At 33.7% G+C, this 72,089-nt stretch overlaps 3 protein-coding genes, 1 long non-coding RNA gene and 2 pseudogenes across 4 annotated transcripts; 1 reads left to right on the top strand and 5 right to left on the bottom strand.

Moving 5' to 3' along the window:
• The window catches only part of LOC142624342 (2-hydroxyisoflavanone dehydratase-like), a 6,301-nt pseudogene extending 1,700 nt beyond the window's left edge, over positions 1 to 4,601 (bottom strand).
• A 9,676-nt stretch (positions 4,602 to 14,277) lies between these two features.
• LOC142623807 (uncharacterized) lies at positions 14,278 to 17,794 on the bottom strand. Its single transcript, XR_012842235.1, has 3 exons — positions 16,915 to 17,794; positions 16,030 to 16,157; positions 14,278 to 14,851 (listed from the first exon to the last, which is right to left on the bottom strand). It is a non-coding gene; the product is annotated as an uncharacterized LOC142623807 (long non-coding RNA).
• A 3,922-nt stretch (positions 17,795 to 21,716) lies between these two features.
• LOC142623385 (2-hydroxyisoflavanone dehydratase-like) lies at positions 21,717 to 23,062 on the bottom strand. Its single transcript, XM_075796789.1, has one exon. The coding sequence runs from the start codon at positions 22,970 to 22,972 to the stop codon at positions 21,980 to 21,982; it is 993 nt and encodes a 330-aa protein (XP_075652904.1). The 5' UTR covers positions 22,973 to 23,062; the 3' UTR covers positions 21,717 to 21,979.
• A 15,421-nt stretch (positions 23,063 to 38,483) lies between these two features.
• Positions 38,484 to 39,128, top strand: LOC142624340 (uncharacterized). Its single transcript, XM_075797874.1, has one exon. The coding sequence runs from the start codon at positions 38,484 to 38,486 to the stop codon at positions 39,126 to 39,128; it is 645 nt and encodes a 214-aa protein (XP_075653989.1).
• Positions 39,129 to 47,244: 8,116 nt separating this feature from the next.
• LOC142624339 (2-hydroxyisoflavanone dehydratase-like) lies at positions 47,245 to 50,799 on the bottom strand (annotated as a pseudogene).
• Positions 50,512 to 61,765, bottom strand: LOC142624381 (ARM REPEAT PROTEIN INTERACTING WITH ABF2). The gene is made up of 19 exons (XM_075797945.1): positions 61,225 to 61,765; positions 60,913 to 61,070; positions 58,634 to 58,806; positions 58,415 to 58,535; positions 58,254 to 58,328; positions 58,051 to 58,145; positions 57,839 to 57,914; positions 57,403 to 57,510; positions 56,560 to 56,688; positions 56,378 to 56,446; positions 56,107 to 56,166; positions 55,838 to 55,961; positions 55,577 to 55,716; positions 54,147 to 54,210; positions 53,918 to 53,997; positions 52,611 to 52,675; positions 52,409 to 52,526; positions 52,185 to 52,309; positions 50,512 to 50,944 (listed from the first exon to the last, which is right to left on the bottom strand). The coding sequence occupies exons 1-19, from the start codon at positions 61,547 to 61,549 to the stop codon at positions 50,845 to 50,847; spliced, it is 2,205 nt and encodes a 734-aa protein (XP_075654060.1). The 5' UTR covers positions 61,550 to 61,765; the 3' UTR covers positions 50,512 to 50,844.
• Positions 61,766 to 72,089: the final 10,324 nt, after the last annotated feature.

The raw sequence follows: 72,089 nt of genomic DNA, 5'->3' as shown, positions 1-72,089 counted from the left end.
TATTTTTCGAAACACCCGAAATAGACCGAAATGACTCGAAATTTTTTCAAAGTAGAATAGAAACTGGACAAAATTCCTAGAGTCGCCACTACTTCTCGGACACAATCACAAGCACTCGAGAACATCCAAGTCCAGCCAAGCTAAGTGCTCCAGCTACACCAGTCAGATTGATCATTGGATTATCAAGACCACCGGGTGCATTTGGATATGCAAAGTTCTAGCACTGGTATGGCATAGCCTTTTTATGTCCTTCAATAGGCTCTGACTGTAGTGGTTTTGAACCCCAGAGGTAAGGATGTGTAAGAAAAGCTCCTACAAGCTTAACACCACCATGCAAGCTCTCAACACCAGCTCTCATTGCTATATTATGCACAATATTACCTCCAGCACTATCACCACCAAGAAAAACTTGGCTAAAGTCACCATGATTCATCAACCATGGCTCTTTATTGACAACATTGGTATCATCTATAACGTGTGATGTAACCCATTGAAGTGCAGCCCAGCAATCTTCATAAGCAATGGGGAGAAAGTGTTAAGGAGCTTGCCTATACTCTACTAATACAGCAACAACTTGACCTTGAGCAACTAAACTATTGAGGAAGCAATGGAAGGCAGATTTGATGCAGAAACCTCCACCATGGAAGTAGACCAAAGTGGGAAGGTTTTGGAGGTGGGTTTGGTTGAGTTTTGGGAGGTAGAGTCGTAGAGATGAGCAGAGATGGAGGGGTCTTGACAGGGGCGAAGCGACTTGGCTCCCAAAATTTTTTAAATTTCCATTAGAGTACATAAAAAATTGACATGGGCCCCCCAAAAATAAATATCCGACCCCTCCAAATTATTTCAACAATTCTTCTAGAATTCTTATCCAATATAACTTTAAATAAAAGAAAAACCTTGGCCCACATCCAGCCCCACCAGCCAGCCCCAAATCCCTAATAAAGCAAAAAAATTCTCCTCTAAACTAAAGACACTTACAACCCAGCCCAACCCCAAATCTAGAATGCCTAATCAAACCAAACAAAGGCATCTTCAATTCTCACCGTTAGAAAAAAAGGAGAAAACAATCTGACTGTCACGGCTATGCCTTGTTTTTTTCCCTTCTTAGTTCTCAATTCAGGCCTCCATAGTGTCACGCCTCTCCTTAGAAACAATCTCCTCAGTCCTCACCTGCTCGCCGTGATGCCACAGCCTCCACTAGCCCGCTGACCTGTTCATCACCTCAACCTCAAGCCCTCACCTCAATTCCTCAAGATATCTCATTCTCATCTCACTTCTCTCTTTTTTTCTCTATAGCTGAACTAAATATTGAAGGCTAAATAGCAAAATAGAAATATCAAATATGTGTATGTGTATGTGAATATGTGATATCCCTTTGCCAGCAAAGCAATTTTTGCTTATTTGACTTTGTCTTTTTGTGTTTATTGTTATTGTATTCTTTATTCTTGACCCATGACTCCACTAACTCTATGACCTTTTGGCTTTTGTGTTGTTTGTCTCTTTATTGGGGGCAGGGTGGGGCTTGCATTGTGTAGTTGGATAGTAAAGTAAGTAAGTTATAAATGAAAAAAATAATAATAATCTATGGAAGGCTATTGGGGTGAGGGCCGTGAGTCTATATTTTGTTTATGTTGTTTGTTTATACTTTTGATTCATTTGTTTATTTAATTTTTTTTTTTTATCCTAAAAGGTCATTAATTAACTAAAGGTGTATTTATATTATAATTCATGTAAGAATGAATTTATATGATAATTTATTTTATCTCTCTTCCAAATTATTTTATCATTTTTTAAATTGATTTTTTTTTGGATTGAAATTAGGTACCAAATAATGAGCAAACGTCAAACAATTGATGCATTCTTTAAGAAAAAAGATATTAGTCATTCAGAACTTAGGTCATCTGTAGAAACAAATGTTGATACTTCAATGCCTAATGAGCATCCCTCCAAATGTTCTAGAATTCAATCTAAAGAGATAGACCGTGATCCAGGATCACGTAAACAAATATATGAATTCCCTGTCAACGAACAAGATGAAATTCGACGTGCTTATCTCATAGCCGGTCCATATCAACCTAGATACATAGAGTATCCATACAAAAGACCGAAAAATCATCATCATAGTTTTTAGTCTTCGTGGTTTGAATCACATTCAAATTGGTTGGAATACTTACCTTCAAGGGATGCGATCTATTGTCTACCTTGTTACCCGTTTGGTAAGAAACCAACAGGTTGTCCTAGATCAGATGCATTCATTGAAAAAAGGTTTTAATAATTGGAAAAAAGTGAAGGATGGAATGAATTGTTCCTTAATTGGTCATGAGGGGAAAGATCCAAATACACCATATAAAATTGTTGTGAAATGTTATGAGGATCTAATGAATTATTCAGGACATATTGACAAGCTAGTTGAAAAACAAACATCAAAAGAAATAAAGAATAATCTATTGCAACTCAAGACCTTAATAGAGTGTGCTCGATGGCTAGCATCCCAAGTTTGTGCTTTTAGAGGTCATGATGAAAGCCTTGATTCAAAAAATCGAGGTAACTTTATAGAATTGATAAAACACATATCAACTTTCAATGAAAATGTAACTAAAGTTGTCTTGGAAAATGCTCCACAGAATGCCAAATATACGTCACCCACAATTCAAAAGGAGATTTTGCATATTCTAGCTAGTAAAGTGCGAAAAGCTATTCGTGAAGAAATTGGGGATGCAAAATTTTGCATTCTAGTTAATGAAGCTCGAGATGAGTCGAAGAGAGAGCAAATGGCCATTATTTTGAGGTTTTTTGATAAAGAAGGTTTCATTAAAAAGCGTTTCTTTCATGTTGTGCATGTTAGAGACACTACTACATTAACCTTAAAGAACGAGATATGTGTTGTCATTTCTCGTTACAATCTTCACATTGAAAATATTCGAGGTCAAGGATATGATGAGGCTAGTAATATGCGTGGTGAATGGAATGGATTACAAGCTCTGGTTCTTAAAGATTGCACATATGCTTATTATGTACATTGCATGGCTCATAGGTTGCAATTAGCTCTAGTTAGAGCATCTAGAGAAGTAAAAGATATTCATCAGTTCTTTGATCATTTGATTAATATTATCAATATTGTTGTTGGTTCTAGTAATCGTAATGATGAATTGCAATATGCTCAAGCGGAACAAGTTGAGAATATGATTGCTTCTAATGAAATTAAGACTGGAAGAGGCGTAAACCAGATTGGTACTTTACAATGAGCTGGAGATACTAGGTGGGAATCTCATTTTCAATCTATTTGTAGTTTGATAAAAATGTTTAATGCTACTTGCAAAATTATCAACACTACCTCTGAGGCATGGGCTAACTATAAACAGCGTAGTGATGCCAAGGGAGCTTATCAGGTATTAACATCATTTGAATTTATCTTGATCTTACATTCGATGAAAGAGATAATGGGAATTACTAATATTCTTTGTCAAGCTTTGCAACAACATTCTCAAGACCTTTCTAAATGCCATGTATTTAGTTTCAACTACAAAATCACTTATTCAAAAGTTGAGAGATAATGGATGGGAGCCTTTAATTACTAGTGTTATATCATTTTGTGAGCAACATGAAATTGATATTCCTGATATGAATGCTCGTTACACTAAAGCTCAAAGTAGACATCGTCGTCAAGATGAAAATTTAACAATAGAACATCATTTTAGAATTTGCATATTTACAATTGCGATAGACTTTCAATTGCAAGAATTGAAAAGTAGATTTTGTGAGCTAACAATAGAACTTGTCATTCTTAGTTCAGCTTTAAATCCCAATGATGCTTTTAGATTATTCAAAATTGTTGATATATGAAATTTGGTTAAGAAATATTATTCTCAAGATTTCACTGAATAAGAACAAGAACTTTCGGAGTCTCAAGTGCAACATTATGAGCTTGATGTGACATAACATCCAGATTTTCAAAATATGAGTACAATTTTTGAGCTATGTAGGGGATTAAAATTTTTAGAAAAGCCTAAAATCTATTTTTTGATTGATATACTTATTCGTCTTATGTTAACCCTTCCAGTTTCTATAGCAACTACAAAACAAGCTTTTTCAGCTATGAAGCTGTTAAAAATAAGACTTCACAATAGAATGAAGGATGAGTTTTTGGCAGATAATATGATAGTTTATGTAGAGAAGGAAATTGCAGGGAATTTCTCTATAAAGATGATAATGGATGAATTTTATTCTATGAAAAATCGTCACCAAGCATGATTTGATGTGAATATTCTTTTTTGTTTGTCTACATTGAATTAGACAGTTTTTCATGTTCATTAACATACAAGAATATGATGATATATGAAAGTTGATAATTTTGTATTCAATAGACTTATGAATTATATTTAGTATATCACTACTACAACCCGGCCCCCCCAAATAATTATTCCTGGCTACGCCCCTGGGTCTTGTGAAATGGTGATGTCTTTAGATGAGACTCCACTTTTTGGGTCTTGTGGCGATGGGGGCACATAGGGAGTGCCCATAAGTCTCTCAACTGTACCATATTTGTAGATACGGAGAAGGGGAAAAAGCTCTTTCTCTACCTCCTTAGTCAAAGAATCCATTTAGGGTGTTCGGGATGGCTTATTTAGTTGAAATTGAAATTGAAATTTTTTTGATGAAAGTGTAGAAAAAAAAGTTAGAAGCTAGTTAAATATTACAATAGGACCCATAAATAATACTAAAAAGTGTAATAAGACTCATAAATAATACCAAAAATAAGCTACGAAATCAAATAAGCTTAAGTTTTCATCACTTCTGAAATGGAGTACTCTAGAAAAAAATCACGTGCATCATTGTAATTTGAAAGTAACATGTACGTTTTTTAGACCCCTTAAACACAACCAAATTAACCTAATTATTTAGCCAAGTGATTAACTTAGGTAAATTATGCAGATCTAGGTTAACACATATAAATCATATCATTGTAATAGTGCGGAAAATAAATAACACAACGATATGATAACCTAGAAAAATCAAACCAGTAAAAAACCTGGGGAGGATTTAACCTAACTATCATCAAGGTAAAACGAATCCACTATGAAAGAATTGAAGTTTACACAATAGCAACTTAGACCACTAATATCCTATTGCTACCTCGAGTAGGAAACTTACTACCACGACCACGTGACATCTCCGAGTCCACGGACTACTTCTTTCTCAGATTCACAGCAAGTACAAAAACTCCCACTTGTGTATCTTTAAGCTCTTAATGCAGCAACTGAAACGATCACCAAGCTCTCGACATCAATCTTGATCTTGATAATTCTAAATATATGTGAAGGCAAACGCATCTAGATCTCACAAGAGATTCACATACACAGCATAAACAACAACTGCACCAACCTTTAAATTGTGGTTAGGGTTTTCCCTTTTATATCTAGGGCAAAACATAAAACCCTACACGTCAAACGGGCTTGGGCTGAGTTGAAATATTCTATAGAAAAAAAATCTGTACGAGCTTCAATCAATCGAGTCTAAGTTTCGATCGATCGAGCCAGGCAGATTTACATAGTTAATCTTGCAGTGCACTCGATTCCAACTTTACACATAAACATACTTTGAGCAAGTCTAAAAATAAAACTAAACGTTTTGATCATGGTTTGCCAACATTACACAATGAAATTCTAATACATTTAAACCTAAAGTCTTAGAACCCAGCATAACATACCAAATAAGTTTTGCTTGGAAATGAGCCAAGGATGGGTTGGAAGAGATATAATTATATGAGTTTAGGACTAGGGGCGGTTTGATGCATTTGGGGGGCTTAAGGCAAAAATTAATTATCTTGTTTTAGATGCAAAATTACTACTAATTAACATGAACTATGTAAAAAAAATTCTTTTTTTAGTAATTTTATAGATAGAAAAAATTTGACAAAATTTTTCATACTTGTTGATCTGGTAGATTGATAGTGGTAAGTAAAAGAGTAGTGTCAATGATAAACTTAGATGAGAACTAGTAAAAACTTGCTAACTAAACCCTTATTATTATTCTTATTTTGTTTTAGAAGTGCAACATTTACAATATTTTTTACAACAAATCCTAAATTTTAAGTTGCTTTTTGTTTTCTATTTGAAAATATCACTATAATTTTTTTTTTTTTACCATGAATAACAGACTGTAACAACTTGCTACTTAGCATTAGTTGTAAAAGTGTTGTGAAAAATATTATGGATGTTGGATTTTTCTCTATATATATATATATATATATATATATATATATATATATATATATATTTTTTTTTTTTTTATTTGTTTTTCAACTGGTAAAAAAATATTATTTTATTTATTGATTATATATAACCCTATTGGTTAAAATTTGGGGGCCTTTTTTTTTACTTGGAGCCTTAGACGACCGCATCTCTTACTCCACCACTCAGCCAGCCCTGTTTAGGACGGCTACAACTTATGTTCAAAAAGGACTGCTAAAAATTAAATGTTAAAAAAGGATGCTCAAACGTGACTGCTACAACTTAATTAATGAAAAAAGTTAATGCGTTTAGGGCATTGTTAATGAACCATTTTTAAAAAGTTTTTAGAGGAAAAAAAATAATTAATATTTTAACAATTTTTATAATTTCTCATAAAAATGTTTTAAAAACTTTTTAAAAATAATTTATTAATAATTATCCTAAAAACACCCGTTAACATAACCCTTAACTAATTAAAGCTAACTGCTGATTACCTGCCTTTTAATTTTATTTAGTTGACCAAGTCTCAGATCATATGTACCAAATTATAATTTTAAAATAAAAACAAAACAAAGTCTCTTCAATAATTTGGGATTTGATACACGTTTAGCTTCTTTTCTTTTCTTTTCTCTTTTTTTGAATTCTTATTTTAAAAAAGTTTATCTTGGAAAGTTGACGCCCTAAAAAATAAAATAAAATAAACCTAAACCCTTGGAAGTTTGTTCTACTAAATTATCTGAAGACTGTTTCTCAAAAAAAAAATTATTTGAAGACGAAAATTTGTTATACTAATCCTTCAATTGAAAACAGGTTTGGGACAAGTTGGTCAACAGAAATCCTTCATTTAATCGCAAAATAGAATGTCGCAAGGGCAAGTCAACCCTTAAACGTGGCACAGATTTTGATTTTGGCATTGATTTTTTATTTTGACTAAAACCTCATGTGAGAAAGTATGAAGTTCTAATGTAGTAAAATGACTCCACTTCTTTAATATCCAAAATTATGATCTATAAGTTTGATAAGATAATAAATTTTGGCTTCATTTTTTCTTTAATGCTCAAAATTAGTATCTTTAGACTTAGGAGAATATTTCACACACAAAAAAAGACTTGGTAGAATCACAAAGGTTGAAAGCCTTTACCTTAAGCGGTTCTCAACGGAAATGTGTAAAGCCTGGAGTATTATAAATTCATAGCCTTGATGGAAACCTTAACGTAAGCATTATAATATAAGGCGCATGTGAAGTAGGTTTTTTTTTTTTTTTGAGAAAGTGAAGTAGGTGGATATAGGCAATTGCATCTATTTATATATCATATCATATACTATATAATAAGATTTGGGCATAGAAGTCATGGTTGCGCCAAGTGACTTCACCAAATTATAGTAATATTTTAGATAAAAACAAATTTTTAGATAGAGACAACAACTTATTTATTCTTATCAATTTTTTTAGATAAAATAATAATTGTGTTTTAACAAAACATGCAACATGCTCCTAAGTTTTAATTGATAGAAGCAACAACTTATTTGTTCTTATAAATTTCTTTAGATAAAATAAGTATAAATGTTTTAACAAAACCTGTCACATGCATTTTAGATAAAATAACTGTGAGTTCTTTTTTTGGACAGTACCCAAGCTCAAGTAGAAACAAAGATCCTAGGCCTTATACTTGCTGTTTGGTGGACTGGGCTTGGTTCACCGCAACTATATTGGGCTGATTACAAACCAAGTTACGTATAAAACATGGATCCTATAATACATGCATATGGATACATACAAATATATACGTATTGTAAAGTAAATGGCTGAGGAATAGTAAAAAAATAAAGAAGAAGCAAGTAAAGACGTAAGGAATCCTCTGAAAGATAAATGATATTTCATTATTTTTTTAATTTTGGTACATTGGGCCCTTCTTCCACTTGGGATATGTCACAAGGTCCAAATAAGTTCAAAAGTCACAGAGATAGCTCCTTGCAGGCTTCTAAGACTTGTGAGATTTGAATCCCTTTGAATCTGAATGTATCCTCTAGTGTCTGTCTCATGATCTCTCACAGTGTTTTCCCTCTTTTCTCCCTTTTTGAATTTTAAGGAAGTTTTTCAAATGATCTTTTTCAAATGATCTTTTTGCTCTAATTCCTTATTGTTCAATGGTTTTTGCTGATGACTTCACCCCCTTTTATGATACATTCCTAGGGTTTTTGGTGTACCATTTATTCCCTCTATTTGCTATCTTGGATACCAGAACCAATGTTGTGTCAGCAACATTGGTGGCTAGTCCCTTCCTTATTTTCTCACTATGTTCTCCTTTTGAGGTTTCCCCCCAAAAAGCCCCTAGCTAACCTTCTTCTTTTGGGGGGTCCTAAGGGCTGACTTTCAATCTTCTTTTTCCAAAGCTTCTAGATGCTCCTTTTTAGATCCACTTTTTTGGCTACTTCACATTTTATCATTTTCTCTAAATGGGTAGATTCTTCCCTGTCAAGCTGAAAGATCTCCAGCCACCTTCCTTCATGGTTCACCTTCCTGTATTTCCTGAGATACCAAGCTTCTTTTCATAAAGTGTTGATTCCTAAGTCATCAGCCTTTTTTTCTGAGTCATAGGCGACTAATAGGACATACATATCTTTGTTCCTTGTGTCCATAAGCATACTCCCTTGAGCTGTCCAAATCGTAGCTGATCCCTTCCTATATTTCCCGAGGATCCCATGGCTCCGATAGTCCCAAGGTATCCTAGTTCAGTCCTTTTCTGGGCTCCCCAAGAAACTCTCCTTACAAAGGTTGGGCTAAGCTTCCTTTTTTTTCCCCTTCCTTTTTAAGGCCCCAAAGCTTGCCCATCCATGGGTTTGGGCTTCCTCTTACCCATTTTAAGTGGGCCTTAATTGGCGGATTGGGCCTTGCTTATTTTCAAGGGGCCCTTTAGTTTTAGATTTGTACTTGTGATATTTTGGGCCTCAAAAATAACAAAGGTTGAAAGCCTTTACCTTAAGCGGTTCTCAACGCAAATGTGTTAATCCTGGAGTATCATAAATTCATAGCCTTGAAGGAAATCTTAACGCGAGCATTATAACATAAGGCACATGAGAAGTAGGTGGATATAGGCAATTGCATCTATTTATAAATACTATCATATACTATGTAATAAGATTTGGGCTTAGAAGTCGTGCTTGTGTCAAATGGCTTTATCAAATTACAATAATATTTTGGATAAAAACAAATTTTCAAATAGAGACAACAACTTATTTATACTTATAATTTTTTTAAGATAAAATAACAAAAGTGTTTTAACAAAATATGCAACATGCATCTAAATTGCAATTGATAGAGACAACAACTTATTTGTTCTTATCAATTTCTTTAAATAAAATAATAATAAATATTTTAACAAAACATGCCACATGTATTTTAGATAAAATAACAATAACTTTTTAACAAAGCATTTAACATGCATCTAAGTTTTAGTTTATAGATATTTATTTAATACGGTAACAATAAATATTTTAACAAAACATGCAACATGCATCTAAGTTTCAGTTGATAAAGACAACAACTTTTTTTTTATCAACTTCTTTATATAAAGTAACAAATAAATGTTTTAACAAAACATACAACATGCATCTAAGTTTTAGACATTTAAATCCTACTCCAACTAAAAATCTATTATCAAAATTTCAAAACTTATATATATTAACCAATGGTCTTTCCATAAAATCTCTCTTGTACCTCACGTTTTTGTTTATTTATTAGGTTTTTTTTTTTTTTTGAGTTGCAACTTATGCATATGTATTTGTATTGGAAGGATATACATATTGTATAGATTCATAGGAGTTGATAAATTTATATATATATCTCTCTCTCTCTGAAACAATTTCCTTTTTTAAATAAACAACTACTCTCATTAATTATTAAATTAATATTTTATTAATTGTTAGGATATATTTCTTTAAATTAAGGTATAAAATTAACAATAGTTTAATTTACATAAAACTTTATCATTTAAATTTTAAAAATTTAAATTCTATTCAAACTAAAAGTCTATTATAAATTTTTTTAACTTCCTTCCTTAGAAATGTTTTTTTAAAAATAAATAAATTCTAAATTGAAATCTGAAATCTCCCACACTTTTTCCCCATCAAGTTGCATCTTACATTTTATTAATTATTTTTAAAAAACTATTTTATTAATCGTTAGGATATATTTTCTCAAATCAATGGATAAATTTTAATTTAGCTAAAACTTTATTATCTAAGTTTCAAAAATTTAAATCCTACTCTAACTTAAAATCTATTTTCAAAATTTCAGAACTTATATATTTTCACCAATGATCTTTCCATAAAATTAATCCTTTTTGCACCCCACTTTTTTTTTTTTTTTTTTGCTTTGTGTTTTTTTAAAGTTGCAACTTACACATATGTATTTGTATTCAATAGTTTTATTTAAATAAATTCATCCTACTTATTCTTATTTGCTTCTAAATTCTTATGTATGGATATTATGTCAAAAGAAGTCTACTATAAAGAAGCAAAATAAGGGACACCCATTTAAGTTCTTGATTTCTCTTTGGTAAGTTTTTCATTTTTAAATCTCAACTTTTGAATTATTTTGTATGTTTTAGGTTTTGTTTATTCTATGATTTAGTTTGTAAGTGTTTTGATTTTTTCAATTAACTATCCCTACAAAACATTTGATTCAAAATATGTCTTTCATGTGCTGTAGTGTAATCTGATTCCAAGTTACTTTTACTTTTGAGTATTAAGACTTTATCAGTGTTTATCTATTTTTATATTTTAAAATTATGTTTATGCTTTATGTTAATTTCTTAATATGCATAATTCCTTGCATATTTCTTCGAAATTCAATCTAACTAATTCAATTTAGAATTCCTCATTTATCCTTTTAGATAATAGATAATATTTTGCTAAATTAGATTCATCGATCCAAATTCCTATGTAAGTCTATCTTTACTTAACTTATTTTTCATTGTTTTTTAAAGTTCTAAAATTTGGATTGTTTTTCATATGTGTAATATTGTAATCTATAATACTAATAACAAGATTCTCTATTTGGGTTTTATCATTTTGTATCCTAAATTTCCTCACTCAAATTCTTAAACTATTTAAATTACCCCAATCTTTTAGTTAAATAATTTTAAATTTAAAAACACAAACAATTTAAAAGAGTAATTTTTTTTTTAAGTTTCTAAGTTTTAGGCTTTCAAATTTTTATCACTTTTCACATACAGAAAGATTTTAAAAATTAAAACACTATCTCTATCTCACTTTTAAACATTATCTCACTAAACTCAAAATAAAAAATAAAAAATAAAAAAGAGCCTAATTGCACGCACAAAACTCGTGTGATGAGGCTAGTATATATTGAAAAACTAAAGTATACCATTTATTGTTACTACACTTCTGTTGAGCCACATCAACGGCCACATTAGCGGCCGTATCATCCATCCATTTCCAATATTCTCTCTCTTTTTTAACTTTTTTTTAATTAATTTCTCAACTTAATGTTATAATTTCTCTAATTTTTCCCTCCCTTATACATTTTCATCTCCTCACTACCATCTATCTTAATATCGCTTTTCCTACATCCCTTATCTTCTTTTATTTTGGGCTTTTCTTATTCCCCTCCTCTTACTATAAATTTACAATTCTCTATTTCATTCTATACATAATTTTCTCACACACATAAGGTTAATTCTCTCTCTCAATTTTATTTATTTTTCATGTTTTGGTGGATTTTTTATTATTCTTCTTGCATCTCTATTTTAAGTTGATGAATTCTTGTATTATTTGAAACTCTATTTTGGGTTGATGTGATGAGGTTTTGTTTTTAAGTAGTTTTTTTTTTCTTCTCTTTGATTTCATAAATGTAATCATATTGCATTATATATAAAGATAGTATATAAGAATATAATGTTATTTCATTACATAACGTGACTTTGATAATTTGGTGTTTATTATAATATTTGTTATTTTTACTTTTTTCTTCTCACATTATTTTCTATTAATTTCTTATTATTCTCTCACATTCTCTCTTGAAAAGTGGCTATTCTCTCTCTCTCTCTCTCTCTCTCTCTCTCTCCATATTTTTATTCTTTCTTGCAACTCTACTTGATATTGATGAATCATTGTAACTTTTAAAACCCTATTTTGGGTTCATACATTTTGGTGTTGTATTTTTTAAATCCTCATTATAAGTAGTATATCCCTCACTTATAGTTTTGGTTTGATTTTTGTTTGAGTTAGTACTTGATTATTTTGAAATTAAGAATTTGAATTTATATCAAAACACAATATTGGCTATGCAAATAACAAATCAACATTCTGATCATTTCGGTCCACTTCATTAATTTGGTCTTGTTCAATCTACTTCAGTCCATTTCAGTCAATTTTGGTCCAATTTGGTCCACTTCAATTCAATTAGGTCCATTCGGTCTACTTCAGTAATTCAATCCAACACGGTCCATTCAGTTCAATTCGGTCTACTTTGGTCAACCTGTTCAGTCTAATTCGGTCTGCTTCGATCCAATTTGGCCCATTCAGTCCACTTCAATCTATTCAGTCCAATTTGGTCCATATGGTTTAGACAAAGACTTTGTTTTTTTCTCTTTTCGGATGGTAAATATTTCTCAGAACATGGAGTGCGAATCAAACTCATGTTTGAATTGAAATTGAAATATTACTGCAAGTTCTTCCCCTCTAAATCAGATGAATTCATATCTAAAGGAGGTTTACGATAAGTTCTTTCAAAATTGACTATTTGTCCCTCTGTTAGAGGTTTTCCAAAAATATCTGCGATTGAGTAAATAGCTCTACGAACGAATGGATTGAATCGAATTGGAAAATGGAAAAATCTGTACAAGTTATACCTTCTTTCATCACCACTTTGTGGAAAATCGTTAGGTATGAATATGTTAGATACCTGTAATTCGATTGGTGAAATGGTATCTCTCCAAAAAAACTTTTTTTTTTTACCGCTGCGCAAAGAAAATATTTTGTTGCGAATGAACAAGATATAATGAATTGTCCATACGTAAAATCATAATTATTGACATGGGCCTTTTCCACTTAAGTCTATTCAGTCCATTCGGTCCATTTGTCCATTTTATATCACTTCATTCTAATTAGGTATACCTACTTAAGCATGGAAAAATACAATTTTGGGTTGAGAGTGTTGAGTTAAGATAGCTTGACTCCAATTAATTAATTCAATTACTCAAATTGCTTAGTTAGATCAAATTACATGCAAATCGTTGAGGCACCAACAAATCACCAAATAAATTAAATGCATTGAAAATTAAATTGACATGGTGATTTGTTGACAAATGGAAAAAACATTTCGTAAGGTAAAAACTCCACCGGGTGAATTTAGGATCACCACTCCCAATAATCCACTAATCAATAATCAAACGGTTAGAAATATGAAGAATCTTACCACTACCCTAGCCTATTTCAAAATACCAACTTACAATTGAACCTTGCTCCAATATCCAATTGGACTTAATCTCTTAGTAGCCTTCTTTCCTTTGATGAATAAATCTTCAATCTATAACTAACTCCTTTAAATGGATCCCAGTACATGACTAACTCCACAACAACCCTTTGATTGTTGTAGTTGATTTACAACAGCTTCACATAAAAACTTCAACAAGATCTTTAATGTTGGTGCAAGAGAATTTGTTTGGTAACAAAACTCAAAGGCGTACAAGAAACGCAACAAGAACTCTTTCGTCTATAGGAGGAGGTTAAGATTTCAAAAAGAAAATCTTATGAATTTTTCTGGGGTTAAGGTTTTCTTTCTCCACCTCGTTATTTAAATAGGAGCTTAATGGATCTTTTAAATAGGCTCTCCTATTCTAATTAAGTTTACACAAACCTTAGGCTTTCCTAATCTTATAAGAATTATACAAACTCATAAACAAATAGCATTTAGGAATCTAAGCATTGCAGGCTACATCAAAATTCTCGTAAGCTAGATAGATTGAGAGGTATCGAGATAGATATCGAGCTTTAATAAATCTCGATGGATCAATAGGTATCAAGGTTGTATTGGGAGCTACAAATTCATCTTTTCTTGAGCAGTAAGTAATCTTCATGTCTTCAATGTAACAACTTATAATGATCATTTTGAACCTACTTAAGTTTACCTAAATACAAGTAAAGTGTGTTTTTGTCATAGGATATGTCAATTACATAAAAATATGAACCTAACAGAGAGTGTTGTGTGTTGGTGTTTTAGATTAATGGTTCTTTTTGTTTGTTGTTTCTTCAGTCACCGTGTAATGCCTGTGGGATCAGGGACAAAAAGAGGAATTCTATGTGGGTTTGAGTCACGTATCATATAGGAAAAAAATATAGATCAAATGCCCATGCTACTGCCACTACCACCAAATCCAATTCCAATGCCACAACCACACCCACTGCTAAAGCTGTTGGCAATGGTTTTGCAGAAATCTGAGTCTTTGAAGACAAAATTAATGGCTTCAGGGAAATGATTTCTTGCTGCAAAGGTTACCGTCAGTGATGAAGAAACAGAGGTGCCAGAGGAGGAGGAAGTTGAAGGAGGAACAAGCTGCTGTGTGTTTGATGGCACTGTCCTGTGGTACTGTTTTTGCCTAAAGGTGAAAACACACAAAAAAATGTTGATAAGATAAAGAAGACCCTGAACACTTACCAGTAACCCCAACCAACAAGTATACCTTTTAATATTGTCCTTTTAGCTTACTTTTTTTACTTTTTCTTTGATTAAATGAAATGAAAATGAAAGGAAATGGAAATACCCTTGTGTATGTTATTTGGGTATTTCAAAGATAGAACAGAAAGAAGGGAATGGTCAAAGAAATTGAGAGATAATTGATAGAATGACATTCCTGTTTTTGGTGACATTTCTTAGTATATTGTCCATATACTTGGGCGAGCTCACAAAGTTTTCAGTTCACTTTACCCCTTCCATATCTCTTACTCTCTGAGCTAAACAGTCACAAACATAGCACATATAAAACTCAATAGCTATGCAAGCCCAACAATCATTACTTCATTTATTTTTTCTTTTCAACGAACTTCAAAATTCCATACATTATTGAGATATATGTCAATGGTTCTATAAAGCAGCATTGGTGTTAATCAACCTTCCATCCATAAAAAATTTTGACTACTAATTCAGAAGTTTTGGGTCTACCTGGAAGATTGTCTAGTTAAATAATGGGATAGTCATTAGAGTCTCTTTCACCAGCTTGGGGTAACGATGTAGCTAGTGAGATTCAATTGAATATATTAATTATTAGTTGATAAGAATTCATAGCCAACCCAAATTTAATTGGGATTAAGGCTTAGTTGAGTTGATTTAAATATTAGGTAAAACTGTAAAAGCAATTAAGATGTAGTAGTTAAGGTTTTAAAAATTTTAGTTTGGCATACAAACAATATAACATAGTTTTCAATGCAACAACAAAGGAGAATAAGGTACAAAGATGAAAATTGTAACATTGTCCAACGAAATGTAAAGAGAGAGCAATCAGTAATGAAGATAACAATTATTTATATTAAGATAGCCTTCACAAAAGCTTTTGAGGAGATTCCTCAAATTTTTTATTTCCGCAATCATCAAATAAGTCTTCCGCTGAAGTTTCATTGTCCATGTTGTCTTGCTGTTCTAATATATCTTTTAGATTATCATGTTACCTATCAAGCAATCAACTAAGCATCCATCGTCATCCATTTTCTACAATGTCGGACCTACTTCATTTACTAGTCAGCTAGTCCTACTCCAATTCATAAGGTAGAGAATAGTTACCTGTAGCTTCAAGTTTCCTGGCGCTTTGCACATTCAATCTGATCCAACTTAAAATTTTCCATTTTTTGAAATGAGTAACCTCACCATGTACATTGGAACACAAGCCTACAATATTTGGAATAAATATGCTGCACAAGTACACCTTAAAATAAGAGACTAATTTTCTCATTAATTCTTTGTTTTACAATATCCATTGATTAAAACATCATAAAACTTGAAAAATAAGAAATGAACACTTTTATAGATCAAACTAAATACTTTTGTTACAATTTTACAAACAATTATCATCAACTATAATTTCTTCTATGCAGATCCATCGCTTGCGTCAAAATCTCTTCTTCTCGTGGCTTCCAAATCCTTTTCTTCGCTATAACCTCTAGAAAAATTTAAAGGCTTAAAAAATAATGTGTTTTCCCGACTAATTAAAAGAACTGAATCTGTCCTTACATAAACTGTCAATGATAATATTGCAAACCAAAACATATCATCAACGGTAAGAGAAAAAGCACCAATTAATCCATTTCAAATGGCAGAAGCAATTAATCAATCCATTTAAACGAAACAAGTTGAGCACAAGATTTCAGATTCACATCCTTATACAAAGTAATCACGGTCGAATAATACTTTATTGCTGCAATTGCAAAATATAAACTAATGAAATCCATAATTGCAGACAAAAGGTTCATATGAAGCAGTTTATCAAACGGATCCAAACCATGATCAAAGTCTCTGTATCGAATTCTCACATAATTCATGAACTGATCTGGGTTTTCGACATTATAACTACTAGCAATAGCAAAAGTTGTACAAGTAGTACTAACAGAACAAGTACGAACATGAAATGAAACCCTCACACGAAAAGGGAGAGAACAAGTTGGAACATACACAGATCTGGTGGGTAAAGATGCACACGCATTTCTCCCCATCATAGGCTGCCGCCGCTTCCTTTCTCTCAACAAAAATTATAAAAACCTTTAACCTAAAATGCTGCGTATATAATGGAATATGGACTCATTTTCTTTCATGGGCTCAAAAACAGGCCCAAGCTATTAAGCAAACTTGGAAACGTGAGTCAATGTGTGTGTACAGAATTTGGGCGTGAACGAGGTGTTTGATTTTAAGTCTAAGAAGCAAGTAAAGCGGTTTGGATTTTAAATGAAAATTGGATTTGGGCCTGATTGTTTAAAAGGCATGAGCGTGGCCCAGGTGGAGATGAATAATTTTATGGTTACGTCAAAAAACTACTGTTATGAAAGATGTTGAAACCATCTTTTGTAAAGATATAGGCAAAACAACCCACGGTACCAAAACATTTTTAAAATCATGGGTCCGTTTGGATAGAACTTATTGTTGAAAATTGAAAACTGAAAACACTGTAGCAAAATAATTTTAAAATATGTGAATAGTACCGCAGGACCCATTTTTAATAAAAAAGTTACTGAAAAGTAAAATTTGTGGGTCCGTAAACAGTGCACGAATGCACTGTTCACAGAAGATTTAGTCAAAACTTGCGGCTGGAGGAAAAAAAAAAAAAAAAATTTAAACGCAGACGCAGGAATAAGTTTATCCAAATCCGAAAATGCAGTCCCAAAACACACACACAGTCCGCAAAATAAAAAAGAAATGGAAGCACAAACCTTATCTTTACTCCTTTCTTCTGCGTTTTCCAATTTTTCCTTCTTCTGCGTTTATTCTTCTTGCTCGTTTGGCGTTTTCTTTCTTCTTCTGTCACTGACTCACTGGTGCCCAAAACCAAAAGAAATCAAAAGCCCAAGATTTTTTCTTTTCTCTGTCTACCAATATGGCAGACACTACCCCCTTCCCCACGAAAAAGTTGGACATGTGGCCATGCTTCCACCATTCATTTGCTTTTAAACTTTTTTTCATTTAATTGCATTTTTTATAGGACATTTAAATATTTAATTACATTATTTATTGGTACTACAAACCCACATATTTATATATTAAATTCATGTATGGTTTTTCTCAACAAACATTCATGTACTGTTATTATAAATTAGGATTTATATTTATATCTATACTATTATTTAAGGACGGTCTCTGTTTAGACCGGATTTTTTTTGTTTCAAAATATTCTTATGTCCCTAAATTTAAGTAGAGACAAAACTAAAGAACAACAAAGTAAAAATACATCTTTAACTCCCACTAAAACATTGCCTACAAAATAGAATTTTTTTTTTTTTTTTTTCAAAATACCCCTACACCCTCTAGGTTTAAGTAGAGACAAAACTAAAGGATAATCTAGTAAAAATACATGTCTAACTTGCACTAAAATATTGCCTACAAAACAGGAACACTCTTCCACTAACCCACTTCTTCAAAGTAACTATACGCTTCTTGTTTTTTTTTAAATAGAAAAATTAGTTAACTTCCTAATACACGTTCTTATCTACACACTCCACACCCTCCATTCAATTTTTCAATTTTTCTTCTCCACCTCTTTTTTTGTTCCTTCCCCTGCACATTCATTTAACTCTCAATTGCAAAACTGCACACTTCAAACCTCTCCCTCCAAAAGTTAACTGATGGTAGTAGTGTGGAACATGTTATGAGATTCAAGTTTGCGAAATCCAAACCTTAGAATCATGAATTACCCCATCTAAAAGATATGATGTTTTTACTGGGAATTTTTTTTTTTTTTTTTTTGTGGTAAACTACTGGTATTTTATAAATGTTGATTTAGTGTGCCATTTGTTTGTTTGTTTGTTTTTATTTTTTATTAAGTTTATAATATAGGGTTTTGCTTTGACGGAATTTTTTTTTTTGGATTCTCACATTGACCTTCGTTCAACAATCAGCATGTAAGTCTTGAGTTTTTTTTTCTTTCAAGTTTTACTTATTTTCTTACAAATCTGAGATTTATGGAGAGAACAAGAGCTTTTTAGTTCTAAGCCTGAGGTTCAAATTATTAACATTTATAAAATAAAAAATTAAAAAAATTAGAAGAGCTTAACACACGCGTGAGCGCGTGTTCAAAGACTAGTTATTATTTAAGGGACTTCTCCTATTTGAATTTTTCATTTTTTAGTTCAAAAATGCCCCTACAGTTCTATGTTTAAGTAGAGACAAAATTAAAGGACAATCCGGTAAAAATACAACTCTAACTCCCACTAAAATATTGCCTAAAATATAGGACAATTCTCCTATTAATTTTTAAATTAATTTATTCACTTATAAATTAAACTTTTAAAATAAAAATTATATTTAAAATAAAAAAGCTTTTTTTTTTTTTTGCAACGACAACTAAAAAAGAAAAAAAGTCTCATCGCACACGCGCGAAGCGCACATGATGAAGCTAGTTATAGATTAAATATGTATAATATTACATAAATTTATAATAAAAAAGTGTACAATATTATACATATTTGCATAAAAACATATAACATTCATTTTGTTTATAATATAAATCTATTTTATCTTGATAGTATAATTTTTAAATCTATTTTTATGCAATGTTGTTCTCTCCCTGTCAAAGTTTGCAATGCTATTGAGATATTGCATGGAGATTTTTTTGTGGGCTCCACCCAAGAAAAAGGGAAAAAGAAAAAGAAAACTTCATCTTGTTAATTGGCGCACTATATATTACGCTTCCAAAGAAAACCTTTTTCAATTGAAAGCTAAAAATGAGGCTCTTGTTGCTAAGTTGTGCTCGAATCTTGCTAACGAGCACAGCGTCGGCTCAACAACTTTGAGAGCTTTGGTTGAAAATTTTAAGTAAGGCTTTTTTATATTTAAATATTAATCAAATAATATATGTTGAATTTTTTTATTTAAAATTTATTTTTCTTGCTTTTTGAGATGCAAAATTACGAATTAAGTTTTTGTTTTTAAGTTCTTCTAATATTTCTTTTTTAATTAATAATATAACTAATTCACTTAATATTTCTTGTAACATAGTAGACCTTAAATAAGATTATATTAATTTTAATTTTAAAAAACTAAGGGCTTGTTTGGTCTACATTCTCAAACTCACATTTTTACATTTTAAATAACTTTACACACATTTTCACACACTTTTTTATCGATACAAATTTTAAAAAACTATAAAAATCTCATCTCAAACTACTTTACCAAACAACCCTAAGTGTCCAACCTATACTCTTGTGGCTAAGGCTGCGTTTGTTTCGACGGTAAACGGTTTCAGGAAATGGTTTTCCGCGTTTTCGGGTGTTTGGCAGGTGCTGAAAATATGGTCAAACGGAAAATATTTTCTGTTAACTGTAAAACTTAGGCCTCTGACCCGGAAATTCGTTCCACTTGTATTTTACCTTCAATTGAATTCAGCCCTCATTTTCCCCTCGCGTTCTCGCTGCCTCAAGTCAAGCTCCAGAAACACAGCTCCAGTCAAGCAACAAACGCAGCCTCAAGCCGGTCCGATCTTCACCCCCGTCCGACGAGCACCGCCACACCCACCGCGAGATCGCGCCGTTGCACCCTGGCACTGCGATCTTGCGCAGTCGCACCCCAGCACCGATCGCGATAGCGCACCCCAGCATCGCGATCGCGCCGACGCACCCAGCCCTCGCGATCGCGCCGACGCACCCAGCCCTCGCGATCGCGCCGACGCACCCAGCCCTCGCGATCGCGCCGACGCACCCAGCCCTCGCGATCGCGCCGACGCACCCCAGGATCCTTGATCGCGCTGCCTTCGCGATCCTTGATCGCGCCTCCTCCTTCGCGATCGCGCCGCTTCTCTCGGATTTTAGGATTTTTTTTTTTTGGGTTTTGTTTTTTTTGTGATTTTACTGAGAAATGATGATAAATATTTGATTGGAAGTTGAGAAAATGTGAGCATCAAGTAAAAAATGTATTTTCTATAATATTTTCAAGATCATAACCAAACACCTGAAAATATTTTCCAAAGTATTTTTTAAAATGCCACCAAACACCTAAAAATATTTTCCTTTCCGGAAAATATTTTCTTTTCTTGAAAACATTTTCCGGAATTGCTTTACTGTCGAAACAAACGCACCCTAAGTGTAAAAGCAAAAAATGTGTCCCCATGATAGCAGAAAATGGTCAAGGCAGAATTTTGTATCAATATTTTGTATTAATATTTTCCCGGCCTGTCTTACTCCTATGACTAAAAACCAAGGTTGGCTTGGGCAGTGAAATAAATAAACGTGACCCACTCCCATCAATGGCTTGTACAGTAAGAGAGGGGCAGAAAAGGGTCCTATCAGAGTGAAAACGTGTCCCATCAATCAATTATGCACTGAAATAATTTTGGGATACAATGAAGCCTTTTTAATGTATTTTATTGGCCAATAAAAATGCTTAAATTTTTTTTAATTAAATATATAAATTTTTTTTTTTTAAAATTTACAAGTGGATGCCTTTGGGGGCCTTAGGCGATGCCGGCCCTGAGCATGAGGCACCTTAGGAAAATCTTTTCATTTGTAAATACTTTTCTGCTCCTTAACTCACAGAGAGTGGGAGGAAATTTCCTTGTTCAAAAGTATCTTCTGATTGCAAAAAAGGAGGCCCAATATTCAACAAAGGCTTTGCCAGATAATGTGTAAATTTTCCTATTTGTAAAAGTTCTCCAGAATAGCGATGGAAACTAAGGCTTTGCCACAAAATTTGGTCTTTTAACTAGTGTTATGGTGGAGCCAACAGGCACTTATAGATGGGCTTTTATTATAGCTAAGGACCTTAGAATCACATTTAAAACAAAAATAAAAACCGATGCATACATATATAACATGTAGTACATATTAGCAATCATTTCAAGCACAAACAGCGAAGTGCAAGAACCAAAAAGAAAAATCATGGTGGGACTCGACTTATTGGATAGGGTACTCGCTAGTGCACAACTCACAACGTACACTCTTTAAATTTTGCACTATGCCCTTACACTCATCGAAAGCTCCTCTAGTCTTAAAGCAGTCTAAAAGTGGAGCTACTTTCCTGAAAGTACACAATAATATTACTTGAGGAGAAAAGAAGCCAAGCGTTTGATCAAAGTCTTTGCATTCTCAGTCTCAAAATTCAAGACATGGAAAGCATGATCCTCTCCTTCAACTTGAACCAACTCAGCCTCTCCTTCCCACTTGCTTTTTATCAATTCCTCATAGTAATAAACGCCTCTATCCCTCAGCTCATCCTTCTCAGCCACAGTCACAAGCACTCGAGAACACCCAAGTACAGCCAAGCTGGGTGCTCCAGTTTCAACAAATGGATTGATCATTGGGCTATCAATACCACCAGGAGCATTTGGATATACAAAGTTCCAAACCAAGCATGGCAAAGCCTTGTCATGTCCTTCACTAGCCTCTGACCGTAATGGTTTTGAACCCCAGAAGTAAGGGTGCGTAAGAAAAGCTCCTACAAGTTTAACACCATCATGCAAGCTCTCAACACCAGCTCTCATTGCCATATTATGCACAATATTAGCACCAGCACTATCACCACCAAGAAAAACTCGGCTAAAGTCACCATGATTCATCAACCATGGCTCTTTGTTGATAACTTTATCATCTTTGACGTGTGATGCAACCCATTGAAGTGCAGACCAGCAATCTTCATAAGCACTGGGGAGAAAGTGCTCAGGAGCTAGCCTGTACTCAACGGACACTGCAACAACTTGACCTTGAGAGACCAAACTGTTGAGGAAGCGATGGTGATCAAATGAGAAGGCGGATTCAATGCAGAAGCCTCCGCCATGGTAGTAGACCAAGATGGGAAGCTTTTGTTGGTGGGTTTGGTTGAGTTTTGGGAGGTAGAGACGAGCAGAGATGGAGGGATCTAGTGAAATGGTGATGTCTTTTGATGAGACTCCAGTTTCTGGGTCTTGAGGGGATGGGGGCACATAGGGAGTGCCTAATAGTCGCTCAACTGTACCATCCTTGTACATACGGAGGAATGGAAGAAACTCTTTCTCTAGCTCCTTCGCATCTATCTCCTTGGCAATGGAACCCATCTGTAAGAGAGAATACCGCTGTACTTACCAAATAAATTTTTGCTAGTGTGAAGAGACTGAGTGAGCCAAGGACAGACAGGGAGGGATAAAAGTATACATAGGATTTCCATAAGGCTCAAATATCATAGTCTGTCTGGCTGGCTTTTCCCACTTACCTTTTTTTTCTTTTTCTTTTTTTGCTGAATTTCCTACTACTTACCTTTCAGTCTTGTTTAGTTGACCAAGACTTTAAACATTGACCAAAACAAAGTCCTCTCAATAATTTGCCACGTGATACAGACTACCGACCCTTCTTGAATTCTTATTTTTGAAAAGTTTATCTTGGAAAGTTGACGCCCTAAAAAAACTTTTGAAAGTTTGTTCTACTAAATTATCTGAAAGATGAAACTTTGTTAAATTAATCCTTCAATTGAAAAGTTCATCAAAAAAAAAATCCTTCAATTGAAAAGAGATTTGGGACAAGTTGGTGGACGATATTCCTTCATTTAATAGCTAATTAAATAGAATGTTGCAACTTGCAAGGGCTAATCGCCCCTAAAACACAGCATAGATTGAGAATTTCAGCATCGATTAATTAATTCTTATACACATTTTATTATATAACGACAATATATACAAACATCATCTATTTCTCATTTTAAATATAAACATAAAAAAATGATGAGTAAAAAATAGAAGATCATGAACATGGTGGTAACTGGGAATTTGGAAAAATAAAATATTGCAACCAAGGACTAAACACGTTATTCACAGATCTAGAAGTAAAAACAATTAGGGAGCGATTGGTTTACCGTAATGTTACATTACACCGTAATATTACATTAATGTAATCTCAATATAAAAATACAACATTACATTGTTTAGGGATGTGATAAGATTAAGATGATGTGTTATATTTTGTAATTTTAAATTATAATAATGTTAGACAAAATAAAATAAACTAAAAATTTTAATCTCACATTATCGTAACGTGACATTAATGTCCCACTAGGTATCTTCAATATTATCTTTATTTCAGCATAGAAAGCATATGTTATTAGTGGATTTTAGGTCACTGCCAGGGTCTCTTTTTTGGAAAGGACGATAATATATCAAACAAAATGATAAAAGACTAAAGAGTACAGACCAGACTTGTCCATAGCAAATCTTTCTTCAACCACATTAATTAATTTGGTGGATTATCAAAAACTTTCCACTAGCTAATTTGTGAATTAGAGTATCAAAGTTTGGTGTCATGCATTATCCACGGACAAAGACTTCACTTGGAAGAATGCATTAAGTTATTTAACAACCATATTCAACTTTATTCTCAAAAAGTCATATAACTAACAGAGTGCATGAAAGGGATTGTTTTTGTTGTTAGGTTTTGGAATTCACAAATTCCACGTGACGAACCATGTGTAAAAATTTATTGTACGAAAGTTAGGTAATGTTATGCAAATTTCTGACAAGAAGCTATAATTGAAGTATCTTTTTTGACTGAAATAATTGAAGTATCTGAAGAGCGGAGATTTCGGAACAAAAGGTGTACTCAGTACTTCACTGAATCAGAAAATTTTTACACAGTCCCGCCCTTGGATAGTTGGAAGAAAAAATAGTATTTTTGTTGGGATTCTGAAGAAAAAGAACAAAAATAGTAATACTACTAATGTTTTAAATAAAGTTTATAATACATTATAGGTAAAAATATAAAATTAACTTTCTAACTTTTACCATTTTTCATTTCAGTCCTTTAACTTTCAATTTTGTGAATTCAATCATTTATCTTTTAATTTTTGTTAATTCGATACTCCGATAAATTTAAGTTAACTGCTCCTTTAGAGACACTGATTTTGCAAGTTTTTTTTTTTTTAAATTCGGAACTAAATGAAAATAAAAAAATCTGCAAAAAAAAAAAAAAAAAAAAGAAGAAAAAAACCAGAGAACTCGATGATTCCATTGCACCCACACCCAGAGAACTCGATCTTGTACTTCTTGGTCATATTCAGATACAGAATCCCCCAATTCTGATCATTCCTTTGCTTCACTTCCTTGTCAAACAACTCATATATATACACCTCAGCTGAGGGAAGAGGACGAAAATTGAAGAACAGCAAGAAGAAGATGAAGATGAAGAAATTAGGGTTTCTGAAGCTCTAAATGTTCAAGAAGACGAGAATGTGGAGTTTAAGACGATGAAAGAGTTCATAGATCTCGAATGGCAAAGCAATAAGCGCAATGGAGGAATGGACTTCAAGCACATTGTTTGGGAAGCAGCTTCAGCATTCACCAAGAAATTGAGCAAATGGCGCCGAAAGCAGAACAAGAAGAACTCTAAGAACCATTGCGACACAGTCGATGCCGATATCAACCGCCGCACGCGGCCGTGGAGGGAGACGCAATCGGAGATAGGGGACTATGGTTTCGGGAGGAGATCTTGTGATACAGACCCAAGGTTATTAGTCGATGCCGCGGCGGCACGATACTCGTTCGACGAGCCTAGAGCTTCCTGGGATGGCTATCTGATCGGAGCAAGGGCATTTCCGATTCCGAATCCGAGGCAACTTTCACCTCTGGTTTCGGTTGTCAAGAATGTTAATCAGAGCCGATTATCGTTTGATTTAACGAGTCCTCCTCCTCCTAGAGGGTGTAGGTGCAATGGAATCATCAATCACAAACTGGTTTTGTTTTGGTTAAGGGGTGCAATGGAATCATCGAGTTCTCTGGTTTTGTTTTTTTTTCTTTTAGTTCTGAATTTGTAAAAAAAAGAATTGCAAAATCAGTGTGTCTAACGGAGCAGTTAACCGAAGTTTAACAGAGTACCGAATTGACAAAAATTGAAAGATCGAGGACTGAATTGACAAAACTGAAAGTTAGAGGACTAAAATAGAAAATGGTAAAAGTTAGAGGGCCAGTTTTGCATTTTTGCCTACATTATATAATCAAAGTACAACTACTAATAAGTATTATTATTTATTTTTTTTTAAAAATGAATATTTATCTCACATTGGTTGTGTGTGTTTAAACAATCTAGTGTCCGTTGTTTATAACCTTAGTCAATAACTATAAATGTTAGACCCTTTTGTAGTTGTACTTTAGTTATGTAATGTTTTATAAACCCGGTTTAAAACACCAATATTATTAACTTTAGCAAGTAAGCCCCAAAAAAAACTAAATGAGGAGAGAAGTAAAACCCTCATTTATTTTTTTTATTAATACTTTTGACCTCTTCTCTTAAAAATAGAATTTGGAAAATGCATTTGGCAAAAATGACTTTTACACATCCTAAAAATATCAACCAAACATTTCAAATTGGTTTTTTAACTGCATTATATGCCTAAAAAACTATGAAAGGCATTTTCAGTAGAAATGTCAAACTCAGCCTGAAGCAGGTAGAAACTTCGCTTTACTCTTGCTAGAGCAAGATTATAAAACCTAATTTAAAGTTTTTTTAAAGGTTCGAATTTTACTAAATCCTTAACCTATATATAAACCCTTTTAAGCATGATTTTCAAGAAGTGAAAGCTGCAGTCATATTGCACATCAAGAAAGCCTTTCTCCTTGTTACAAAACATCTCACCTTTGTATTAGTTATTCACCCTCGAGTCACATAGTTGTTCTTGAAACCACAAAATTAGTTATTTGACAGTGGGTTGCTCTTATATCTTTCTACAATTTTGGTGTTAGGCAAGGTTTGTTAATGGAGAAAGTTCATGTAGAAGAATTCTAGAGTTTTGGTGTCACTGCAATGGGAAGTGAGGCGTTTGCTAAGGCTACATAGAGATTCTAGGATTAATTGCAAAGATTTTGTACGAACAATATTCGACAAGGTTAGATGCTACATAGTGGATTTTTTTCCTTTGAAGAAGTTCTTCATATTTTCGTAAGTCTTTAACTTCATTACCAAATATATGTGTGTCAGTGTGTGCACGCGCCCACCCCGGCCTTTTGCTGCTTTGATTAATATTACTTTTAGATTTATTAACTATTAGTGTGATTAAATTACTGTGTTGTGTAACTTGTGTTGGATTATTTGTTTGAAGGATAAAATTTAGCTACAAAATTAGTTGTAGTCTTAGGTTACAAACTTATTTAATATCTTTTTATTGGAGATGAATTTTGACAAATCTATCATTAGATTATATCTTATTCTTATATCCTTCATACTTGCAAAATTTCAAAAAAATTAAAGATCAATAGCTGTGTCATCAATAAATTTTTTAAATTGCAAGTTTTTGTAATTTAAAATTATGGACAAAATATAAGCTTATCGATTATATAATAAATAATATCTGATTAACACAAAATTTAACATGTGTATTAAGAGCATAAGAACATGCAATTCAACGGTTAGATTTTCAAATTATGTTGTAATATTTATTTTATTGAGTGAGTTTGTAGCCTTAAACTACAATCAATTTTGTAACTAAATTTTGTCCTTGTTTAAAATACACATAACGTGTTCAATTAATTCAATTAATCCGATGATTAATTAATAAGTTATGAAGGTCATATATATGCCAGAAACGTCAGAAAATGGCATTACAAAAGATACTCACAAAATATCTTGTAACAAGAAGTCAACAACACTCTAAAACTTTTACACCCTCCAATCCCAACATGTCATATCATCTTATCACATATTAAAGAATAAACACAACCACACTCAATCAATTCTATAAAAATGTGGTGCAAGATTCAAGTTTTATACCCTAAACTTAGCATTGTCACATTATCATATCATATATTAAAAAATAGGCACAACCATGTCAAATCAATTTATTTTTTTTATGAATACATCAAATTAATTTTAATACCCAAATAAAAATTCAACCAAACTGAGAGTTTATTAAGATGTTATTAAGTGTGGTAAAATATATTGAGTTTTAAAGAAAAATTTGATATGACAATCTCTTATTGGATGTGTAAATTATAGGTTTTACACCCCATCCTTACCAAATTTAGACTAAAAAAAAAATCCCACATTTTTAAAAAAAATTTAAAAATAAACACAACAATTTTAAAAAGGTATCAATTCAAATCACATACCCATTTAAGGTGACGTCACTAATAATAATACTTAAATAAAATGAATTTTGTATGGATACATCACTACATGTTATTATTTATTATATTTAAATATCAGTTCATTCAAAGTCACACTATGCCATTTTTTAAATATATTTTACTCTACACATGGTGAGTTCATATTTTTAATTGAAAAGTTTTTGACAAATTAAGATTTTATTTGAATAATTTAAAAGTATGAAGCTTAATTTGAAATCATAAATATAATTAATTTTTTTTATGGAATTGGCGGGTTAAACACGGTTGACTAGGAGAGCACTATCGAGAGGAGTGACTTAGTGTGAGTTTGGATAGAATAAACAGCCCCGGCGTTTGCGTTTGCGTTTGCGTTTCTTTGAGTCCCGTGCACTATTCACAGAACCCGCAAGTACAAAATTAAGCAAAATCAACTTTAAAACTAGGTCCCACGGCACTATTCACACATTTAAAAATTATTTTACTACAGTGTTTTCAGTTTTCAGCAATAAGTGATATCCAAACAGACCCTTAGTCTAACGCTATAATTTAAGTTGACTAAATGTCATATAGTCAATTATGGTCATCACATTTAAAAAATGGGTACTTGTATCAACTATAACCATTATTAAGAGTCCGTTTGAGAATAACTTATTTAGCTGAAATTGAAAATTTTTTACTGAAAGTACTGTAAATAAAGCTAAAAGGTAGCTAAAATAGTAGAATATGACCTAGAAATAGTAGAATATGACCTATAAATAGTACCAAAAAATACAATGAAACCTATGAATAATAGCAAAAATAAGCTAAATTGTAAAAAAAACTGGCTTTTTAAGTCAATGTCAAATGCAACCTAAGTATTAACAAGGTTATTACTACTGTACACTCTTGGTGCGATGATCACTCCACAAATATAAGTGTCTATGGGGTATGGAAGGCAAGAACCGGGGTTTAAGTTTTTAGGAGAGAGTTTCACACATATATACACTTAGATTAGACTAAAGTAGAATTTCTATAATGTTACCCTAGCTAATGTTCATAAATCATTTTACTAAGAACACTCATGTCAACGTGTGTAAAATAACATAAAGGTGAATTTTACATATTTAAGCTCAAAAATCACCCACATAAGTCAATCTAAAAGTGTATAAGCTTACATTGTTGTTACTCTAACCATATAACTGTACATGACTACTGTAATTTTATATCTAAATATTTTATTAATTTCTTCAATTTTCTATTCTTTTCTTATTATTTCATCTCTCTCCCTCTCCCCGCTTGTTCGCTCTCACTGTCTCTCAGATAAATCCACGCACCACTGCACATAACATAAGTCAATCTAAAAGTGTGTAAGCTAACATTGTTGTTACACTAACCAAATATATATACATGACTGCTGTAACTTTATATATGAATATTTCATTGATTTCTTCAATTTTATATTCTTTTCTCATTTTTATAAGTTCTCATTTAGGTTCACCACTAAAATCATACTTTTTACTTACTACTATCAATCTGTCATATCAATAGGTGTGAAATTTTTTGTCAATCTTTTTCGTGTCTATAGACTTTCTAAAAAAAAATTACGTAGTTAATTAGAAATTTTATATCTAAAACAAGATAATAGAATTTAAGTAATATTTAATTTTTTTTTAAGTCACATATAAATATATAAAAATCCTCATTTTAGTTTTTGCCTAAGGCCTCCAAATGCTTCAAGCCACCCTTGGGTGGCTAGTTATTGTTGGGTTGCGGTAGTGGATGGATTTATCTGAGAGATAGTGAGAGCGAAGAAGAGGGGAGAGGGAGAGAGATGAAATAAAGTTTTCCAACTTAACTATTGTGAAAAATATTGTGATATTTTTTTGTTGATCTTGCTCTTTTTTATTTTTAAAAAGTGTTGCATTCACAACATTTTCATAACAAATCCTAGGTGTTAAGTTGTTACTAATTATAATTTGAACCAACCACTAAAATTACTTTTTTACTCATCAATAACAACTAGTAACAATTTGCCACTTAGGATTTGTTGTGAAAAATATTGTAGACGTGTTTCTCTCTCTCATTTGATAAAAAAAAAATTATTTTATTAATTGGCTAATATTTGAGTTTAATTAATACTATTACAATGAAAGAAATAACTCTAATAGTTAAAATTTGGGGGCTTTTTTTACTTGGGCGCCTTAGGCGACTGCATCATTCGCCTAGACTATTGAGCCGCCCTGTAGCCACCACCACCACAAGTCACAACCCATTACAAAATTTGATCATCCTATCACAAACCTTGATCGATCCATTAACCGAGAAACCCAAATCAAACCTAAACCCAAAATCAAATTTGATCAGCAACCATACAATGGTAATCCAAAATCAATCCCATCAATGGAAATTTGGTGATGTGGGCCTCACATTGAGAGAAGACATACAATGAGAGAGACCTGAGGTTTGCTCCTTTTGGTGATGTGAGTGTTCAGTCTTGCCATGGCCGAAGTCACTGAGGGTGGCGTCAGAGAGAGAGAGAGAGAAAGACGATGGAATATAAAGAAAAGTAACGAATAAAAAAAAAAAGAAAAAAAAAGTTATTTAAATAAAATAGAATGTAGAATAAATAATTTGATATAAGTATTTTTGTAAAGTAGTTGTGTATAATAGAAAAAAAATGTAACTTTTTATGCTAAAATGGAAATAAATTTTTGCATGAGCTGATATGAATGTTCTAATGACTAATGGACAAAATGAAAATATAGAATTTGGGATAACTTTGGCAGAGAAGCAAATCTCTTGTAAAAAAAATTGACTTAAGCTTTAAAATTTACCTGGAAGAGGAGAAGATGGGATGAGGATTGAAGACGGGTTAGTAATTGTATATTTTTATTTAGCATTATATACTATTATTCTATCCCTTGCTATAGCAAGCTAATTGTTTCTTGTCCATGGGATTATTAAATATGATTTGCGAAAAAAATTGACTTGAACTGGACTCAAATAAACCCAAATCATGTTGTGTTGGGGTATAGATGTAAGACAAGGATGATGTCACGTCCCAAACCCAATACCCGGATTTGTGACAATAACTGGCATGTTAATATCAAGCCTAAACCTGGTATTAACAAGAACTAACTAAACTTTTACAAAACCTTTTGCAAAAGCTTCCCTCTTTCTTTTCATTCTTGTTTCCTTACTTCTTGAGATAACTTTTCACTTGATATTCAGAGCATCTACATTGTACTTCAACCGATAACACAATCCACCAGTTATTCAAATTCTGAATTTCCCATAATACATCTCTTAATACTTTAAGGTACACAACTTTCATTAGATTCTAAAATACACAATACTGTAAAACCAAACATCAAATGGCTAGTTTGGGATCTATATTTTTAAAACTAAAACCATCTTCTTCCAAAACTCGACTAAGGCTCTCCCTGCTCCAAAATAAAACTTGTTGACTGAAAGAGTGGAATGGGTGAGCTACACAGCTCAGTAAGGGTAAGATATATAAGAATTTAATAAGAATGCATGTAAATCAAATCATTTCATTTTACAATTATTCCGATAGGAGAACATCTTTTCATGCATAGTATTTTATACTATTCATAATAATAATATATACGTTTTCATAAGAAAATAATTGTTCTCATTTTTCTTATCAAAATAATATTACCAAAACTTTTCAGGCTGAATTTCTTTTATTTCTTACTAAGTCTCCAAATATAATATTGACTATTTAAAATCATATATATATATATATATATATATATATATATATATAATCTTATTACAAAATAATCATTTTGACTTAAATCAAATAATTGGTAACTTTATCTTTAATTAGAAATATCTTAACAAATAAGAAAATTTTTCTTTATAAACTTCTTATCATAAAATATTATAACTTTCATAGTAATAAAACTTAACGCTTCTTAAAGAACAAATATGTGATGACTTTTTAACATAAACTTGAACTTTCATCAGAAGCTTTATCTTTAAAATACAACATAACTTTAGAAACTTTTATCTTTAAAGAACAGTTTTTCGTTTCATCATAAACTTCCTTTCATGAGAGCTTTTAACTTTTCATAATGCATTTAAACAATTCATTCCCTCATGATCAATAAAATAATATAGCTGCTCATAATATATTGGTTAGTCCATATCTGATAAGTCTATACTTATTTGGAAGGCTTCTAGCACCACTGTGCTTGGCATTCAGCATTTTTCACAATGCCAGGTATTCCTAGGATCACATCATAATACATATGTTCAACCATGGGGTAGGTTGGTATCCTCCACAAGTTGGCTGTTACCAACAAGGGCGGGTACAACAGAGCCAGTCCCACTTTTAATGGCCAATTAGGTAACATTTTCCATGGAAAGTCAGTAATTTAACCCCTACTGGCCGAGTTCAGATCACCAGAGGACATAACCCGAAAACATTTTATACTTATACATCATACTGAAAATTCTTATTTTGCATAACATTTCATAATAATAGAATTTCCATTCTTTTCTTTAAAAATCATGTTCGTGGAATTAGTAATAGCATCAATATGCTTAAATCATATACATAAAGTTTCGAAAGCTCACAAACATATCTTTGTCTGAAACATGATTATATGTCATATCTCTAATCAAAAGCCTTTTAATGCATAATATACTTTAAAATAACCTCATGACTTACCAAATTCTCATATAACTTTTTCCTTACCTGAAAGCAGAGGAATTGAGAGCCTAAAGTCGAAGGAGCTTAGACTTGGGTACTGGTAACACCTAAACCAAATATCAAAGCTTATTACTATCAATTACTCCTTAAAATAAACTTACACATTCATCTCAAAGCTTATCTCTTAAAATCAAGGAAAACCTAATCCCACTTCCATGAGGTTCCCACAAACATATTATGCACACATCAACAAATGATGTACTAAATCATAGAGAAACCATTATTTTAATGTTCATATCCAGAATGTGTTTGAGATTGGAAGCAATGGTGCATGCATAAACTTACACAAGGCAACATACAGCATGAACAAAACAACTTCATAAAAACAAAATGGTTTAGAACTCCTCCTTTGAGTAATAAACCTTGAACCAAGTTATAAAAAATTCATCTATGATCAAGATATTCTAAATGATAAGCATATTAAATTATAGCTCAAAACATTCACCCTAACTTTAGAATTTAATCCTCAAAGTCAGAGTTATCATTTACTGTACAATTCAGTAGCATATACCTCATTTGTAAAATACAAATGGGTTATCTAAACACATCTAATCTTCATGAAATTTTATAGAGCAACTCCTCTGGATGTCTAGTAGATACAATATTAATTTCAGGGCCAAATCATAAAACCATGATTTATTAAAAATCGTACAAGACAACATGCTCAAATCTGTCCTGACAAAATTTCATGCAACTTAAAAAACCAATATTTTTATATTGATCCAATTGCTGTGAGACCACTTCCATTAGAACCATATGTGTCTTAGAATTCATAAGAACTACTCCTAGTATCCTAATTCACTATATACATTTTAATACATAATTTATCATGCGTAAACACAGAATCTGTCACAGTGACAGTTTTAAAACATTTTCTTGTAAAATTATAAAATGATTGCAAATAATCTCATTATCATATGAGAATTTTTATGGCGAAAATGGGTTTTTTCCCTTTTTACAAAAAAAAAAAAAAAAAAAAAATCAGCATGTTGCCCCCTTTCCCAAACTAATCAGGAAAATGCCCATTTTTTTAAACTCGATTTTCTCAAAATCGAGTTAAGCCCTATAGCGACGTTTTAAGGAGCCTATAGCGGCATTTTGGTATAACTCGACTTCATGAAATCGAGTTATAGATTAAAAAAAAAAATTACCTATAACTCAATTTCATGGTACTCGAGTTACAAAATGCCGCTATAGCTCCTTAAAATGTCGCTATAGGCCTTCAAATTTTTTTTTTTTTAACTCGATTTTGAGAAAATCGAGTTTCAAAAGAGGGGCATTTTTCTAATTAGTTTAGAAAATAGGGCAACATGCTGATTTTCTTTTCGTGAAAATGGCAAAAGCCCATTTTCCCCAAATTTTTATACACTCATTAGACATGTTAGAAAACACTTATATACCATCATTTAACCATTTATAGTAGAATTAAATACAACAAAAATCCCAGCAGTAACATCAAAAGTCCTAACCCTAACTTTTTCTTACTTCCTTAGTCATATACAATCATCAATTAGTTAAAACCTTAATTTACCTTCAACAAACCATCAACACAGTTTCAAAGCTTCTTAAAACACTATATATATATATATATATATATATATATATATATACAGACTCACAAATTCATGATTTCCTTATTTTAAAAACCACAAATACCATTACTGAAAATTCCATAAAGAAATCATGGATTCTAAGGTGAGAGTAGCTAGAACCCTTACCAAGTTCGAGGGGAAAATATACATAGAATCACTCTTACATGAAAGGATTTCCCTTTCCTAGTGGCTGGACCCGAAAGTATGAGAGGTAGAGAGCTTGAGAGAGTTGTTGAGTCTTCTAGTTTCTTTGAGAGAGTAGAAAGAAGAAATGAGATGGAACTTATCTTTCGTTTAATATGTGGACCTGTGGGTTTGAAAAAGAGACTCAGGAGAGCATGTAGCTCTTTCCTTAAGAGAAAAGAGAGTAAAGTGAGGTGAGAATTCTGATTTATTGGACTTGTGGGAATAGAGAGGGAGATAGCTTCTTGGAAGTTCTAGTGTCTTGAGAAAAGTCAAAGAAGAAGCTAGGTGGAGCTTGTTCATTGCATGGCTGGCCAAGTCTTGGTCTTTGGGGTTTAGGAAGATAACATGTGTCAACATGCATGATACTCTAGCTTTACATATGTTGGATTTCACTTGGTTGCATGTGTGGGTGGAAATTCTACTATAACATCTCATGCATCATACCTAATTAAAACACCATGTATCTAACAATTTAAACCACTTAATATAGTTTTGTACATACTTAGTGTATATTTATAATACAAATAGCCATTCAATTATTTATACTCTTTACAATTCTTATTCAATGACATTATAATATAATATATTTATTAAATACTCTTTTATTAATTATAGAAAGAAAGTAGCTTAAAATAATAATTAACTATTCAAACACATAGTTTAACTATAAAGTTGGGTCAGGGTGTTACAGATGAGCCTCTTCTGATTAGACCCGACCTGCATTGAATTTGATGCTATCCCAAAGAAACTGTGAAGACAATTGAATTCTACGTCTATGCTTTCTAGTCTTGATGGTGTTGTAATGTCAGACAGCTAGAGAATTAATAGTGTCACAAGACTCGTTCTTCACCCCAAGTAAAAGTCTAGAAGGATTACTTGGGTTGGCTCCCTAAATAAAATAAAATAAAGTTGTTGGCTAACTTAGGTCTATGAAGATACGTTGTTAGGTGCTCCATTTTTTTTTTTTTTTTTGCTGACTACAGCTGTCACCCTTGACCTTTACATGATCATCAGTCCTCATTCTACTAATGATAAAATGCCTGCAATTTGTACTGGCTAATGCCTTCAATTCTTGTTTGGATATGTGATGAAGTAAATATGTAGATGGTTTTGGTCACTAATAACATTGTCTGCATTAGGTTCACTACCGTCCAATGTCTTATCTTCATCAATGTCCCTCTCAAAGTCCCCAAAGTCCCCTCGTTCAATCCTCTCTTCATACTCATCTCTATCGACAAAATCTTCACCGTTAATGGCAGTAGTCTCCTCAACATAGTCGTCGTCATCATCATCATCATCGCCATGAACATCATCATCCTCTACATGTGTAGAATACTCATATTACTCATCCGGAACTGTAACCTGTAAACTTGTGGTTGTTTGTTGGATTTTCTCAATAACAACTTTTGCACGCGGCTCCAAGTGTATGTACAACTCAATACCATTTAGTTCAGGTTTTCTCTCCAACTTGTCAAACATGATCTTTACATGTTTGTCTGCTTTTATCGCCATGTACTTGTAATTAATTCGGTGCTTCAGGACTTCATGTGGCATATGATAAGTAATTTGTATGTTGTGCACAGCAGGATTTTCACACAACTCTTCCATAACTATCATCTTCAATTCATCAAGGATCTTCAACATACGATCAATTTGGGTATAATAGCTCTTTATACCCGGCTCTTCAAATGGCAATCCTTTGTTCGCATTGACATTCTTAAGCGGACCACCGTGGTATATGATTATATCAATTACAGTCATTGTAAACCTGATAGAGTCAGGTTACTATATTAGTTAAAAAACATTTTATCTAGTCAAACTACACAAAGTACAAATTCCAATTCATTCAAAGGGTATGAATTTCAGTACACATTCGTTACACATTTCATACCTAAATCCTTTTTCCGTCATGCTAAGACTACCCATTATATACCCAATACAAAAAAATAAAAAAATAAAAAAATCCTTGTAAAAGTATACAAAATTTTATCTAATTACATACCCATAACCATTTCATACCCAATACAAAAAAGCCATTTCAATACACATTCAAAGGACATAAATTACATAACCATTTCATTACAATTCATTCGAAGGTAGTAAGTCACTCATTTCATTACATACCCATTCATTACAATTCATTCACTACCCATTTCATACCCAAAACAATGAATAAAGTCAAAAACCTTATAAGATCGTGATAAAAATAAGAGCCTAAAAATGATTAATAAAATTTTGATAACAAAAACCATGCAAATAAATACTCAAAAAATTAACACTAACAATACAAAGTTCTATAATTCACAATATTGGTATCTTAACTAAGTTATGTTAATTATCTACAAAATAAATAATCAAACTCTTTAACCCACACCCAACAACAAATAATACCCAACTACAATGACAATCAAATCAAAAAACCCTTACCTGAGATATGAATTTGTTGAGAGGGAGGATCAGTGAGAGAGGCAATATGGTGAGTGAGAGTGAGAGGCAATGTGGTGTGAGAAGTGTGAAAGTTATGGGTGAGTGTGGCAATGAGAGTTCTTGAGTGTTATGGGTGAGAGAGTGACTGCGTTGTGACTGAGAATGACTGAGTGTTATGGGCTGAGTTAGTGACTGCGTCATGTTTATAAAATTGTTGCCCAGAAAAACTCAAGTCTATAAGACTCGAGATCTATGCGTTATTTTTCCAAAGAAAATCGAGTCTTAAAGACTCGGCTTTTATTTTGTAGAAATCAAGTCTTTAAAACTCGAGATCTATGTGGCGCATTTGTCCAACTCAGCAAGTGCAAAGCCGATGGAAAGCGAGTTTCTAAAACTCAAGTTTTATATAGATCTCGAGTTTCTAAAACTCGAGATGCTATTTTGCTTAATCCTTTGAAACGTTGGTTAACTTACTATATTGTAGACCCTTACACAGCTAGTTCCCAAATTCCCTCTTCATTTTGGTGATGTGGGTGTTCAGTCTTGCCATGGCTGAAGTCACTGAGGGTGGCATCAGAGAGAGAGAAAGAGACAATGGAAAATAAAGAAAAGTAACGAATAAAAAAAAAGAAAAAAGTTATTTAAATAAAATATAATGTAGAATAAATAATTTGATATAAGTATTTTTGTAAAGTAGTTGTGTAAAATAGAAAAAAAAAATGAAAATTCTTATGCTAAAATGGACATAAATTTTTGCATGAGCTAATATGAATGTTCTAATGACTAATGGACAAAATGAAAATATATAATTTGGGATAACTTTGGCAGAGAAGCAAATCTCGTGTAAAAAAAATTGACTTAAAACTCTAAAATTTACTTGGAGGAGGAGAAGATGGGATGAGAATTGAAGACGCGTTAATAATTGTATATTTGTATTTAGCATTATATACTATTATTCTATCGCTTGTAATAGCAAGCTAATTGTTTCTTGTCCATGGGATTATTAAATATGATTTGCGGAAAAAATTGACTTGAACTGGACTCAAATAAACCCGAATCATGGTGCGTTGGGGTATAGATGTGGGACAGGGATGAGCCTCTTCTGATTAGACCCGACCTGCATTGTATTTGTTGCTATCCCAAAAAAACTGTGAAGACAATTGAATTCTACGTCTATACTTTCTAGTTTCTAGTCTTGACGGTGTTGTAAAGTCAGACAGCCGGAGAATTAACAGTGTCACAAGACTCGTTCCCAAGTAAAAGTCTAGAAGGATTACTTGGGTTGGCTCCCTAAAAACAAAATAAAAGTTGTTGGCTGACTTGGGTCTTTTTTTTTTTCCTTTAAATGTACTACCCAAGAGTCCCTTTTTCTTTACTTTTTTTTTTTAAATAATATAAATGTACAAACAGCATGCTCCTTCAGTATATATAGTGAAGTGAACCAAGATTTCTGCACCTCTCAATTCAGTAGTCATAGCTCCCTCTAAGCTCTCCCCAAAAGTTTCCTTTTCTCCACACGCCAAAAAACAAGCTCTTAAATTTTGTTGTTATCATAAAGATAATGGATAACATCCCGTCCCAGCATCCATACATCCAAGCTGCAAGTCAGTTCAGCCAATTGGCCCAATTCTGCTACTATCACAACAAAGCCATTATACTCTTACTCTCAGCCTCTGCCTTATATATCTTATTTTCTAGCTTTTCATTACTCCCTTTCCTTCTCCACTCCTTTCATGTCCACAACATTTCTACTTTGCCCATGAAACTCTTTGGCTACACAATTGACAAGAACTACATGTTCCTACTTTGCAATGGACTCCTAGTTTTTATAGTCAAGAATTCCGGTCTGGTTGGGAATTCTCATTCTCAATCAGGGGATAATCTTTATCTTAATGAAGAACATGGCATCAAAAATGGACATAGGCAGCAATCAGTACCTGAACTATCAGAGAACAAGGCATTGGATTTGGATGAAAGTAAAATTGTAGTTATGGAGGTTGAAGAGGAACAAGTAATAGCAAATGGGTCTTTGTCATTGACTACAGTAGTAGGAGGAGGAGAAAATGAGCTTTTGACTATGCAAGATGAAGAAGAAGATGAATTTGGGCTACTGAGTACAGAAGCGCTAAACAAAAGATGTGATGATTTTATAAGAAAGATGAAAGAAGAAATCAAATTTGGAGCCAAACAATTGATCATAGTTTAGTTTTGGCAATCAAAAGCCACACTGTGCTAGTCAATCACCCTGTTGGTGTAAGATGTCTGAGACTTGTAATTTAGTTTTCCTTTTTCTGGAGGGTCTCTCTATGACTTGTAATTTCTTCTTTACATGTCTCTAGATTATGAGTAGAGTTTTACTCTCCTAAGCCCCAGCCCTCTATCGTTGTTGTTCTAATTTAGTTTAAGCCTGTGTAATCGTAATAATCTTAAGTTTTTTAAATTCTTGGTCATTTCCATCAACTTTTCTGTACATTAAAAGTATCTTTAAGAAGCACAGCATGAGGTGGGTTTTTGCTTGTAATCAACATCATTAAATGTAAAAGGGGAAATTACACTTTACTCACCTGTAGTTTGGCCCATTTTAAAAGTGTCTACCCGTGATTTAAAAGTTATCACTTAACCCACCTAAAATGACCTCCATTAGACACTCGTTACCCACCTCTGCCATTTTCGTTAAAAAATCTCATTTACTATATGAGCCACAATAGAAACAGAATTAGAAGCAACATATTGAAGAACAACTTCTCTCTCACCATCTCAAAAATCAAATCTTCAAACCCAAATCCTATATTGTGACCCGAGTCTTGTTCAATCAACGCAATAATTGGTTCCCTCTTAATGTATATACTACCAACAATATACATCAAATCTTGTCGTAAAATAAATAAATAAATAAATAAACAGTTTAGGTTACAAACCCAAATAGCAAAGGAAAACAAAAAGGAACCATGTTTTTGTTTTTTTTTTATTGGAAGGAACCCAGAAGATTCTTCATCTTCTTTTGAAGCCATAGATAGAACAAATATACCAAATCCTAAAAACTCACAGTAGGAAAAACTAAACCAACCTAGAAATCCATTACACTCCCAAATCCATTAAACCCAAAAAATTTGAACCCACCAACCATAAGGAAATTGAAACCAACCTAGAAAATTCGAACCCATAAATCCATTAACCCCAGAAAATTTAAACCACCGATCCACCGCTTTCCGCTACTTCGATCTCAGCCGATCTAGATAATCAGGTTGCTCTGCTGCTCGTTGCTGCTCCTATCTCGTGAGTTCAATGCTTCCTCTTCTCACGATTTCATTTTTCTTGTTTCTTTGTTTTTGCTTCCCGGTCTAGGGTTTTGGGCTATGGCTAACAGCGATGGTGGTGTTGGAGGTGGTAGTTTGGTGAGGCTATGATTTGATGGTTAAGTGAGTTGGTTGTGGTGTTGGATTTGCTAGATTGTTGGGTTTTTTTTTTTTTTTTGCAGATTTTTTTTATACTTGCAAATCTAGGTTTTTTCTAGAGAACCTAGCAAAAGAGAGAGGGTTAAAGTTTTAGAGAGAGGGTTTTTTTTTTCCTTTGTCTACCCTCTTTCATAAAACTTTGTGCTAATTATGTATATAAAAAATGATGAAACAAATTTTATCTTGACTTGCTTTTTGGTATTTTTCTTTTATGTTTTATGTGAAGAAGAAGAATGAGAGAAAAGAGGAGAGAGACATAAAATATAATGAAAAAGACACATGTACCCTTTTATTAATTGTGAAAAGGGAGAGGTGGGTTACGGATGTTTAACAAAGGGCACTTCAGGTGGGTTAAGTGACACTTTTTAAACTACAGTTGGCTTAGTTAAAATCGATCAAACCACAGGTGAATTTACTGCAATTACCCCAATGTTAAATATAAAGACCAAGACAGTCTTTTTAAGTTAATTTCAACTATCGACTAAGGGTTGTGCGTAAGACTTTGAAGGTGTATAATATATGTGAATAGATTAAAAAATATATATTATCAATCATTGAATAAATAAATTTAAGTAACTTGTGAACAAATTCGAGTTTGTTTTGACAAGAAAATAAATGAAACTTGAACATGTAGTCTAACTTGAAAATAAACTCAAATATGGCTCATATTTAAAATAAAATAAATCAACCCCAATTTTTAATACAAACCTAGTTGAAGGTGAGATAGTCCTGTAAATTAAGCCCTATTTTTGTTATTTGTTTCCAAGGATAAGTATTTGGAATTAAATAAATAAATAAACTTTGATTTCATATAGTCCAAGTCTTGATTTGAATATTATTCATTCTTTCATGCAATTAACAAAAGAAGCTACCAAGCAAAGTCCCCACTTGACTTGAGACTTGAGAGACCGGGTCATTTGGAAACAAACAAATGCAAATGAGTCTCAGTCATTCATTTACACCAGAGACAGAGAGACAAAAGATCGAGATTAATGCATATTCGATGCCTCTAATCTCTAATCTCTAAAATAGATAAAGCCAAATTTGCAGAAAATTAGCATTATTTTTAATGAATGAATCTGCAGACCAGGAAGGATAATCCCTTCCCCATTTTATTGTCTTAAATTTTAGATGGTGTGACGCTCACAAGTCACAAATGGCACCAAAAGGATTGCATTTTGATTTTGAACGTTTAAGCAGGTTGTTGCCCTGTGGCCGTGGCTGTGGAGACATTGATGTTTACCTCAAGAACCTCATCATTTCTTACCCATTAACTTGCGTTTTAGGATGTATAATAACTTAATTAGTATGATATTTACCATTTTCATCAAACTAATTTTTTACTAATGAATAGTTTGAAGATTGTGGAAACACAAACTTATTTGGAAAAAATAAAAATAAATTATACAAATATAATATGGCACATGTCTCTTCTTATTTACTTAAAAGGGCCAAAATGGGCATTTGAACCTTTCGCCAAAAGTTTCCAGTAAAATGCCCCTTGTCTGAAACTATGTAGGAAAATATCCCTGTTTTGAAACTCGATTTTTTAAAAATCGAGTTTCAATGTAAAACTCAATTTTAAGACAATCGGGTTTTAGCGAACTAAGAAAAAAAAAATTGTAGAACTTGAGTTCCTTGAAAATATTCAAGCGGAACTTGAGTTCCTTATTTTTTTTTTTTTTTTTTTTTTTATAAGTCTCAGTTCTCAATAACTTGATTGTCAAAAAATCAAGTTTTATATTTGAAACTCAATTTTTAGAAAATCGAATTTCAAAACAATAACATATCCCTAAATAATTTCAGATAGAGGACATTTTATTGGAAAGTTTGGCTAAAATGGGTAAAACCCAATTTTGGCCTACTTAAAAGATAAAAATTCAGCAAAAAAAGATTAATAAAAATGCTTAATTCATGTTGATCAAGATCGAAATATCATAATTATATTGACATAGGTTTCTAAAAGAATAAAAATTATATCTTAAACCCTATAAAAAAATCCTTAACTTTAGACAAAGTTTGGCTATAACTCTCAATTAAAAAAAAATTTACATGGCCACATATTTTGAAAATCTAACCATTGGATAGCATATTATTTATGTTCTTAATACACATGTCAAATTTCACATCAATCATATGTTATTTGCTATTTCGATACATATACTTTTCTTTTATGAATAATTTTAGACTACAAAAATTGAAATTTAAACATTTTAATTAAGGCAAAACCCACATTTTTATCCCTACATTTTCATGCGATTCTTACTTTAGTCCCTAGATTTTATTTTTACCGCTTTTAATCCTTATTTTAAAAAACGCGTTCCGTTTTGGTCCCTACCGTCATCTCTGTAACGGAAATATCCTATGTGGCAGATAAAATGGCACTATTGGCAAAAGAGTGCTTACATGGCTATTAAAATAATAATAAAAAAATTTAATTGACATTTAAAAAGTCCATGTCAGCATTTAAAATCAAAACCATTTTCTTTTTAAATTTGTCAATTTTAAAAATAAAATAAAATATTTTTAAAAAAATGAATAGATTTTCTTACAACCCTCTCTAATCTCAGATTCTCATCAGATGCCTCTAATCTCAAACTTCCTCCCTCTCACCTCCAACATTGCTTCACCTCTAATCAAAACCATCTCAGATTCTTACACCTCAAACTTCCGTTTCTTGATCTCACACTCTCTCTCTCTCAGTACCCCCTGGCCGAAGCTCCCACCTTTCATCTCCTTTAATCGCCGCCGCCACCGCAGCTATCAAGTTGGTAAGATCCTCCTAGTCAATGGGTTCGGTAAGGTTCACAAGTGGTGGGATCAGTAATGGCATGTTTGGGAGTTTAGAGAGGGAGGAGAGTAGAGGGGAGGGAAGTAGTGGGGAGGAGAGTAGAGGAGAATGATTACCCTCCACCTTGTTTGGATGTTTTTATAATTAGTAAGGGGGAAGGGAGTAATTAGCCCTTCCCCTTGTTTTTAACATTGTAATTTTATAAATATAATAAGGGTATATTAGGTAATTTACTTTATCAATAATTTTATGTGCTCTACTCTCCCTCCAAATCTCTCCAATTTGGGAGAATTAAAAATGAGGGGGTTGGAGGTAGTTGAAACCCCTTCAAACCCCTCCAAACCCCTCTCCCTCCTTCCTTAAAAAACTCTCAAACAAGGTAATTGAATTACTCCCCTTCCCTCTACTCTACTCCCCCTCCTTTTTTAAATATCCAAACAGGCCATAAGGTTCATCGGTGGTGGGTTCGGCAAGGTGGTGGGTCAATTTTTGGGTCGTATGTGGTGTGTGGTATGGGTTTCCAGCAGATCTGAAGGCCCACGTTTTCCTCTCCTCCTCACTTTCTCATCTCACCCTCTCTATCTTGGGATTGAATTTGAAGAGGATCTAAAGCCGATCTTGGGTTTATTTTATTTGTTTCTGATTTTTGACAAATTTGAAAAACTCATTTGCTGTATGTGTTGAGAAGGGATATTTTGGGTTTGTGGGTTTGTGAAAAGACTATTTGTTGTGTGTGTTGAGAAGGGATCTTCTGGGTTTGTGAAAGGGAGTTTTTTGGGTTTATGAATGAGAATTTGTTGGGTTTGTGAAAAGGGATTTTCTAGATTACCAATTAGGAGAGAAAAATGTTCAGATCTTGAGATTGACGCTGCCAAGAAAATGCTTAATTAAATTTTATTTTATTTAACTGATATTGTTCTGAGTTTTGATGTGTTTGGCTTTAAAGAAAGTACAAGAAAGACATAAATGAAAAGAAATTAAGAATTAATTTGCTAAGAACATGAATATGAACTGCCATGTTCGGGAAGAACACAAAAAACATATATGGATATGTTCTTGTGAAGAAAATAATGGAAGGAAAAGAAAATTTTATTTCAATTATTTTATTTTATTTGGTTTTAAAAATCACATATTTAGAATTTTGTTTTAATTTTGACTGACGTGGCTTTTTTTAATATTTAAAATGTTGATGTGGCATTATTTAAATGTTAATTAAAAATTTTTATTATTATTTTAATGTTCACGTAAGTGCTCTCTATGCCATTAGTGCATTCTGTTTGCCACATAAGATATTTTCGTTATAGAAATGACAGTAGGGACCAAAACGGAACGCGTTTTTTAAAATAAAGACTAAAAACGGTAAAAATAAAATCTAAAAACCAAAGTGAAAATTACCTGAAAATATAGAAACAAAGATGTGATTTTCGTTTTTAATTAATAACATAGTTATTAATCTTTTATTTTTTTGAAAATTTTGTAAGAATGGAAAATGTTACAAGAAATTGTAATTGAATGAACCAAAATAGACCAAATGGGCCAAATTGGACCAAACGGGACTGAGGTGGTCCAAAATGGACCAAAGTAGATTTAATGGACCGGAGTTGAGTAGTTGACCAAATAGACTGAACTTGACTAAATGTATAGGAGTGGACCAAATTTGACCAAAATTGACTGAAATTGACCAAATCATCAACCACATCACCATTTTTTTTAATTGTTTTTTTTCCTATAAATTTTTAATAATATTAAATACATTAACCGAGCTACCGCACACCATTGGTGTGATAGTCACTCTACAAGTATAAGTGCTTGTGGGGTGTGGGGAAGCAATGGTCAAGGTTCAAGTCTCTAGGAGAAAGCTTCACATACATGTACACTCAGATTAGATGATAGTAAAATTTCTATCTTGTATAAAAAAAAAAAAAACATTAACTGATTAACTTCACACATTTATCTTGGATTGTTTTAACTTTACATATAATTTACCTTTACACATTCATCTATTTTAGAGCATCTACATTACTTCTTTCATTTTACACATCCACTTTTACACTAAAAATCCACTTTTTTCTATTTTACACATCCAATTTTACAAAACACTCACATCAGTTCATCTATCCTACCACTTTTTTTAATTAAATAATCAATTTTCTTCAATTTTTTATTATTTCCTCAACTACCCCGATATAATACGTGCGCTCTTTCTCTCCTTACTCATTTCTGATTTTTGCTCTCTCTCTCTCTATACTCATCTCTCCAACTCTCCCTCTCCCTCTCCCTCTCAATCAACTCTCCCTCTCGATCAAGAGCTCAGATAAACTCTCCCTCTCCAATCACGAGCTCTGATAACCTCGCCCTCTCCGGTCGCTGATAAACTCTCTCTCTTCGATCACGAGTTTAGATCAACTCTCCCTCTCCGATCCGCGATCCGCGGGCTCCGATCACGATTCGCGAGCTCCGATCCTCGATCCGCGAACTCCGATCCACGGCAAAACCCACGAGCTCCGATCCAGTCAAGCGCCAATCTGTGTTTGTGTATGTCTTTTTTTTTTTTTTAGCAAAGTGTATCTCTAAGTTGATTTGTCTGTGTGGATGTGTTTGTGTGTGGGTGTGTTTGTGTGCAACTGAGGAAAAAGAAAAAGATGAGGAGAGAATTGAGTTTGTTGAGCACGAATCAGAGAGAGAAAAAAATGAGCGAACGAGAAAATGATAAAATATTGTATAAACAAGCTACAATAGACGTGTGTATTTACACGGTTACTATAACTTGTGGATGGTTTTGCAAGATTTTACATAGTTTTAACCCCATTGATGTAGGTGATTTTTTGTCCAAAATGTGTAAAATGAAGAATTTTTTGTATTATAGAAGATTATACAAGAACTAATGTGAATGCTCTTAGGGGAGGAAACTCCTTCCACACACTTTTCTTAATTTTTTTAATATTATCAAAAATTTAGAGGAGCAAATTAAAAACAAAAAAAAATGGTGATGAGACCGATGTTGTGGCTCAACAAAAATATAACAATATTAAATGTTACAACTCGACTTTCAGATATTATTATATAAATATAGATTGGTTTAGTTTCATTGTATTAGTACTATTGGTATTGCAAACCTAACTTACACTACATCCTAGAATTGGTATGTGGATAACCTAGTGTTAGTCTCTCTATACATCAATTCTATTACAAAAACCGTTTTTGTTTTTACATTTTACTCACAGAACATTTGAGATAGTGCTCGATTGAGCCTACACAACACAAAAATACGTGGATGGTGTGAAAAAGTCGATGAAACTCTTGATGTCGAAGGACTTTTCTCTCTCTATGTATACCCTCAACTGGTTCATTGTATGATACATATTTTAATACTAAAGATGTAGCCTCTCAAAAATTTTCTATAGTGCTCTTTATCTCTCTTTCTCTCACTCCCAATCCCAACATAAATTCCAACTTGGTATATATAGCATCCCATCCTCATTGACCTCCCTACTGGCAGCATCTTCCTCTACATGTAACACTCTTTCAAGTCACAAATCATGCCACTCAAATGGTCAGTAGTCGATTTACACAACGCCATCAAAACATTTCCAATCCCTCACGCACACTAGAAGATTATGCTAGTTATCCAAGTACCCCACAATCTCACACGTGCCAACAACATTAACGTACCACATGTGCTAGCATCATGCCCAGCCATGTTAATTTTGCTCCATTCTCTATTTATCTCTGTTCTCACTTACATTTTTAATCATGCCAAACCTTTATCTAGTACCCTAAAAGTTATATGCCAAACCATGATAATCGTGCCAAACCCTTGCCTAGTTCCCTAAAAGTTACCAAGTCGTTCTTGCCATTTTAAGTATTCTATTTTATAATTCACCAACTACAATATGCTGTGTGTTTGTTTTAATTTTTAAATTTTTTTTAACTTTAATTACTTTATAATTAAAAAAAAATTGGTAGGTTATGATTGACAAAGAATAAAATAAAACACTTGAAATAATACATAGGATTTTTATTCTATTAGATAGTAGAGAGATTTTTTATTGATCCTTACAATTAAGTACTCTTTGAATCAATCATAAAGTTGACCGGACTTTCTAATAAGCTATTAAACTCCAAAATAAGAAGAAGAAAAATTTACTTTTTTTTTTATAGTGAAGGAAAAAAAAATTACTTGAGCAGAAAAGAAGCCAAGTGTTTAATCAAATGCTAAGCATTCTCTGACTCAAAATGCAAGATATGGAAACCGTGATCTCCATCCCCCTGAACCAACTCAACTTCTCCTTCCCAAGTATTTTTTCTCAATTCTTCATAGTAAGAAAGACCTCTATCCCTCAGCTCATCCTTCTCAGCCACAGCCACGAGCACTCGAGAACACCCAAGTCCAGCCAAGCTCGTCGCTCCTGGACTCATTGGATTGATCATTGGATTATCAATACCACCAGGTGCCCTTGGATATGTAAAGTTCCAAACCAAGTATGGCAAAGCCTTATCATGTCCTGCACTAGACTCTGACCCTATTGGCTTTGAACCCCAAAAGAGAAGGTGGTTAAGAAAAGCTCCAAAAATTTTAACACCACCATGCAAGCTCTCAAGTCTCAACGCCAACTCGCATGGCAATATTATGCACAATGTTAGCTCCTGCACTATCACCACCAATAAAAACTCGGTTAAAGTCACCATGATTCATCAACCATGGCTCCTTGTTGAGACCATTATTTAAAGAGTGGAGTGCAACCCATTGGAGTGCAGCCCAGCAATCTTCATAAGCAATGGGAAAAGGTGCACAAGAGCTAGCCTATACTCAACTGATACAGCAACAACGTGAGCTTGAGCAACCAAACTATTGAGGTACCGTTGGTGATTGAAGGAGAAGGCAGACTTGAAGCAAAAGCCTCCGCCATGGAAGTAGACCAAGATGGGGAGTTTTGGAAGGTGGGTTTGGTTGAGACTTGGGAGGTAGAGGCGAGCAGAGATGGAGGGTTCCTTTGAGATGGTGATGTCCTTTGATGTGACTCCCAGTTTCCGGGTCGTTAGACGATGGGGGCACATAGGGAGAGCCAACTAGTCGCTCAACTGAGCCATCCTTGTACATACGGATGAATGGGAGAAACTCTTTCTCTACAGAGAGAGAGAGAAGACTTTGAGAGGGAGGAAATGACCTGATGAATATGGAATGAAACAGATAGTCCTGCTGAAGGTTCAGGTTACAACTTAAGAAGGTAATGAAAGTAACGTTTTTACTTAAAAGAAAGATGGAAGCAGGGTCCAGCTACCATAGGAGACTTGGTCATCTTTAGAGATAAAAATAATAATAATAATAATAATGGATAAGATTAAAGTATAGCTTCTTTGACTTCTCATTATAAAAAAGAAAGAATTGCTTTGAAAGTTGACGCCCTAGAAAATACCTTCAAAGTTTGTTGTTCTAACTAACCAAACCAAAAGATCAAACTTTGTTTAATTACGAGCTCGTGCCTGAAAACAAAGGCCGAAAATACAACACGTTTGAGGTATTCTTCAAAAGAGACTCCTGCCTTTAACATTTTGTGACTGTTTGGATTGTGCGTTTCAGCTAAGTGTTTTCACGTTTACCTTTTACACACCGTGGGTTCCACGCTACAGTGCCGTATAAAGGAAACGCACAAATGAATTCCTAAATGCACCGTTTCATTAAAACAGTATTGTGCGTGTATTATTCATGGACAGAATCACTAAAGGAATCGCGTTACACATGGGATATTTCACTGTGTACAAACGGTGTGTTTTGGGTCACTTAAACCTGGGATATTTTCTTCTTCCCTCATCTGGCCCAAAGAAGCAGAGGCCTCTGCACAAAACAGTGCGCAACGCAACGGCTATTTCCGCATCACGTTTCTTCTTTCTCTCAACTACCGTAGCAGAGATATCTTCAATGCGCTTCATCAATGCTCCGTCCTCTTCCTCTTCCTCTTCAATGAATTGCACCTATCCACCCACCAATAATCCATCAAAACAGAGGAAACACCTACATTGCAAACCCATTACGCAGAACAAACCCACCTGATCCCCTATGTTCTTCCTTCGCTCGAGCTCACCTTCTCCACCTGATCCCCTATGTTCTTCCTTCGCTCGAGCTCACCTTCTCTCTGCTTAGGACGTTGTTGCCGCCACTATGGGTCTCTACATTCACAGGTAAGTTGTGTTTAACTTCTCATACTCTCCGATCTCTTGGTGTGTGGTTATATTGTTTTCCATGAGGTTTCAACTTGTGGTTTTTTGTGTTCAACGTTTGTGTGTGGTTTTTGTGTTCAACGTTTGTGTGTAGTTTTTGTATTTTACATAACACTAGTATGTGGGTCTTTCGTATAATTTTGTGTATTTCTCTTCCTACCTATGTTCAATTTGGACTATGTGAATTTACTTTAGATTTTTCATGTGGGCATGCTTAACCGATTATGACATACACACAAACTGTTTGTTGAAATGCCTCAATGAATATAAAAGAAAGTTGTAGCAAAAATGGTTAAGAAGAAATCAAAGGACGGTGGTAATAATGTGAGACAAGATTGGAAAGATACTAAAAGCTTTTTGTGATTTGTGTGTTGTTCAAGTCCTAGAAGGCAAGAAGAAAGGAGGATTTTTGAGAAGGGTAGAGGTTGATGTAGTGATTAAGCAGTTGGGTGAAATGGGGGAAAAAAATTAAATTAAATTAAAACACAACCCTTATATACTTTCAGCTGAGCTACAGTACCCGTATCAAAAAATAATAATATGCAATTTTAACTTATTTGCTACAGTATTTTCAGTTTTCAGCAAAATAAACAGTATCCAAAAAGACCCTTTATAACATAAGGGCAATAGATTCAAGTTGATTCACCTTCATATCTTAGGACACTCTTTACTGATGAAATGCATTATTGTATGCTTCGGTTTATATATAGATGCAATTCCATTAACCAATTTCAACCAGACAAATTGAATTATATAAATCTTTGAAACAATGAAGTGAACGAACTACTGAAGACAACAATCCAAAGGAATAAATAGTCGTGCGCTGGCTCCAAGCTTCTCTAATTTTTTTTTTTTTTTCCTATTTCATTTTTTTGGGCAGTTGTTCATACTATATAGGAACTCGGTCATCAATTTTAAAAAATAAAACAAAAATCCTAAGGTTGTCGCAGTGTCCAATTTCAGGGGCACTAAGTTTGGGACCCAGGATTGGTCTGCTCTCAAGGTTTGATGGAATACCATTTCTAGCATTGAAGAACCTGGTATTTTCAGTGATCCGGTTGATAATTTTTTCCAATCAATTTCTGGATACAGAAGAAATCAGTGGCAACACCATAAAGATACTGTTCAAAGAGAAATCAAGCAACGTATTATTATTGCACAAAAAGGCACCTTTCAGGGAATGCCAAATTCACTACACTTGGGACTACACTTTGAAGTCATATAACCATCAGTGCATGAATGACAATAATGATCATGGTCATATTCCCCTCAATATCTAAGACAACGGCGTTACAGAAGAAACTCACAGCGTGATCACAAGCAACAGGACTCTGGCATCAGAGAAAGATTACGAGCCTCACTACAATCAACAAATTAGAACCTTCCACTGGCTCAACAACAAGAACTACCATTTCTGTACACATTTGGTTAGAGATCAAGAATAGAAGGGCAGCAATCTACAGCCGCAAGTTATGTGAGTTATGCTTAGTAAGTGCTTTAGCAAAGTAATTACGGATCTCTGGTATTATACGCTGGATCAGATGAGAGTGCGAGTGCCTGCAAATTCCAGCATAAGGACAATTTGAGCAGATGACAAGAACAAATTTGAGTTTATTTTTTATGTGATGTCAAATATGAATTTTCTATCATTCTAAACAAGAAACGACATTATCAAAATTCAAAACTATGGCTTGCCAACTGAAAATTCAGGATCCTAACTTATGTTTATCTAGAATGCGTTACAGTTCATGGGTTTCCAACAATCATGTGACTTTGTCACAATTTTTGTAACAATATGTAACATAACAGTTTGATTTGACTTCTTAATTGGTCTCTCTTGGTCTCAATCATACCAAATACCAAAACAAATCCTCTCTACTATCCAGTTAATATGTATCAGGATGAAAAGTTCATTTTAGCCATGGGTGTCTTTCCTCCTCTTTTTTCTCATTCACTATTCTAAATTCTCTCTTTTCTTCTTTCTAAGCAATATAATATATACATACATACATACATATATATATATAACACCACCATATCCAATAGGATCTCCTTATAACATTGTGCAGGAAAGCATAACCATTGCAAAATTTCACCTTTACAACTATCAGCAAGCTTCATCAATTTCTTTCTCAGCTGCATTGGTTACAGCAGAAGGAATACAATTTGACGTAAAAGACCTCAACTAATTCCAGTGAGCAAACTAACATCACAAGAAATAACACAGCCAGAACCATATGAAAGCATGAGAAAAGCACTCTTATAACCCCCAAGTCCCACACTTGTGTTCATTAATAAATACAAAATTCTACTTACCCACAGAGAAACAAAAAATTTAACCTACAATACCACCACTAGGGTGGTATAAGTCTCCAAAATCTCAAGCCTAAGCTCTGATACACCATTCTGTCACACCCCAACTCATCATTAGCATGATATTGACCACTTTGGATTGCCCCTCAAAGTTTTAAAAGGCTTCATGCCAATGAGTCGAAGGTCTCCATATAAGGCGCAGGACCTCCCCCTACCTAGGCAATGTGGGACTCGACCAAAATTTGGTTTTACCTCACCTCACCCCACTTAAGAGGTCTTTTCGCCTTTTAGGTCCCCAGAAGTATCATATTCTATCAGATTACCTCCCATAAAACTCAAGAATAGTTCTCAAAATTATTTAGAACTTTTTCCTCCATTTTTTTTATAGTAAAAGAAGCAAAATTATATATGTTAGCTTATTTCAAATTGCTAATGAATGATTTGAGAAAAGCAGGAAAAGAGAAAGGTTGAAAGGAACACATACCCTGCCCTATCACTCAATTTATCAAATTGCTCCAAGATAAACAAGATGCACGTGTGCCTCAATGACATTGCATGGAAGGCTTCTGAAAGTTCATACATGCTTGACACATTCTCCAATGATATATCCTGAGATTTATATTAGATAGTCATAAGACAGCCACTTTACAATTTAAAAAGGCCTAAACAGTGTGTGCGCTTGTGTGTAAACCAACATTCATTGCTCACCCGTGCAATACTATACTCGCAAAGTCGCTTAAGCCCCTCCAAGAGATACTGATCAGCAGCTCTGAGAAGATCTTGTGCAATATCCAATGTAACTTCTACAGATCCAGTGTATATGAATCTGGAGAAAATGAACGGTAAGTAAATTATGAATACTCATTATACACAGCTTTCGTCAAAAAGCAAACTATGGTATCCATTATACCTCATCATCAACTCAAAAACATCCCATTTAATATTTGGAATCTCTATGTCCCTGGCATCCTTTTCCTGTAATATACGTAAACAGAAATACATTAAAAAATATGCATATGAATAAACATACATTCACACAAGTTGAACAACTGACTTCACATGAGTTCGGTAAAGCTTTTTGAAGAAGCTGCAATTTGAATAATTGATAAATGAAAACAGGATGTTTAAAAAAGCCAAAGAGCACTCAATCATCTGAATGTTTGGCAGACAATAGTCGAGTGCTGTTTGAGGATCAGATTACCAGAAAGGAAAAACTAATATCTAAATTTTTTTTTTTTTTTTTTGGGTTTTCAATCATTTGCCCCATCAGTCACTCTCCCTCTCCTTTTCATTTCATCTCATCTCCTTTTCAGCCACCACCCTTCTCTCTCTCACTTCTTCAACTTTCTTCTTCCTCTCACCTATGTAAGAGCTGCCTTGAGGTAGTGGTGGTTCTGGGTTTTGATTGAGATGGTGAGAGAGTGGGTCCAATGAGCTTCAGTGACAGTGGTTTTAGGCTTCAGTTGAGATGGTGATAGATCTGTCAGGTGAGCAACCTCCGGTGCTGGGGGTTTTGGGTTTCAGTTGAGATGGCAAGAGATCAAGTCTGGTAAGCTTTGATGGGATTGGTTTTGGGGTCTAGTGAGCTTCAGTGATGGTGGTTTCATTGTGGGCTGCAGCAGATCTGGTTTATTTTATTAAACAATGAATGATGTCAGTGTAAGCTCCAAATTTTCATAAAAAATCAGGGCTATTTTTACCAAACAGGGACTAGATAATTTACTGCTTTGCTATTTAAGTGCCCACTGCCCGATCAGTCTTCTTAAGTGCTCCTTAAAAATGCAGCCCCTGCCATTTTAAATACGTGATTTCTCATCCCAAAAGGCACGTTTCAGTTTCTTACCAAACAGATCAAAAAGATTTATTACCCCCATTTAGCAAGATTTTACCCCTAATAAGATTCCTCCTAGGGTAGCTTTCTTTGCGTGGACTACTGCCTTAGGAAAGATTTTGACTACAGATAATTTACAGAAGAGAGGCATTATTATTATCGATTGGTGCTATATGTGTAAAAGGAGTGGGGAATCGGTGGATCATCTCCTTCTTCACTGTCCCATATCGTATGAGTTATGGACAATGGTGTGGAGTTTGTTTGTTCTTCTATTGGTTATGCCTCAGAGGCTTTGTGATTTGTTAGCAGCTTGGCAAGGTCCCTTTGTTAGCAGCTTGTGATTTGTTAGCAGAGATATATGATTAAACACGATGTATAAATCTTACCCGGTAACCACCATCAAACATTGCACGAAATGCATCTGAAGAAGCAAGCAGGCAGATTCTATGAGCATAAAACCGTTTACCTGTAATAGAAACAGGAAGCACACCTAAGAACTCGAAGGGGTCATTCATGCCAACAAAATCTTCATTGTGGCAAGCACATTAGTTTCTCCAAAACATGTAATGCAGCTTGAAGTAGGCAAAATTATATGAAAATTAATCATTTTCAAACCTTCAACTAGAAATGTAACGTCAGATAATGTAACGTTGTTTACATATTGCTCCCCTAAATAGACCTGCAGAAAAGAATTATCATCATCATTATAATTCAAAGAAAACCATCATGCAAGAAACAAAATGCATAGAAGTTGGAGCTGCCATGACCCAGCATTCATGCAGGAGACGCACATGCACCACAGGAGTAGGCACATTTTTCTTTTTTTTCTTTTTTTCTTTTTTTTTTTGACTTGCTAGAATCTTCTAAATGACACTACATACCCAAAACAGATTGTCAATTTAATTTCATAGCAGTGTCCAACCATTTTAGAAACTCAGAATAAAGACAACCACAAGAAAACTACATACCAAAAAATACCAAACTTTTATTAATTTCAACCCATTTATAAAATGTTAGGCTGGTGCCTGGTAAGTCCTTAAAAAAATCCTGTATTACATTCTTATAAGAATTTTACTAATATTATGGTGCCAAGGGAGTACTAGCACGGCATTAAAGGACAGAAAGCATTTTAAAGAGAGTAGTGGAATCATTGGTTCAGTTAAGGCATGTTTGATAGTCTGTAATAGGCACTATAATGTAATAGTTATTCTTATGGTTTAGCTATTTTTTATTTTGGTTATGTTTTTATTACAGAGAATAGTCATTCCTTATGAATAGTTATTCTTCAAAATGGGGGATAACTATTATTCTCTAAAATGATTGTAATAGTTATTCTTTAGTAAGTACAATAATTTCTAAAATTAATATATTTCCAAATAAACAAACTTTTCATATTCATGTAACAATTATAAAAATAAAATCATAAAAAATAACTAAACTCTCACTCAAATTTAAAATATATTATGTTAAAAAAAATATAATTGTATGAGTAAGATATTTCTTAAAATAAATCTTTAGTTTTATTCTAATATTACAACTCACAACCAAACTTTTGAATAGGTTTAGTTACTCTATTTTCAAAATCACAAGAGCAATTTCTCTACTTCTTTTTTTAATTCATTTTCATTTTCGTTATGGTAATGCAATGCAAGAGGTCTCAGAAATAAAGATGTTCACACATTTTATTCCTAGTAATAAACATTACAATTCCTGTCATAATCCTCATTCGGTATACCAAATGTGCCCTTAGAATGAAATAATCCCTAACACTACATTAACAATAAGCACACCCCTTAACTAGGGCTTAGTTTAGTTCTGTTGAGTTGAGATTGAAATCAAACAACCTACTGTCCAACAGTTGAAAAACCCTAAATTTAAGAGGATGCACCAATTAGATCTAACAAATCATTAGCCAAACCCATAGAAATTTGCATTTATAACTCTTCTCTAACCATGTTAGCCCAATATCAAGTTTTAGCCACATAGATACAATTTATCTTATGATAGAAAGCATGAAGAAACAAGATTTAACAAAGGAAACCTACCTGTGGTGTTGGAGATGGGGGAGCTGCATCAACAGGAGAAAGAGCCATGGCTTTATTGGACAACCTGTATAGAGCCACAGCACCGTCAAGTTGCTGCTTAGGGCTAGAAGAACTAAGAAGCCCAAGGAGCAACTCCAACCCTGCAAGAATGTGTTGTATTAGCAACTTTAGAACAGAATCAACCAAATTACCAAAGGAATTTCTGTGCAAGGAAAAAACAGATTAAAATAGATGGAGGAGATTACTGAGGGTTTGACATGCCATTGTTATCAATAAATATGGTTCTCTGATCATCTGGGGAACAAAGATGGGCAAGAGCCAAAGCAACTCGTCTTTGGACAGTCTTCTCTGCTACACGCATAAGATATAACAGATGGTTCAAGACCTACATTGAGAAAATTAAGGGATTAAAATATCGAACATATTGATCATAGATATTTACGGATGCATAAGAACAAAAAATAACAATCATGCCTGGCATTGCAAAAGACAACAACAGATTGAAAGTAACAATATATAAAGACACTAACCCGTCCATGAATCTTCTCCTCTAATCTTTTCAATGTCTTGGCTACACAATCTTTTGTTGCCTGCAAGTAAATTTATCGACTCTATTTCATTAAGATATGCCCCAGCCCCAAAAAAATAAAACAGCAATACACCCAGATTCTTATAGTCATCATGATTAACAAGCAATTCTGTTATGCTTGTCTGCAATATGGCATCAGCAGCACAAGAAATTTAGAGAAAACCTAATAAACACAGGTAATTTTAGTAAACTGAATAGAGGCACAAACATACTTGAACTATAAACTCTCCATCCTGCAGCTTCTGAACGCCTCCCACCCTAATAAAATCAGACACATTATCCTACAGGAGAAATGAATAAACACGATAAATATTACAATGGTTTTAAATACATGTTGAAGCAATTCAAGGTATGGAGCCACAATAATTATAAGGATTCATAGGTTATACCATACCTCATTGTCTGCTAGGCCATAGAGAGCGAATGCAGCATTATGTTGCAAAGACCCATTTTTGGAATCCAGAAGCTTCAGTAATGGCACCAAACCACCATTATGAGCAATACCAGCTTGGTTGTGTGTGTCCTGAAAGTAGAGATTCTTTTCAATTTAAAAAATTCATTTAGCAATAAGAATGCAACAAGTGTTATACATGTGAGATGTTGCAGAAAACAAGCATTAGGCAACCATGTACCAAATTAGTAGTCTTGCTCAGTGTCACGTGTCTTTTAAAATTTTTTTTTTTTTAATTTCAAGACACTATAGCCTGAGAAAGACTTAAACTTATTTACGGTCATGACACAGATTTATACGCTAACATGCAGAGAACTTCAGTAGGAGGAAGAACACAATAAATAGAAAGCAACAGAAAACATAAACAAGCAAACATCATTCCCTCATTTGATCAAAGTGGAGGATGAGGTTGTGGATTTGAAACCCACCGGGTGCATGTGACTTACCAATTAAAATATTGAAAAAATAAAAACAAGCAAATATTCCAATAATTTTATAAACCGGAAGAACTTGTAACTGTAGGAGATAGTAGAATAATTTCCCTATGACGATCAGTTTAAGAATGACTTCATCTGCTCAAACATATAATCTTCCAATGAAATTAAAATTTTCAACCAAAACATGATAATTCACCAAACATGGTCAAGTAAATGCACAAATCCAAAAGTCATTTCTAGGAAAAAAAGAAATCATCCACTGCACAAATGCAATGGCCACTTATAATCAGAAAGTAGCATCTATGATTTGTGATTAGATGAAAGTAAACACACTTAGAGAAATGATAACCTGTGCCAACCTCCCCAATGCAAAGGCTGACATTTCCCTAAGCTGAACATCAGAAGATTGAAGCATCTCAATCAAAGGTTTGACAGCACCCCTCTGTACAATGTGAACCTGCAGAATTCACACTTTTTCAATATAAAAGAGGAAAAGGGAGGGGGGGTATAACAGACTATAACAATTGAAACTTCATGTCAGAAGATTTAGATGAAAAGGTAAAATAATAAGCCAAATTAATCATCATGCAAAGCTGATTCACTGCTTATTAACTAAGAAGACAGGTGACGAACATTTGGAGTTATAAACAACCATCACAACCTGAAAAAGTCATTAGCAAATCATTCGGTCTAATTTCCACTGTCTTCTTGGCAACAAGACAAAGGAGAAGCTTGTTTTTACTCTAGAAATGAATAATAAAGTAAAAGGCAAACATATTTTCCACCTTGCAATCAGAATCAGTTGCAGCAAATTGTCCAAGTAACAAGGCTGCCTCCCTTTGACTCTCAGAACATAACGAACTGTCATACAATATAAAAACTTAGAAGTTGCAAAACAAAATGACTATCTTTTTAACTTAAAATTTGTTTCTGTTGGTATCTTTTCTGTTGAAAAAGATACCATAAATAATGACAAGAATTAAAGATTGCGACACACCTAAGTAATCCAATAACGGGTTGCAGAGCTCCAGCCTGAAGAACTTCTTTCTTTATGTTTGGAGATGAGTGCACCAGGTTTCCGATCACACCAACCTGCAACCCATGAAAAAGATCTCAATGCTGCAGAAAATGTGAAGTGCAAACACCAAATTCTTCACAACTGTAGTTTATAATATAAATTGCATCCTCAAAAGAACCTACCGCTTCATAATGTATAGCAGTATCTTCAGATCGAAGCATTAGAATTAGGGTAGGAAGTGCATTGCATTCAACAATCTGCGAAGTCATGATGCTATCATGCTATATGGTTTAATGATGTTCAACTTCAGATATCAAATTTTTTAATGAAAGAAAGGCCTGACCTGATTCTTGTTTTCATCGTTTTTAAATGCCAGGGTTCGCAGCGCCCCAGCGGCAGCTCTTTGCACCTTTGTATCAGTGAATTCAAGCAATTCAACAAGAGGTGGAATCCCACCTTCCATCCTGCATATATATATCCACTCCATATGGTCATAAAAAAATAAAACAATAATAAGAATGATGATGCTGAATACAAAGCTGTAGCACAAAGAGAAGCAAACCTGACACGGGTTTTAATGCTGCTATTTTCATGAGCAAGGTTGGTGATAGCATCAGCAGCTCGACGGATAACACTATTCACAGCACGAGAACTAGAACCCTCCTTGTGCCTCTTTAACAGATCCACAAGATGTGACAATGCACCAGTGTCAACTATGAGCTGTTGATGCTCAGGCTGGTAACAGATAACACAGGCAAAATACAATTAGACTACAGGTTAGGTGCCAGTTTTTTAAGGCTGAAAACACATTAGAATTCAAAAAGTCACCCAAGAGCAGATAATGTGACCATTATTAAGAGAAGCTCATGATATACCACAAAACAGAAACATGGCTGAGACAACACACAACAAGGCATCATCAACTTCAATCAATACAAATGGTAAAATGTAACCCACCCAAGGGAGAGCATCTACACTACCAAAACAGCACAATAAGTTCAGTAACATAGTTTCTCACTGAATAGCACACTTTTGACATTTTCTACAGTCATTATTCATAAATGCTTCATGTGCCAATAAAGCTAAACTGAAATAAACCCAGTGTTAATACTGAAAACAGTTGCCATCGACAAATAACTGACAGTCCCCTACAGTGGATAGAAAATGCTTAAATCACACTTAGTTAATTCCAAAAACAAAATCAATCCAAGAATTTTACCAGGTCTGAAAACTACTTAGAGGGGCACCATAAAGAACAATTAAACGCTTGAATCACAGCAACATTTTTACTGATAAGAATACATCAGGTCCGGAAACATACAGCATAAACCATGAGAGAGAGAGTGTGTGTGTTTTAAAGCACCTGGTCTTATAAACTTCAAGAAAACCACGAAAGGGATATACAGGCTTCCTTCCATACAGATTTTAGAAAGTGGCTATTTCAGTTTAGCTGTAACAAGGGTACAAAGTTTTGGCTAGAAAACCTGCTACCTTCTCTTTTCAGTGACTTTGAACACTTGCATATCAATTAATTAGATTTTTGCTTCTATTTTATTAAGGTTATTGCTAATGATTGGTGTTCTCTTTCTTTTCTCCACCATGACTTTGGGGCCTTGAAGGTTCCGTCTTGTTTGTTAATATCAATTATAACAACAACAAAAAAACATAGTCCAACTTTTCTTTTGTTTTTATTCTACTTTCTTTTTTCCTTTTCAAATAGGAGGCAAAAGAGTGATCACAAACTAAAATATCTAATGAGATCTACGTAAATTCCACAAAAAAAAAAAAAAGAGTACAAATCAACATTGAAAACCAACATATTTGGACACATTATAGATTGATTATCATGTTTAAACGAATATTACACAAAATATAGCTAAATCTTTGTTTACTTATAAATTAAGAAAATGCTTTGACATCAAAGTTGTGTGGAAGTTTCAGAAGTGCAGTTGAACCTTTCTGAATCATTTTGGGCCTCAGTACAGTGGTACTCTTGCAGTGTTTGCTAATTCGCTCTCTTTTGCATGTAATTCTTTGGTTACAAATCTTTATGCCATCTTGCATTTTGTATTGATTATGAAGTATCTACTAGAATAAAATCTTTTACTTGTCAAAAAAATACGAACAAATAACGCCCCTTTCTATATTTGAACTGTCACAAATGCTTGCCACTTATAACACTCTTGCTCCATTAAATTTGTCTTCCATGTATCCTTTCATATCATTTTTACAAAATTCAAACATCAAAAATCTTACTTATGGTGCAAACAAATAGCTAGCACGCGCAAGCTATGAAGAAAGAAGAGCCACACTAACAAACCAATTTAAGCAACAACAATAACCAAGCTTGGTCCCAAAATTTTCGGGTTGGCCATAGATCCTCAACAGACTAGTCAAGGTTAGTCACACGTATTCTTTTCCATCATCACACACCAACACATTATTTGTAGCAGAACCATTCATAATAGTCACTAAATTTATTTACCATAGCTGTCAACCTACCCTAACTAACTGATTTATTGCTATAATAAATTTCCAACCAATCATTCATTATATTCTTCATCTTTTAGTAACTATACAGTAATACTAGTCGCTTAAACACTAAAATTTTCAACCTTCACAACAAGCAAGTAGCAACAACTTCAATTCACACCAAATCGAACAATTCGACACAAAATCAATAGCGTATACACTTAAATTAAACGAAATTAAGTAACTGAAATTTTTCAATCTTCACAACAAGCAATTAGCAACAACTTCAATTCACACCAAACCGACATAATTGACCCTAATTAAACAAAATTAAGTATAAAAAAATTTAAAAAAAAAAAACCAAGTTACCTTCACAGCAAGAAGACCTAGGGCAAAAGCACTTCCTTTCTCGACTTCATGCTCGTACGGCTTCGAACTCCGTTCACCTTCACTACAAGCCGGCGCTTGTAGATGCTTCACCAAAGCCGGTACTGCGCCGCCTTCAACAATCACGTTAACCACTTCCTCTGCACCACACACACACACACACACACACACACACACACACACATACACACAAATCCAAAAAATCTCCATAAATTCCAAGAATCCAAAACCAAAACAAACTGTTTCCAGTTCTGAAGAAGATCAGAGAGAGCGAGATCGGGGGGGAAATTTCACCGTTTTTGGCGAGTTCGGCGAGGACGTGAGTGGCGCGTTTGGCGGCGGAGCGATCGGGCTCTCTCCAAGAGAAAGAGGAGTTGAGGACAGTGACCTGAGCAGCGACCTCGCAGAGTAGAGCTTGCCTGGCGTCGCCGGAGGGAGGGCCGGAGATCTCTCCTCCTCCGCCGCCGCCGACGCCGACGCCGACTCGCTCATCGTCTTCCTCTTCTTCGATGATTTCATCTTCTACTTCCAGCTTACGCTTTTGCCCCTTCCTCTCCGGGAAGTTGTGATCTTGATGATGATGATGTCTCAGATGATGAGGATGATTATTCTCCTCCATGCACTCTTTAACAAAATAGGAGATGAAAAATTGGTCTCTTTCTCTCTCTCAGAGGCACAGCACAGGTTTAGCTAAAGCATTAAAGCGAGAGCCAGAGGCTGAATCCAAATGGAAAGTAACCCAAAAAAAAAAAAAAACGAGATTTGAATAGGCACACGCAGTTTCTCAACCAAAAGAAAAGGAAAAAAAAAAAAACAAGGAATGCGCACACAGAGAATGGAGGGTATTTTCGGAATTTACGGACTAAGAAGAAGAGAACACCCCTAGCTCTTTTCTTTTTGACTGAAGTGAACTTTTGAACCTTAGAAATTAGAATTTAGGTTTTTTTTTTTTTTTAATTATTTTTGAAGATTCTGTTTTAACAAATTATTGTTGATTTGTTTTTATATTTATATTGACCTTTTTTTGTGTTTAAAAATTGGTTAAAGTTTTTAACTAAATCAATATAAAAACTTTCTAACTTATTACCTGATAATTCATAAAACCGTCAAATATTTCTAAACTTAAATCGGTTGAGAAACTCTCTAACTTATTACCTGATGATTTATAAAACTATCAAATTTCTATAAACTATTTTGACCCGATAAATGTTCATTTTTAAACTGTTAAAATGATAATTTTGAAATGTAGAAAGACAAACAAAAAGCTAAATCAAACATAAATAAGGTTCAAACTAAAACTTTGATACATTAAAGTTTCAAATCAGTTTAGAAACTCTGTAACTTATTACCTGATGATTTATAAAACCATCAAATTTCTCTAAACCTAAATCAGTTTAACTCTTTAACTTATTAAATAATGGTTTATAAAACCATCAAATTTCTCTAAACCATTTTGACCCGATGAAAGTTAGTTTTCAAACTTTCAAAATGAAAATTTAAAAATATAGAAAGGCAAACAAAAAACTAAATCAAACATGAATAAGGTTCAAAATTAAACTTAGATACATAAAGGTTCAAATCAGTTTAGAAAATCTCTAACTTATTATCTGATAATTTATAAAACTATCAAATTTCTTTAAACTTGAATCAGTTTAACTCTCTAACTTATTAGATGATAATTTATAAAATCATCAAATTTCTCTAAACCAATTTGACTCGATAAATGTTCATTTTCAAACTGTCCAGATAAAAATTTTGAAATATAGAAAACTAAACAAAAAAAACTAAGTCAAAGGTTCAAATTACAAACTTCAATACATAAAGGTTCAAATCAGTTTAGAAACTCTATAACTTATTACCTGATAATTTATAAAACCATCAAATTTCTCTAAACCTAAATCAGCTTAACTCTCTAACTTATTAGACGTGGATTTATAAAACCATCAAATTTCTCTAAACTATTTTGATCCGATAAATGTTCATTTTCAAACTATCAAAATGAAAATTTTTCAATATAGAAAAAAAAAAAAAAAAAAAACTAAATCAAGCATGAATACAGTTCAAATTAAAAACTTTGATATATAAAGAATCGGAACGAAAATAATCAAAACTTGGATAGAACTTTCAAGTGCAAAAATGAAAATGAGAACCAAAATAGTAATATTTTAATTTTCCTTTCTTTTCTTTTTCTTTTTCTTTTCCGGTGAAACGTGTCGGGTGTAAACCGGCCACATTATATTTTTCCGGGTTTTGAAACACTGCGCAGTGCGCACCAATCCCTTATTTGATGAATGGGCTAACGTGCGCTCCGGCCGGAAAGTGCGGAAATGGAGTAGAATCAGCTAACGTGCGCCCGATTGGTGAGTGGGGTGTGGACCAAGGGTGGGGTCTGGGCCCACGATAATTTTTTTTAGGTCCACTTCGTTGCACGTTTGCTTTGGTTTGCGTTAGAGTAACTATAGGCCAATCTTGGTGGCCTACCATAATGTATAATCGTGCCGACAAGTAGGAAATTAGATTGATTTGGATGGGTTGGGGTCGGGTTTATTTGAACAACTCATTTTTTTGTCTGATAATAATTGGTCCATGTCATGGATACAAATTTTTTTTCCCAATTAATACAATTTGTTATAATTAGAGAAATATCACTTTTATCTAAATTCATATTAATATCATTTTTGTTATCAAAATTAGATTGTTTGTGTAGAAAAATTTAAAGAGTCATATAGACATATACTTTGGTAGAACTAGGGGTGTGCTCGGTTCGATTCGGTCGGTTTTGTATGTGTATGGACAACTAAAACCGAATATTTCGGTTTGTGAAATTCTCAACCAAAATGGTTGGAAATCAATCGGTTTCTGTAGTATTTCGGTTTCAGTCGGTTTCGGTCGATTTTCGGTTTTCCAAAGAGAGGGTTATTGAGATTTTCAAGACCCTAACTTTAATCACATAAAAAAAAAAAAAAAAAAAAAGCAATTGAGCAATTGAACAAAGCTAATGAACGAAGTTGATACAAAGCGATAGAGAAAGTCAGAAAGAAAAGAGAAGAGAGAGAAAGAAAAAAAGAAGAAGCATACTGTGAGAAAAGAAGGAAGATGATTGTGTCATGGGGAGGCCAGTGTGGGGAGGCCAGCGTGTGGAGGCCGGTGTGCAGAGGCCGATGGCAAAAAGAAGATTTGGAGTGACTGTGGAGTCTGGTGTATGAGAGTGACTGTGGAGGCTGTGTTTGTGCGTGAGAGTGAGAATGAGATGAGAGTGACTAACGTGTACTAGTGTTTTTAACTTTTTGTTTTAGTTTAATTAGTTTACCTAATTAATTTAAGTTTAATTAGATATTTAATTAGTTTAATGGGTTAATGGGCTTGATTATTTGCAAGGCCGGAGGCCTAATGCATTAATGTATTTGAAAGACCTATTTCGATTGCAGGTTGCCCAATATATTTGCAAGGCCGACCCAATGTGATTTTATATTTTATATATATATATATATAATATTATAATATAAAATATATTATATATTATTCGGTTTGGTTTCAACCGGTTCCATGCATACATACTAGAAACCGAAACTGAAATTGAAACTTTCAGTTTTTGAGAAAAAACCAAAACCGAACCGCATCGCACTAAAACCGAACCGAAATTTTGGACACAATTCAGCTGGTTTCATTCGGTGTTTTTGGTTCTTCGGTTTTATGCACGCCCTTAGGTAGAATGGATCATGCACTTGTTGAATTTTGCTATTTGTTTACTTTACAAACTCATTATCATGGTCTCTCCACCTTTTGAGTATATTCCACGCTTCAAATTCTAGGCACTATTAATCGTGTCCCTAAAGAGAGATTGTCTATTTGAGAAAGTACTCACAAAAATTATAAATATGTTCTTTTTTCTCTAGTCTAGCATAATTTGACTATTATAGGAGTTTTTTGATATAAGTAGATATAAACCTACTATTAGAATAGTGGACCCTAAAAACACTCAACCATTCAACTTAAGTCACTCCACTAATAATCTTTTTTTTTTTAAGGCTACTCTACTAATATTCTTGACAACTCATAAACACTAAACTAATCATCTTAAATAAGTCCACTAATAATCTTGACAACTCGTCAAGGATCAGTTTAAATTTAAACTCATCAAGTCCACTTAACAAATAATCCATGTGGACAATATATGGCCATAGGTTATGGGTTAGGTCAAATCATACCTCATTACTAACGGTCTAAAGTTTTGTAGTTTTGAATCTTCACTAAAACAAACATTTTATCATGGATTTCATCTACTTTTTTTTTAAAGAGTTTTAGCATATGACATCCGTTCTTGATGAGAGTCTTTTATCATCAGACCAAGACACCAATCAATTTTTGACGTAGGCAGGGATTGAACCCCAGATCTCTTATTCAACCATTAGGAATTTTACCAGTTGAGCTAATTAAAACCCAACGATTTGAATTTGATCTACTTTTAAAATGAGATTTCCTCCTTTGCTCAATTGTTGTAAGTTGTAACAATTATTATTAAAAAAAAGGGTTGGTAATTTATTTAGAAATTTTGTTGACTTGAGAATATTGAGGTGACTAATTGTGGGCACAAAGCTCATCAATTAGCACCAACCAACCCAACTAACAGACTCATGCACGTGACGTGAAGACATGAGGACGTGATTTTACACAAATTGTGATTATAAGGTCCTTCCAAAATCACATGCGTAAGTTAAGGTGCACATATTATATATCTGATTGGAAAAGAGATCTGGGCCCGCACTATTTTTTGATTTTTTGACAGTATGAATAAAAATATGCATTAGAATAGAGAATGCAGGTCCGCTACTGTCAATGTCTAGAAAGAATCAAGATGTTATCGTTTTGCAAGCCAGCCATTAGGACTAGAGAATCCTATGAAGCAAGATTTCAAAACTAGGGTATATATGTATGGGCCAGTCAAGAAGTTCAGCCCTATATATTTATTGAGCAGTGTCACAGTAACATCACACTTGCATTCCGTTGGGCTTCTAAGTAGAATGTACTTCAGTTTAGGTCCATAATGGGATTTTTATTGTAGGAGCAGACTATTATTTTCATATGAATGCACCAATTTTTCTTCATTATTTACATTCAAAATTGAAACAAAAGTTATATGTCCACAAATGTTCTCGCTATCACTTCTTTTATCTTTCTATTACATCACTTCTTTTATCTTTCTATTACAGAAGGTGCAAGTAGAGTGAATGTGGCAACTCAATATGCAGCTTCTGGGAAGGATCTTCAAGAAATGCATGCTTTTGTTTTTGAGCTCATCAGTTTTTGTGTGCTCAGTGAGCTCACAATAATGTTTATTAATTACTCTTGTGACTTCTACGTGATGTGAAGCCAGTGACGGCTCCAGAAATTTTTCTCAGGGTAGTTCTTAAGAAATATAAATTACACAATCTAATAAAAAAAAGAAATTCATATATTGACAACAACAACAATAAACTATTTGTCCATATATGAATTTCTCTTTTTATTAGATTGTGTAATCTTGCAAAGGAAATGAATCTTAGGTACATGATTTTCTTATCAAATATTTGTCCATAATTCTAGCAAAAGAATAAAAATAATCTATAAGTTCATTTGAAATATTAATAAAACCATTCATTACTGTTATTTAGTTGTTTCATTAATTTGTTTGTCTTTTATAAACTATAATTTGTTATATTGTTATTTCATTAATTATGAAATTATTAATTGTTTTTTAGCCTAACATAATTTAATTTGTTTGTCTTTTATAATGTATTGGTTAATTAAATTATTAATTTTTGTTTATTAGTTGCTTCATTCAATTAATTATTGGCTAATTAAATTATTGTTTATTAGTTGCACTAGCACACACACCCCATGTGCATTTACTTCCCCCAATTCAAATATCCCACCCCGGCCCCATGCCCCCATCCACCCCTACTCAATAGACAAGCCCCACGGCCCCCAATCACAAGAACCAATCAGATAAATTCACAATCACAAATCACAATACACTAAAAGACAATTAATCGTATCTCACCAACACTAACACCAACACCAACGGATAAAGTCAAAAACAGGGGAAAATATTAATAAAGTTATAAAGTAAAACTAAGCAATCAGTCAATCACAATTCAAAGATAATCAGATAAAGTCTCAAAGCGAGAGAGAGACTCTCATTTGCTTTCAATCTTCAGATAAAGAGAGAGAGAGACCGAGAGTCTCAGACCATTGTCACCACTCACCACCGTATATGTAAGAGAGAAACCCATTAACCCGTATATGTAAGAGAGAAAAAGATGAAATACCTTGAGGTTGAGAGAGAAGGGAGGCCTGAGGCTGAGCTGAAGGGTGGCGCCATCAGGTCGCACGTCGAGGCGTGATCGATCTCCGATCTCCGATGCCTGATCTAGAGCTTGAGTTTGAGGCCCGATGTGATGACCGATGTGCTCTGGAGTTCGCGTCGTCCGTTGGTTGTTGTCGTTGAAGACTGATGAGGTTTTTTTTCTTTAGGTTAGGTTTCTGATTTCAGTTTTTGCTTTACTTGATGAATTGGCGGACGTGTATATTGGGTTTTGGTTTTTTTTTTTTTTTTTTTTTGAGAATTTGTGGGTTTGCTACCATCTGTAATTTGTTGGGTTTGCTTTACCTTGTTTTTTTTCTTTAGATTGGGTTTGCTTTAATGTTTGTTGTTTAGGATTGATGTTGGGCTTTTTTTGCCTAGTGGGCTTACTTTGTTACAAATTTTTTTTTTTTTTTTTTCAGATTTTAGTTCTAAAAAAATTTTGGGCTTTTTTTTTTTTTGCTTGAAAGTAGAACAAATAAAAAAAATTTATTTGAGAGTGTTCCTAATTTTTTTTAAGGGTAAACAAATAACAAATTTAAACTATTATATATATTTTTTTATTTCAGGTCAAGGTGTTATTGAGAACACCTTGGACAGAACGTGGCACCGCCACTGTGTGTGAAGCATTAACCTTAAAAGGCTACCTCTTTTTTGGTTTTGCTGAATATTAAAAGGCTACCATTGATTGTTTCTTAACCTTAAAAACTGATTTCTAATTAATTTTTTTAGATTGCTCTATAGTCATCTCACTTTGATGGATACATTTTTTGTTTTGGTGCAACTGTTCACCGAGATGCTTTGAATGAGTGAATTAGTATGTGACTTACCAGTACATTCTGCCTTTTGCAATGAGTGTCGTACCAAATTAAACACAAATGAAAAGTGTTTTGTGCTTGGAGATTGTTTTCAGTTTTATGTTCTAATAATATTAAGATCCGGAGTAGATAAATATCATAAGTTCATAACCAATATGGCAAATTGTCTCATGACTGTAAATAAATCTTCGGAGATGGTTAACAAGTCCAACACTCTAAAGCATATGCTTATAATGTTGTAACTTGTAAGCAAGCATCACAATCCCCCCAGTCAGCTGTTTTATGTTGAAAGGTTTTTCATTTTTCGCTTTCTTTTCTTCTTTCTGAACTCTTTTCCTTTTGGCCAAACATCTAGTTAAACTTAATTAAATCAATGTCATCTGCTCTATGGCAATTGCCAAACAAGGTTCGGCAGCAGTTTTAAACTAGCCTTGATTCACTGATTTGTGATTATCATGAACAATTTCACACATGAATTCATTCAACATTTTAAAAAAAGAAAAAGAAAAAAGAACATAGCCTTCCTTTCTTAGACTAAATTAATATGCATGTCTAATTTTTTGACAAATTCAACTGGAATGGCCAGGTCGCAAGATTTTGAAAATCACACACCCCTCATGAGCTCTTTTATTCCCTTTACTAGGTTTCTTAGTTGTTGTTTGTTCAATTGCAGCCATTCTTAGCTGCTCTTGTGATGATCTATCATTATAATGTTGCCCTTGTCAGCACTTACAATTTTTCAGCATCTAGATTCTAGCATCCATTCATTTAGTCTAAATACATATATAATATTTTGTCTTAAGAAGTAAATCGTTTCCACAAACAACACCAGCTGATGACATAGTTGATTATATGGTAGACCGACCATATGAACACACTTGCCTGGCAATAGTATGGATGTAGCCTAAAAGCTCCAATGCTCAACTCAGAAAGGTTTGCAATAAGGATTTATTTACAGTCATGAGATGTAGAATTGTAGATGTAGGGACACGATTTTCAAACCAAGCCCAAAATTTACAGTCTCTTCTCCCAGTGAACCCAGTACAATCAATTTGTAGAGAGTGGATCAAAGAGCTAGGTTTTAGTGCATGGATAACAATTAATATGGTTTTGGATGATGGGCCAACAAGAATTGAACCCGGTTTATGCGAGAAAATTTGTCCCTGGCACAGTCCGAGGAGCTCTGTTCTAGTATATATTGAATGACAATGGTTATAGGAGTTATTGAGATTGCTACAGTGCTTTCTCTTCTCCTTTTTCCATCCCCTTTTCAGGAAGGGCTTCTTCCATTATATACTTCCTTTTGGATGATCTTAATCCTACACTTGTTGATCTTTTGAGCCACCACTTGAGCACTTATCCCATCAGACACCCTTTCTAACCTTCTGTGAGTTGTGGTTGCCGAGGTAGCACTGTTCAGGGGTCTTTTCCACATAAATGAGGTCAAAAAGTTAGCTGCATGGTATTCAATGCGGTGTAACAGCTTTCCCTTAAATATTTTTGAGTCTTTATCCCTATTGTACGTTCATGATGCTCGTTCTTGTCATTAGAACTTCCTAGAAGGTCACTTTGATAATTAGGATCTATACCCAATCCGTGTTTAGCTTATCCGAGGAGATATTCCTCCTCGGACTCGGACTACTCACGATCTCGGCCAAAGCCCCAGCCTCTTGACCGAAGCCCAAGACCCCACAGTAGATAACAGAATAGAGAAAGAGGAGATTTAAACCATAAACACGGGCACCATAAATAACACCAACGAATAAAGTCAAAAACAGTGGCAAATATTAATAAAGTTGTAAAGTAAAGCTAAGCAATCAGCCAATCACAGTTCAAAGAGAATTAGATAAAGTCTCAAAGCGAGAGAGAGACTCTCATTTGCTTTCAGTCTTCAGATAAAGAGAGAGAGACAGAGAGTCTCAGACCACTGTCACCACTCACCACTGTATATGTAAGAGAGAAATCCATTAACCCGTATATGTAACAGAGAAAAAGATGAAATACCTTGAGGTTGAGAGAGTAGAGAGGCCTGAGGTTGAGCTGAAGGGTGGCGCCGTCAGGCAACACGTTGAGGCGTGACCGATCTCCGATGCCCGATGTGCTCTGGAGCTCGTGTTGTCCGTTGGTTGTTGTCGTTAATGACTGATGAGGTTTTTTTTTTTTTTTTTAAGTTAGGTTTCTGATTTCAGTTTTTGCTTTACTTGATGAATCAGCGGATGCGTATATTGGGTTTTGGTTTTTTTTTTTTTTTGTTGTTGAGAATTTGTGGGTTTGCTACCATTTGTAATCTGTTGGATTTGCTTTACCTTGTTTTTTTCTTTAGATTGGGTTTGCTTTAATATTTGTTGTTTAGGATTGATGTTGGGCTTTTTTTTCCTGTTGGCTCTCTCTGTTACAAAAATACATATAATTTTTTTTTTCAGATTTTAGTTCAAAATTTTTTTGGGCTTTTTTTTTTTTGCTTGAAAGTAGAACAAATAAAAAAAATTTATTTGAGGGTGTTCCTAATTTTTTTTAAGGGTAAGCAAATAAAAATTTTAAATTATTATATATAATTTTTTTTTTAGGTCAGGTGTTCCTGAGAACACCTTGGACTGAACGTGGCACCACCACTGTGTGAAGCATTAACCTTAAAAGGCTACCTCTTTTCTTTTGTTTTGCTGAATCTTAAAAGGATACTATTGATTGTTTCTTAACCTTAAAAACTGATTTCTAATTAATTTTTATAGATTGCTCTATTGTGATCTCACTTTGATTGATACATTTTTTGTTTAGGTGCAACTGTTCACCGAGATGCTTTGAATGAGTGAATTAGTATGTGACTTAACAGTACATTCTGCCTTTTGCAATGAGTGTCGTACCAAGTTGAACACAAATGAAAAGTGCTTTGTGCTTGGAGATTGTTTTCAGTTTTATGGTCTAATAATATTAAGATCCGGAGTAGATAAATATCATATATAAGTTCATAACCAATATGGCAAATTGTCTCATGACTGTAAATAAATCCTCGGAGATGGTTGACAAGTCCAACACTCTAAAGCATATGCTTATGTTGTAACTTGTAAGCAAGCATCACAATCCTGAATCCCTCCAGTCAGCTGTTTTATGTTGAAAGGTTTTTCATTTTTCACTTTCTTTTCTTCTTTCTGATCTCTTTTCCTTTTGGCCAAGCATCTAGTTAAACTTAATTAAATCGATGTCATCTGCTCTATTGCAATTGCCAATCAAGGTTCGGCAGCAGTTTTAAACTAGTCTTGATTCACTGATTTGTGATTATCGTGAGCAATTTCACACATGAATTCATTCAACATTTAAAAAAAAAAAAAGGACATAGCCTTCCTTTCTTATACTAAATTAATGTGCATGTCTAATTTTTGACAAATTCAACTGGAATGGCCAGGTTGCAAGATTTGAAAATCACACACCCCTAATGAGCTCTTTTATTCCCTTTACTAGGTTTCTTAGTTGTTGTTTTGTTTGTTCAGTCGCTACGATTCTTAGCTGCTCTTGTGACGATCCACCAGTAATGTTGCCCTTGTCTGCACCTACAATTTTTCAGCATCTCGATTCTAACATCCATTCACTTGGTCTAAAAACATATAATCTTTTTTCTTAAGAAGTAAATCGTTTCCACAAACAACACCAGCTGATGACATAGTTGATTATATGGTAGATCTACCATATGAACACACTTGCCTGGCAATAGTATGGATCTAGCCTAAAAGCTCCAATGCTCAACTCTGAAAGGTTTGCAATAAGGAAAATTAAGTGTGGAAAAGATATCACAACTGTTCTTAGATGAAATTACCTCTTAAATAGGCTTGTTTATGGGCTGTATCTATTGTAGTTTAATAGGCTTTAAATAAGGGGCATAACTACCCCATTATGTGTGTGTGTTTGTGGACATGTAACTATAGATTTTTTCACCACCGCGCACCCTTGGTATGGTGATCACTCCACAAGTATAAATACTTGTGAGGTGTAGGGAGCAAGGGCTG

This window comes from Castanea sativa, chromosome 2 (genome assembly GCF_040712315.1).
Source record: "Castanea sativa cultivar Marrone di Chiusa Pesio chromosome 2, ASM4071231v1".
Taxonomy (NCBI): Eukaryota; Viridiplantae; Streptophyta; class Magnoliopsida; order Fagales; family Fagaceae; genus Castanea; species Castanea sativa.
Note: the sequence above shows the minus strand (reverse complement) of the source record. Positions and strands in the feature narration are given on the sequence as shown.

What these genes read in the sequence shown, in the direction of transcription:
- LOC142624381 (XM_075797945.1), bottom strand. Translation starts at nt 61,549, where the DNA reads ATGGAGGAGAATAATCATCCTCATCATCTGAGACATCATCATCATCAA. An exon ending in TAGGTCTTCTTGCTGTGAAG is followed by an intron (nt 58,807 to 60,912) that starts GTAACTTGGTTT and finishes ATCTGTTACCAG; the next exon opens with CCTGAGCATCAACAGCTCAT. An exon ending in AGCATTAAAACCCGTGTCAG is followed by an intron (nt 58,536 to 58,633) that starts GTTTGCTTCTCT and finishes ATATATATGCAG; the next exon opens with GATGGAAGGTGGGATTCCAC.
- LOC142624340 (XM_075797874.1), top strand. Translation starts at nt 38,484, where the DNA reads ATGGATAACATCCCGTCCCAGCATCCATACATCCAAGCTGCAAGTCAG.
- LOC142623385 (XM_075796789.1), bottom strand. Translation starts at nt 22,972, where the DNA reads ATGGGTTCCATTGCCAAGGAGATAGATGCGAAGGAGCTAGAGAAAGAG.